Genomic DNA, 72,089 nt, shown 5'->3' with positions numbered 1-72,089 from the left:
ATGAAGAGAACAAAAATTTGCGTCCATAGTATTTACATGTGTCATTTTCAGACTATTGGATCACTTTTCACAAATCATTAATATAGTTCTCCATTACACTCTTCAAAACCCTAATTTAAATAATCCTATTTCTATCTGGGAGACACTGAATCATGAATATGGAATGACTTCACCTGACTTCACTTGAAATGCACTTAATTTTCAACTCGGTTAGCCGTGAGGTGAGCAGAAAATAATTTAGTTCAAAATGGTAGTGCAAGGTACGCTCTGTCCGATGAAGAGAAAGTCTGCATTACATGTCCCAAATACAGTGGGGATTGATTCCGTAGTTTTATGTATCAGTGATCACAGCCACATCATCCATATTTTTTCTCTTTGTACCTGTGTGTGTGTCATTGCTTATTAATGCCATGATTATTCATGACATCTAATTGGCCAAATTCCTATGCTTTGACTTAAATGAGGTAAAGTTTGAGACAGTATTCTCTCTCTTCTTGTTCCCCTTCTCTCTCCCTTATTTTTCCCTTTCTGTATCTCTTTTAAATCAAAACAGCATGCATAAAAATGCCTGTTCACTCAATAGTTTCTCTGGTGTAGGCTACCCTGGCAATAAGTACAGAATTCTGCTTATTAAGGAATGTATTTTCACTACCCATCAAAACACCTGTTAAGAGGTGGGTGCTTATGAAATACTGTTTTAATAAATGAATAAAAATAAGAAAAGAAGGCATTATAAACATTATTTTTGTCTTTCCCGGAATGGATCTAAAAGTTATATAGAATATGCTCTATGGTAAAGATATTACCATAAGGGATTTACTGTATTTAGCTAAAATATTTAGCAAAATGTAATGCAGCAAAAGTTATTCAAAAGAATTATCAAATAGTCAATTCCACCCCATTTTAATTATACACATGGTAAAATGAAATTTCACTCATTAACACTTCTCTCATTGTGTTGGGAGGTCAGATTTACCCTTCCTTGCATCTTAAGTGCCCTGTGACTTTTTGACCAACAGCATCTCACAAAAGTGGCAAGATGCCCATTCCAGGCCAACCATCCCCCGAATCAGAGGGAGGATTTAAAGTAGTTGCCAAGTGATTCCTTCAATGTCAAAACTTGGAGGGCAACCCAAAGTTGACAAAAAGAAGGTATTTGCCAAGAGGAAAAGTTACATACATAATACCCTTAGATGGATTATCCTGTATAAGGGTTATAGATAGAAGATTAATTCAGGATCTATGGATTTATAAGGCACAGATCTCTTGAGAATGTCAAGCGAGATAAACAGCTCCTCTGGGTAAGAATTGGAGACGCTTCATTACTTAACTGCGCCTTCTGTTGTGTGTATTAATCTCCCACAATGACGCCTGTGGAAACCAAGTACATTATTCCAGCAAGAGCATGCATGTCCGATTTGGGAGTCTGGACTGGAAGACAGTTCTTGATGTGTGACCTCTCTGCTTTATATGAGTCTCTTCACTGCCTGAATTATTGGTAAAGACAATAATCGCAAGCTCCATTAACACTTAGATTTGTAAACTGATTTGACAGTCTGCTTCTTTGTGTTAGATCACTGATCCACAAAACTGAAGGATATTAAAAAAAAGGTATTGTGATTGATTTTATTTATTTATTTTTTTAAAAGATTTATTTATTCACACACTGGGTACAGTCAGAAGTGCGGGAGGGTGAGAGAATTCACCAGAGCCAGAGCGGGGAGCAGAGCAGGCAGATTGATGAAGTACACTGCTGAGGGGTACAGCGGGCGGCAGGAGAGGTCTGTGCACCATGTGGCACCCTCCTCCGGTGGCCGGGGAGCAGCCGGGGATCGAACCGGTGCCACAGAGGCTGCGGGCAGCTTCGCAACCCAGTGCTCCACCGCTGCGCCACCGGGGAGGCCCTGTGATTGATTTTAAGTAACTAAGCTTTGGGTATTTTGTCATGCAGTAATTGATAAGCAGTAAAATGAAGAAAATAGTTTTTACCTCACCTGAAAAATACATAAAAAAATGCAACTATTGTTGTAATTTGGTATGAAAACATGATCTGTGTAAATAACAAAATTCCCTTAACAGGTGAAAATAATTTAATAATATAACTGCAGGTGATTGAGTAATATTTCAAAAAACTGAAAACTCAAGCATTTGTTCTACAAAGTATATTTTCAGCTAGGGCTTCCCTGTTGGCCTTGGGCCTAAGTCTTAGTGCTATCAAGGCCATGGTCTGAATTCCATCCCAGGGCAAGAAGCTGACTCACATTCTGCGCAGCAGACCTCTCCTGTCTCGCCTACTGCTCCCCTCAGCAGTGTATTTCAGTAGATCTGCCTGTTCTGCTCCCCACTCTGTCTCTGGTGAATCCTCTTACTCCCCACCCCACCTCTGGCCTACACCCCAGTTCTTTTTTTTTAAGATAAATTTATGCATCCAAGAACTGGGGTGTAAGCCAGAGGTGGGGGTGTTGAGAGGATTCACCAGAGAAAGTGGGGAGCAGAACAGACAGATCTACTGAAATACACTGCTGAGAGGAGCAGAGAGGAAGTGACAGGAGAGGTCTGCTGCGCCATGTGGGTTGCTCTCTGGCCTGCCGGGGATTGAATTCGTGCTGCAGTGACTGATGATATCTTGACAGCACTGTGTCTTTAACCCCGTGCCACCAGGGAGGTCCTACACCCCAGTTCTTCTATGCAAAAAAAAAAAAGGTATATTCCCAGATATAATGAAGTCCGCATTTATTAAGTTATATACAGTGTATTGATGACAGCACTGAAAACAGGGCAAACAAAGGCACGTAGTAGGTTTTGAATAACTAAGAGTTTTCAAAATAGAGAAATACAAGATAAAACAGATTTTTACCAGCTGTGCTTAGAGTATCAGTGCACTGCAATAATCACATTCTATAATAGCTCATACTCTAAGGAGCTTATCTCCTGCTGGGAGTGTGCTGAATTTGTGTACATGCTTGAGGTCCCACAGAAGTGGCAATACCTAATCACAAAGAACAGCAGATAATAGATGCCCTGTAATTGTCTATCCAAATAAACATTTACCTAGGAAAGCCCATATCCAAAAATCTAATTTTGGTAACAAATTCTTAATCTCTGCCACACTCTAATTCCTCCTGAACAGCACTTATGTGTCCTGAGACGTTCTCCTACCTGAATAAAGCTCGGTCGTGTCAGCAGTAGGTCCAGGTCGCCATCAAGATCCTCCCAGGACTGAGCCCTGAGTGACTCAGAAACTAGAAATGCTGATTGCTGCCAGCTCACAGCTGAGCCCCTTCTCAGGCGTAGTCTTTAACTGAGGGAGGTGCAGTGAAGAAAAACATGTGCATCCCCTGAGGGGAGTCTTTTCTCAGTGACTGGTCAAGTGTGGGACAAAAGCCCCAGTTCCCTTGAGCTCCAATGAAGGCTCTGGGAGTGATCGTTTCTGGTTCAGATCTTTGTGGGGTGAACTGATGTCCCTCAGGCTACTTTGTTGTGTTTTTTCTTCTCATTTCACACAAGCCTACTTCACTGAAAAAAAAAAAAAAAAAAACCCAAAAACAGCAACAGTAACAACAAAAAACACAAACTCATGCTATTTGGGGCAACATAGATGGAGCTGGAAGGGATTTTCTCAGGGAAGTAAGTCTGACGAAAAAAAAAAAAAACATATCGAATGGTATCGCTTATAAGCGGAATATTGAGAAACTGAACCAAACAAAGGTCAGGAACAAGAGAAACTTTGCAAGCTGAGCATAGCTCGGGGCAGAGCCGGGAAGAGGGAGGATGTAGGGTTGTAGGGTAAGGTAAAAGGTATCAGGCTTTTCTGCCCTTCCGCCATCAGGATAGATGAGGGAGCCCTGTGATCCTGGGTGCATGCCTGATGGCGGGCACCTGAAGTGGGTACACCTGCGCTAAAAGACTGATAATATAAGGGTGGTGCAGCAGAGTGCGGTGTGGTGGTAGTGCGGTGTTAAGGGTGGAGGAGTGGAGTGTACGGAGGAGTGTTGGAGCGACTACAAACCACGGCGAAGAGCATGTGGCTGCTAGAACCGTTCATAAACCTGCTCAGAATGGGTTGGTTGCTTTACAACTGGCGTAGACGGCAGGACGGTTCGAGGCAGGACCGCTCTACGCAGACGAAACCCTTTGAAATCTGGAGAGGGATCCCTGGATGGCCGGCCACGAGCAGATGGTACCCGGTGGCCGACCTCCTCACCCAGTGGGCACCTCCCCAGCAATGGCCAGAGGTAGATGGATCCCCGGGGCAGTTGGAACAGGCCCTGTATGAAATAGAAGAAACCCTGAGTGGATGCAGTGCCCGCGAGGCGGCAGGAGCCGTGGGATGGGTGTTTCTCACGGCTCTGCGAGAGTCCAGGCGGAAAGAGCAATCTAGGATCCAGCAAGTACTGGATGAGATGCGAGAAGAGATACGAGAAGAGATGCGGATACAGCAACAACATTTGAGGATTCTGGAGGAAGAAGTTCGGAGAAACCGACCCACCCCTCCGGAGATGCCAGACTCCGTCTCAGGAAGGAAGGAGAGGGAGGCTGGCCCTTTGCGCGAATCACAGCCGGTGGTGGCAAACCAGCCTGCGACTCCAGAGATGCCAGACCCCTGCTCAGGACAGGAGGAGAGGGAGGCTGAACCTTTGCCTGAGTCCCAACCGGCAGTGGTAAACCAACCCGCCACCCCGGAGATGCCGGACTCCTCTGGAGAGGAGGAGGAGGCTGGGCCCATGCTCCGGGCCCGCCCGGTGGTGACTCAGAAAATGAAGCGGCAGCGACCCATGGCCCCAGGGGGTCTGGCTGCGGGACCACCACAGATGACGGAATTTACTACCTACCGACCTTACACCCAGGCGGAACTGGTGGACTTGGGCAAACAGTTCCGCCAGAAACCAGGGGAACCCTTGGCAGCCTGGCTGCTACGTTTATGGGACCTGGGGGTGGATGGGATTATTTGCACGGCTCAAGAGATGGAGAGACTGGCCTCCGTGACTTCACACCCATCCTTGCGACAGAGGCTGCAGAACAGCCGGCGGTATGGCCAGGGCGACCACACCCTGCTGGAGTGGATAATGGCTGCCATACGGACAGTACGGGCTGATGCGGGAGACGTGCCGGAGACAGTAAGCGGATGGCAGACGTACGCCGAGCTGGTGCAGGTACTTCGGGAATTGGGGATGCGGCAGGCCATGTTTAATGTGACTACGCATGGTCCTGACGATGAGCGTTTCACAGCAGGAATGAGAGACTTGGTATTAAAGGATGCCCCCTCATCTACCTTTGGATCCCTCATGGCAGTACTAGCACCCTATGTGGGACGTCAGATACATGACGTCACCACAATGATAGCCAGCTTGGGAGAAGTTGAGAGCCGGCGCTCTCAGAAAGGAATACGGGTAGTTTCAGAAAGGTCAAAAGGAATGCCAAGGAGGGCAAGGAGGCCTCTTGGCATCACAGAACCTATAAAAGTCACCCGTAAACAAATGTGGATGGATTTAATAAGAGCAGGCGTAGATAGCACTAAAATAGACGCACAGCCCAATGCATATTTGTTGGAATTATGGCAGCAGCTGCGAGAAGACCAGAGGTTCACACCCATGAGAAGAACTGCTGCTCAAGGGGAGCCTGGAAGCCCCAGGCCTCAGGCGCGCGCCCTGCGGCTGGAAGACCACTTGCTGCCAGCCCCGTCCTCGGGTGATGGCCTGATATCCTTTGAATAGGGTGAGGGCCAAGGAACCCGTCCACAGGGGACGGGCGGGGACCGGAGGCCACATGTGGAACTTGCCATCCACTGGTCCCCGACTAACGTACAAAGGGTTTTAGCGCTAGTAGACACAGGAGCAGAATGTACTCTGCTCTATGGAAATCCGGAAAGATTTCATGGGTCTACTTGTTATATTGATGGCTATGGAGGCCAGAGTGTCAAGGTGACAGCAGTAAAACTATCTCTGGGGATTGGGTGATTACCCCCTAAAGAGTATAAAGTGTATGTATCGCCCATCCCGGAGTACATCCTGGGGGTGGATGTACTACGTGGCTTATGGCTAGAAACCACAGTCGGAGAGTTTCGCTTAGAGTGCGAGTGGTAAAGGCAGTGGTGAGAGGACATGCTAAGCATCCGCCCCTACAACTGCCAGTCCCTAGGCGAGTGACTAATACCAAGCAATATCGGTTGCCCGGAGGCTACAAAGAAATTACAGGCACAATATCAGAGCTGGAGAAAGTGGGCATTGTGCGTACTGCCCACAGCCCCTACAATTCGCCAGTGTGGCCGGTGAAGAAGCCCGATGGCTCTTGGCGCATGACAGTAGATTATCGTGAATTGAATAAGGTAGTTCCCCCCTTGCATGCTGCAGTGCCTTCAGTGGCAGATTTGATGGATCGTCTGAGCCACGAGCTGGGAATGTACCATTTTGTAGCCGATCTGGCAAATGCTTTTTTTTTCCATAGATATAGCCCCAGGAAGTCAAGACCAATTCGCCTTCACCTGGGAAGGCCGGCAGTGGACATTCACTGTGCTGCCACAGGGATACCTGCACAGCCTGACTCTGTGTCACGGGCTGGTGGCAGCAGATTTGGCCCGGTGGGAAAGGCCATCTTCAGTGCGTTTATACCATTATATTGATGATATTTTATTGACAAGTGACTCTCTTACAGATCTGGAAAAGGCAGTACCTCTCTTATTAACACACCTGAAAACATGCGGCTGGGCAATCAACGAAAGCAAACTGCAGGGGCCTGGACTGTCAGTTAAGTTCCTGGGAGTTGTTTGGTCGGGTAAGACAAAGGTTATCCCTGAAGCTGTGATAGATAAAGTTCAAGCTTACCCCACTCCAACCACAGTGAAGCAGCTGCAAGCCTTTCTGGGTCTGCTGGGTTACTGGAGGGCATTTATACCTCACATGGCCCAGCTCTTACGACCCTTGTATATGTTAATACGTAAGGGAGCCAGGTGGGATTGGTCAGCTGAGGCAGACACAGCATTTGCCACGGCCAAACGAACTATAAAGACTGCTCAGGCCTTGCAGGTTTTTGACCCAGCCCGACCCTGTGAGCTCGATGTACATGTTACTCAGGAAGGGTTCGGGTGGGGACTCTGGCAGAAATCAGAGAGGCTACGACAGCCTATTGGGTTCTGGTCCCAACTCTGGAAGGGGGCTGAGGTTAGGTATTCTTTAATTGAGAAACAGTTAGCGGCGGTATATGCAGCCTTACTAGCCACAGAAAGTATAACTGCCACAGCCCCTGTCTCAGTGAGAACCACTTACCCAATAGCTGGATGGGTACGGGACTGGACAACAAAGCCCCATAGTGGCACTGCTCAAACGCCCACTTTGGCGAAGTGGGGGGCATACTTAGAACAGCGCTGCACCCTGTCAACTAGCCCCTTAAGGGTGGAGTTGCAGGAGGTTCTTGGTCCTGTGACATATACTAGTATGGAACCAAATTCAGAAGCCTGTATAGAAGCCGAACCTGAAGCTAGTCCCTACAAGGAGGGTCGAGCACCGATTCCAGCAGAGGCCTGGTATACAGATGGCTCCAGCCGGGGCCAGCCAGCCTCTTGGACAGCGGTGGCTGTACACCCAGAAACAGACACTATCTGGTTCGAAACCGGGACGGGACAGAGCAGCCAATGGGCTGAACTGCGAGCAGTATGGATGGTGGTGGCCCATGAGCCTTCCCCTCTAGTAATCTGTACTGACAGTTGGGCTGTGTACAGGGGTCTGACACTGTGGATTTCCACATGGAATTTAAATGACTGGACAGTTATGCATCGGCCATTGTGGGACCAGGCCCTATGGAAAGATCTATGGGATCTGGGGCATCAGAAGCAGGTGACTGTTTATCATGTCACAGGACATGCCCCATTAGCCTCACCAGGCAACGATGAGGCAGATACCCTAGCCCGGGTTCGATGGCTTGAAACTGCTCCAGGGCGGGATGTTGCACAGTGGCTACACAGACGCTTGCTCCACGCAGGGCAGAAGACAATGTGGGCCACTGTACGTGCCTGGGGTCTACCTGTAACTTTAAAAGAAATCCAGACTGCATGTGAAACATGTGTGGTATGTTCTAGGACTTACCCCCAGAGACCTTTTGCATCTACAGGCCAGGTGTTGCGGGGGCAGGTACCCCTGACACGCTGGCAGATTGACATCATTGGACCACTACCTCGCTCCGATGGACAACAATATGCTGTCACCTGTGTGGACACTGCTACCGGGTTATTGGCAGCTTACCCTGCTCCACATGCAGACCAAAAGGCAGTTTTGGCAGCACTGGCACGCCTATGTGCTGCATATGGACGTCCGCTGGTAGTGGAGAGCGATCAAGGGACTCATTTTACAGGAGCCCGGGTGCAGCAGTGGGCCAAGAACATGGGTGTTGAATGGAAGTTTCACACTCCCTATAATCCCAAAGCTGCAGGGATTATAGAGAGGTATAATGGCCTACTGAAGCAAGGACTAAGAGCCACTGCCCCCACTCAGACGCTGGCCGGGTGGAGCCGACGTCTCTGGGAGGTGTTGCAGACATTGAATGAGAGGAGCAGGAGAGGCGGCCTGGCTCCAGTGGAGGCATTGCTACATCGTGCCGCTGCTCCCATTCAATTACAAATAAAGACGTCAGACATCTTATTAAAACCGGGACTTGGACAGCAGGGCAACATCCTATTGCCAGCCCCAACTGGAGTAGACCCAGGGCAGACTGTGGACTGGGAATGGCCCTGGACAGTGAAGGCTCCCCACATGCGGTGGGTGGCTCTGATAGCCCCTTGGGGTCGTGGCCTGGAGGCCAATTTACAGATAAAACCATGGGTGAGTGCGCAGTGGCCGCCACGGGTGCGTGTTACCCACCCTGGAGTGACAGATCAGCGGGCAATCCTCAAGGGGACATTTGTAATAACTCTGTGGCCCATTATGAGCTCTCCACTCCTGCTGCATGTAGAACCCACTGATGCCTCTTCACTGGCAAAGCGAGTGTGGTATTCACGCCCTGGAAGGCCACTGATGCCAGCAACAATATTGTCTTCGGATGCCAAATTGGCATGTATATTGCCCGATGGGAGGGATCTCCCATTGCTGGTACCGGTAACTTCTCTGTCCTTCCGCCCCTAGGAAAATTAAGTTTAATCATTTTGTGATGTATTTGCTTTTGTGGTCCAGAGCTGCACTGTTTATGTTTGCTTAAAAAAAAATTGTACATACGTAGACTATATGGCAGAAAAGCCTGAGGGGGTGGACTGTAGGGTAAGGTAAAAGGTATCAGGCTTTTCTGCCCTTCCGCCATCAGGATAGATGAGAGAGCCCTGTGATCCTGGGTGCATGCCTGATGGCGGGCACCTGAAGTGGGTACACCTGCGCTAAAAGACTGATAATATAAGGGTGGTGCAGCAGAGTGCGGTGTGGTGGTAGTGCGGTGTTAAGGGTGGAGGAGTGGAGTGTACGGAGGAGTGTTGGAGCGACTACAAACCACGGTGAAGAGCATGTGGCTGCTAGAACCGTTCATAAACCTGCTCAGAATGGGTTGGTTGCTTTACAAGGGTAAATGAAGGTGATGGGGTTTTTACCTTTGGCCTCTGCTGCCATCACCTGCAGCGTTGATCTTATTCACGTAGGAGGCGCCTGGGTGTGGGGCACGCGCGTCTGATAATGGACACCTGAGCATGGGTGTGTGCGCATGCGCAAGGTGCACACCTGCGCCTAGGTGTCACCTGGGGAGCAGGTCTCCCTGTCTCCCTGCTGGCTTGTTTCCACCACTTACCATTAAAATTTGGGGAGATGATGCCGAGGGCTCCAAAATTCTCTTTCCAATCTCTAGAACTAATGATGGTGCCCCTACCCGGCCTGGGGTGGTTGCAAACAGAGGGAGAGTGGTCAAAGCAGGGGAAGTAAGAGCACAGGGACTGTGGTGAAAGATCACAGGTGTTATGGTGGGGGCAGAACTACAGGAACCACACCTGAGGGGAGAAATTAAATACTGTCTGCACATTAACAGCGCTGTAGGAAAATAATAATAATAAAAAAAAGAGCTGAGTACTATCTTGCCTCGTTGTTCAACTCCTCAAAAAATCTAAACTACAGCAGGCAACATGCTTTAATTCAAAGGCAAAAACATGCATAGGTCACACATTTGTTATCTAAAAGATAGCAATTAACTATCTACTATTAACTATTCTAGATAATTACTATCTAGTCATATATGATTCTTAGTGTTTTGAACAGAGAGGTCTGATTTGTAAGTACATAGATGGGATCTTTCTCTCAGAAGCAGGTAAAGTTGAATAGTTTTCTTGAGTTGCCTTTCTTAGCAGAAAGTTTGATTGTTCATTTGCCTGAATCATGTAACCATGGCAGGTGCTTGATTCAGAAAGCAACTAAATGATCTTGAAAGAGATTTAAAATGCAAGAAGGTATAAAAATTAATCTTCCAAATAAAATATGTATGAATGTGTAATTTTGGTAAGAAAAAATGAAAATAGAAATAATACCAACAAATATTAATTAATATATATGCTTGTTATGGATGCAGCTGTATTAAGTTAACTATTCTCAGTGAATGAGAAATAGTAAATAGTAGTAAATAGTAAATAGTAGAAATAGTAAATAGTAAATACTATTTACGTATGTGTTATTTGTAATAATATATATGTAATAATGTTCTCTTCTTTGAAAATTAATCAAAATAGGAGAAAAAATAGTTTATAATACCTCAAAAGAGTGTACTTAGGGTTAAATGAAGAAATATGACAGGCACATAGAAGGCACCAAAAATATTGCCTCTGGTGCTACTGCTGTTGTTACAGGCATCATTGTTATAGATAAGTTGATTATTGTACAAAAATAATTTCAAGAGTATATTTTAGAGAAACACTATATATGTGTGGATAAAAAGTCAGATAAAAAGTAAGTAATAGACTATATATGCACAAAAATAAATTTCTCTTTAGAAAAGTTTTTTTTTAATTTTTATTGAGGTAAGATTAGGTTATTAACATATAACTTTCAGGGGTACAGACTTACAAATCAAATCTGTGTATATTATATTATATCCACCACCAGATTCTAGTTTCCATCAATCACTATACACAGTTTTTCCCTCTTTCCTGATTAACCTTTCTGATGAACACAATTTTATTATATATATAGTCTAGTCTAAATCTTTGTTTTTGTTTTCTGTTTATTTGTTCACTTGTTCATTTGTTTCGTTTCTTTTTCTACCACATATGAGCAAAAGTGTTTATCTTTCTCAATTGCTTTATTTCACTAAGCATAACTTCCTCTTCTATCAATGTTGTTGCAAATGTTGGGATTTCATCTTTTTATAGCTGAGAAAATTATTTTTAAAAATCTCTAACTCTCAAACTGGTTCACCTTTGCTCAGAACATTTTCCTAATGTAGCTCTGTATTATTTTTATCTCTAACTTTTTTGTACAATCACCCTACAAATCTAGTGATGAACTCCTATATCTTTCAAGTAATGATGAAACTTACCTATGACTTTCATGTTATTCCCATGTTTTCTAATTAAGCAATGCACTAGGATCTTAAGTGCTTTCATTTGGGTTATATTCAAATTTTGCTGATTGGAAGTTGATTTGTTATTCTAACTTGATGGTGCTGGGTATCATCTATTCCTATATCCAGAAGCATTCTCCAAACATTTTCACCCTGTTCTCTCCCCGTGGCACTAATGTATATGGACGCTATGACCATTTTCTATGCTTTCTGGTTTCTTGTTGGCTTGGTTTGCTTAACACAGCGCTCATGTTTTGGGGTATGACAACAGCTCTTTCCTCTCCTTTTTGGTATCTATTTATGGTAATAGTTTCACATATTTTAAAAAGTTTCTTTATCTGAGGTTCTTTTACATAAACCAACATTTTTGAAAATAGGTCTTTAAAAAACAACTTCAAACAAGATTTTTAATGTAAGAAACCTAGCCATATCTTGCTCATACTGCTTAAAATAAAATTTGAAAAAAATTGGAAAGCAATTTGAGAGAAAAGATAGATTACAAATTGAGAAACATAGCTAATGACTGCAGAAGACATCAAAAAACTATTAAAGTGAAAAGATAATCAAGTGCCATCTTTAAAGTTCTGAAAGAATATAAAAAGTAATCCTAAAATTCTGTAGCCAATAAAAAAATATTTTTTGAGAAACTAAAAGCTAAGACTGTCTCACACAAACCAAAGTTGTACTAACATTGGGGGAAAAATATTTGCAAAGCATATGACAGGTAAAATATTTTGGATGTTTGTTTATTTAAGTAATGTTGCATTGTAATATTCTAATATTTAGAATTCAGCAAGGAGAAAATAAATGGCATGTGAATAATGTTCAAAACTTTTAACCAACACATCACAAAAGAAGAAATGCATTTAGAAAAAAATATATGCATGATGTTCAACATCAATGAGAAATGCAGATTAAAATTATAGCAAGATACTTCTTCCTATTACAACAGCAAAACATTATTACAACACATAAAATATAATATAGCAATTAACGATATCAAGTGTTGGGAAGAAGACAGAGCTACTCTTGTATCTCACTGATATACTCCTTTCAAAACCATTTCTCAAAGAGCTCCAGAAATACCATTTGATGATTCTGCAATTCCACTCCTACTTCTCCAGGAGAATAGAAAAATTATGCACACACACGCACACACACACAGGAAAAGTAAGTAAATCATTTTTACTTTTTTTATTCATAACTATCCAGATCTGGAAACAACAGCAATAAGACACATTATAAATTAGAAGCAGAATATATTCAATTTCCTTTAGACTTCCTTTGTGTTTTTTTCTGTGTGATCTAATATTGATTTGTAATTACTCTGATGTATTGTGTTCTCAGATGCATACTTTACTGCTTACATTCAAAGCTAATTCTTTTCTAACCCAAATTTCTGCCCACTGAATGTCAGTAATGCCATCAGCTTCCTCTCAAGGCTTTCATTAATTCTATTTTTGTTTTATTGCAGACTGTGAAGGGCATAAGGCTAGAGAGTAGAACACAATAGAAACCACATGTCCAGCCCATAGCATTTACAACCATCATCAGATGACTAGTCACTATTTGCTTGTACTCTACCCACTGTCCTTAAGGCTCATCGTGAAGCAAGTCTTAGACATCCCATTATATTGTCTGTAAATATTTCAGCTAGAGACAGAAGATAAAACCTTTTAAATAATCATAATCATGATACCATTATCACTCCTTATCCTTGAACAGTGTGTCCACATAAGGATCATCTAATATGAAATCAGTTTCATATTTTCTCAGTTGACTGCAACTTTATTCCTTCTGTATATCGTTTGAATTGGGATGCAAATAAGTTTTTACACTGTGACTGATTATTAATAATTTTACATGTCTCTGGATCATCCCTCCTTTTGTTTACCTCCTTGCAAACTACTTTAAGGATAGTGAATCATGTGTTCTGTAGAATCGTCTAGGACCCCACCAGCAAAGAACCCAAAATCATCCACTATAGTCTAATAAATCTCCTCCTCCTTTGCTATCCCTATTTATGACTTATGAATTGGTATTCAATAAATACTACTTTATTTTTAATACATTCTCTGTGATTTACATTGTATAATTAGTTTTGACAAAACTTATATTTATCATGATAGTAATTATTGGAAGACACATTTGGTAATTAAACATTATTAAATGAATGTATAGCCCTTACTCTGCAAAGAGTTTAAATCGAAGATATGCTGTCATTAGTTGACATTTGCCATGTTTTATTTGTTAAATCTAAAGAAACTTTAATAGACAAATCCTAGAATCATGTTGAAGAGGATTAAATATTGAATTTTCATTTTTCAAGTTAACTATGCTGATAGTTTTAGGGGTTTAAATAAGTATAAACATGAAATACTTTAAAGCAAGAATATCTAAGAGCAAAAATTGATCCTAGTATGTAGAATGCATTTAATTACAGTTTGCATAGTCTTCTAGATGCCTAGTTACAAAGTTAATTGGTAGTATTTTGTACAAAGTAACTCTTCTATTAAAGTTCCATGAGAACAGGTCAACTTCTGTCAAGGCACATACAGAGAAAATTTGATCACTTTCTTAAGTTAGAGATGAAAGAACCCAATTATGTTTGATGTCAGTCTTCAGTGGACTCTTAAGGCAACCAAAGAATCAGTTGTCTGAGACGCTACATCTGTAGCACATTCTGAGTCTTGCAAAAGGACAGGTTTCACATTGTTAAAAAATGAAGAATGATGTAAAAATATATATTTAATATATTTTTTAAAATGTATGAAGCAGGGCCTCCCTGGTGGTGCAAGGGGTTAAGACTCAACTTATGAAGTTGTCTGCAGCCATTGCAGCACGAGTTTGATCCCCAGCCAGGGAGCTACCCACATGGCGCAGCAGACCTCTCCTGTCTCCCCACTGTTCCCCTCAGCAGCATATTTCAGTCAATCCGCATATTCTATTCCCCACTCTGTCTCTGGTGAATCCTGTCAGCCCCCACATCTCTGGCCTGTACCCCAGCTCTTGTAAGCATAAATGCATAAATCTTTAAAAAAAAAAAGTATGAAGCAAAAAAAAAAAAAGGACAGATTTCAAAACCCACAACTATTTGAATAAATAGGTAACCTGGAAAGCCATTCTTCCAGGTTGGATGGCACTCCAGTATTTGAGCAACTCCATAAATTGTGTTTATGTTCTATGTTTCCCTTCCTCTCTTTTCATTTCCCTTCTTACTACTTTGCAATATGATATAAAAACCTAAATTTAAAATTATTATATAATGTAAACAATTTATGTTTGAATACTCTTGCATTTATTTTCAGTGTTAACAAAATGTATATGTACCTTGATTGCATTAACCTTTTGCCTGAGCTATTGTGTATTTGAAAAAAAAATGTGTGCAATATGATATAAATTCCTAAAAAAATTATTTTCACTATATATTAACATTAATTATTAAAAGTAATTTGGGAGGTAAAAGTAGGTTGTTCTTATGAGTACAAATGACAATTTAAATAATTATATGACTCAATATTTTCTTTTATCATTTGACTGTTCTACAAATGGATATGTGCCCTGTAATGGAAATTAGAAATTAATAACACCAATGAAATCACAGCAATGTATTACATTTTGAACATTAGTAGTTGAGTCATAGTAATATTTGTTTATAAGTTTTTATTTGCTATCTATCAATACTGAAGACTACTTGTGAGGGAAATATTAAACTTTGAATGTTTTCCATAAAACACAGCTGTGTTCCTCTTTGCGCCAAGGAAATCTTCATTAACACTTTTCACAACATTGCTTTTACCAATTTTTGCATTAAAAAAAGATGAAAATGCAGGGGAAATATAACGAAACCTAATAAAAGTAGGCATCATTAACTTTAATAAATTTACCAAAAGCTTGTAAATCCTCATAATATAAAGCATAGTTCTCTTTTTCTTCTTGGTTTTTCTAGGTTCTTCTGGATCCCATCACTTGTTCAAGAACTCCATTTCTTATTTTGCTTTTGCTCCTTTTATGTCTGGCTTAAGAAGGACTCTGCCTAGTTAAATTGAAGGTTTCAGCTGATCAAGATTCCTTCCATTTCCAAAGATCTAACTTCATGTTAGTGGAGTTCTGGTTAAGTGAAAATTATTTATTTATTTATTTTTAGTCTTGCCTTTGCAGTAGACTAAGTATTGTTCGATCTTTGATAATTAGTCTCCAAAATTTTTCTTTCAGGTAAGTGCAATGGACAATACTTAGTTATTCATCGAGAGATTCCTTCTTAGTCATCACTGCCTAAATCTTTCGTTGATTTTTAATTGCATAATTTTCAGGCCTACATTATGTCCCCAACACCTGATTCTTGTTCTATTCATTAGATACTGTTTGAGCTTCTTACGTGAAGCTTGGACTCCTTTTACACAGTGGTCAGATCAGGATTAAACCCCAGGAAATCTTAAATGGCTAAATGATGGGCAGTTTCACTTCCTTCTAAAGGGACAGTTTTAGATTTCATTAGTGGCTGGAAAGAGCAGTGAACACTCTAGTGAGGGCTCTTCATGTCTTTCCCAGACTTGGGATGAATGTTCACCACTATGACTGTTCTCCACCCACTTAAATAACTAAGAGTAAAGCTCTGCTCAATTTATCCAGATTTTCAGGTTTGCCTCCTTCCAGAAGAAAGATGTTTGTTCCTATCAAGTCTTTATTTTTAGAGTCAGCAGACTTCACACTTCAACATTATTGTCATTTTTAAACCTCTTGACTAGAGTTGAATTCTGCTTCAAGAGAGATAAACTTGGCATGTTCTCCATCTCTGAAATAGAAATGTGGGGCATAGTTTAATAGTCCTTAAGCTTATTTTTGTTTGTTCATTTATTGTCGTTATGTATTGTTATTTTATGTTATGTAATTATAATCACTGAATTATAATTTGGTCACATGAAATCTATTGGTTAAAATGGCCCCCAAAATGGTATACCAAATTAACAGGGTTTATTCTGATAAAGATACTTGACCTCTTTTGGAAGAGTTTTGACATGACATGATATTGAAATTTTTTTTTAACAAAAAGCAGATTTAGTACTTGCAGATGTAGGTAGATAGAAACAGGTTATGTATTTCTTCTTGAGAACATTTTAATAGTTTGTGACTTTTGTGTCATTCTAGATGTTTACCATTTAATCAACATTACTGAGTTTATTGCCAAAATGTTCATAAAATGTCCTTATTATCACTTCAATATAGGTAGAATTAGTGATAATATGACCTGTTTCATTACTGGTAAAGCCTAAAATGAATGTGATTTGGTTGTACAAATTTTTATACATTGTTCAATTAGATTTGCTTATGTTTTATTGAGAATTTTTACATCTAGTTGAATGATTGATATTGGTCTATAATTCTCCTTCCTTGCCATATCTTTATCTGTTTCTGATATTAGAGTAATGATCCTCTTCTTTTCTTTTGTCTATTAAAAATTTTGAGAATTGATATCCATTCTTTCTTCAGTGATTTGTAGAATTTACCTGTAAAACCATCCAGAATTGACTTTCTTTTGAAGAAATTTATTAATTATTAATTTTCTTCAGTAGTTGCGGAACTGTCCAGATCAGTGTTCTGCTTTTGTGATTTATGGCTCCTTGTGTTTTCCAGGAGATTACTCCATTTCTTCTCATCATTAAATTTCTGTGTATAAAGTCATCTGTATCTTTCTTTACTGTGCTTTAAATGTTCATGAGATTGATATTCATGCCGATGAGCATGTAAATGATGACCCCACTTTCATTGCTCATTTTGGATTTTGTCTTTTCTCTTAATTAATTTGGTTGGAGATTTATCAATTATACTCATCTCATTAAAAAACCATTGCTTTCATTGATTTTTCTCTATTGTTTTCTTAGTTTTAATTTCATTGATTCTACTGCTATTATTATTTGCCCATCTTTCTCTTATTTCCTGAGGTAGAAACTTAGGTTATTGATTTTAGATATCTCTTTTCTTCAAGGATATGTATTTCATAGTATATATTCCCCTGTAAGTACTGTTTTCATCTCATTTCATAAGTGAAACTAAGTTTCATTTTAAATTTTATTTAGCTTTAACTATTTTTTGACATTTCTTCAGATTTCTTCTTTGTCACTGACATATTGTGACACAGATGGCATTTGATTTTTTTCTAGCTTTATTTTCTAGCTATACTGGTATTTTCTAGTATTTTCTCTTATTGATTTCTCTAAATTCCATTACCATCTGAGAATATATTTTATAAGATTTGTATATTTTAAATTTGTTAGTTCAGGGGCCTCCCTGGTGGCACAGGGGTTAAAGACACAGTGCTATCAAGCTATTGCCAGCCACAGCAACACAAGTTCGATCCCTGAACAGGGAGCAACCCACATGGCACAGCAGACCTCTCCTGTCGCACCCGCTGCTCCCCTCAGCAGTATATTTCAGTCAGTCTGCCTGTTCTGTTCCCCACTCTGTCTCTGGTGAATCCTCTCACCCACCCCCAGCTCCTCTGGCTTGTACCCCAGTTCTTGTAAGCATAAATAAATAAATCATAAAAAAAATTTTAGTTGATTTTTCTTTGCCCAGAATACAGCTTATAATAAAAATGTGTCACATGGGTTTGAAAATATGTGTTTTTGTTGTTGTTGCATGGCTTTTTCCTTAAATGTCAATCAGGTCAATTTGATTCAGGTGCCTCCTAGGTCAACTATACCCTTAGTGATTTTCTGTCTGGTTGCTCTAGTATTTATGAAAAGAGAGGGGCTGAAGTATTCAACCTTAATGCTGGATTTGCTTCTTTGTTCTTGAAGTTCTATCACCTTTTACCTCACTTATTTTTGTTAGGTACATGCACATTATGAGTTATATTGACTTATTGGAAAGTTAACACCTTTATAATTATGCCAAGTCCATTTAATTATTTTGCATGTTTTAGAGTCAGCTAGGTCAACACAACAGAATGACCACAGCTTTTTAGTCATTAGTAACCCTGTGCCTCTGGGCTGTGACCTTCACTGGGGTTTATTAGCTCTTGTTTCCTGATCCATGGTTGAGATAGGAATGTAAGAAGAGGTTTGAGACAGAGAAATTCTCTTCCTCCAGGTGGGATAAGGCTGTCATAAAGTTATTTTGGATTTTATTTGGTAGTAGACCTTTACTTTGAAGTCTTTACTAGAAATAGTTAAGGTTTATTTTTCTGTCAGAGCCAATAGTGAACTTTTATGACACTTTATTTTCAGAAACTAGTGGGGTTTCTGGAGTTGAGACCCATGGAAATATGAGGATTTCCATAGGACTGTTGCTCTCAGCAGTTTCCTTCCACTGGTCTACACTTAGCCTCCAGCAGCTGGTCACATTTACAATTTCAGTGTTTCTCTTAGTTTCTGGCTGCAGATCTTTTGCTTTAGGTAAAACAATATTGGCTGGGATTTTCATTTATCTATTTCAAAATGTAAAGATGTCATTTGCCCTGTGACCCCAGTTCCTTTGTGAACCCTAGAAAAGTTGTTGGTTTTCAATTTGTTCATCTTTTTTTCTTCTCCTGTCACCTGGAGTCATAACTTCTAAGCTCTTACTCTATCACAGCTGGAAACCAGAAGTGCTTTGAAATTTCAAAATCCTGTTTATATTTATTTTCTTTTACATATTGTATAGGCAAATTTCTTTGGAACATAATTAATACTATTTTGGAATTCTCAATCTACTATCTGCATGAACTGATTTTTGTGATTTTATGCTTTATTTTAGATTAACTATTTTTAATCATCTCAATTTTCTCCTCCACTAATTTTGTACTTGTAACAATACTGTTTCTATACTTTTAGGGCATGCATCATTAAGTCATCAAATTGAAAATTAATTAGTACCTTTACTCTCCCTCTGCATTAAAACCAGTGTTTTGCAACTACATACCTCCATTTACAGGCAGCCCAACATAAATATATATATATATATATATATATATATATTCATAGATTTAAGTTCTAGCTTTTTAGACTCCAAAAATATTCTATTATTGTTTTATGCAATCGTTGTATTTTATTTTCTAAGTATGTAGTCCTTCCTATGCTTTCATTTTTTGTGTGTGAGAAAATCTTCATCCATACAATCTATTCTACTGTCTTAATACATCCTTTAAAATTCCCTTTCACACAATGCACTGTTTGATTACACTTGGAGAGTTTTTCTTTGATTGAGAAAAGGATCTTTTCTTAAGCTACCACAAATCATTTAGATACTGTGTTTTAATTTATGTCTCTTTCATTTCCCTGGATTCTTAAAATAAATTAAAAAATATCCCAAGTCGGTCTCTGTACTTAGGTGGTCTAGACATGTTACTTCATATTTAAATTTCACTTCTCTTGTGACCTGTCATTTACTCTTTCTCAGATACCACAGATTCCAAAACCATGTTTTTCGTGCATTTACAATATTAAGCAAGACAGTTGTCTGAATAATCAGACCTACCATAACTGGAAATAAGAACTAATATTTGTTATTGATAAATAAGAAATGAAACAATATATGTGTTTGTCTATGTGCAATGTGTATATAAGTAGACATGCATACAGATATGTCAGTGTATTTGTAGACTTATGGAATGTTGGACATGTCTCTTAGTTAAAATAAAAATCATTTTATATAAAATAAAGGCGAATAATGATATTAGCAGTAGTAGCATGAGCAGCAGCAGGAAAAAAATCAAAGCAGAATGATACTTTTTTCTATCTCACTAAGGACTCAGTAACTCAAAAGTCTTCAACACATATTATATCAAGAAAAAATGCATCACAGGGCCTCCCTGGTGGTGCAAGGGGTTAAGACCCAACCTATGAAGCTGTCCGCAGTCACTGCAGCATGAGTTCAATCCCCGGCCAGGGAGCTACCCACGTGGTGCAGCAGACCTCTCCTGTCTCACCCGCTGCTCCCCTCAGCAGTGTATTTCAGTCAGTCTGCCTGTTCTGTTCCCCACTCTGTCTCTGGTGAATCCTCCCACACCCCACACCTCTGGCCTGCACTCCAGTTCTTATATGCATAAATAAGTAAATCTTTAAAAAAAAAATGCATCACAACCCCAAGATGATAGAAACATAACATCAAGCATTTTTATATTTACACAAATACTTTATTAATGATAAACACCATTTTATATTCAGAATGATAGCATTGATGGAGGACAGAGGCACCCCAAGACCAGAAACCTGGCTCACTCAAGGAGGTGGGGGTAGAAGGGATTAGCATTGCCATTGACCCAACTATAGAAACCAAGATCCTGAGGTGCCAAAGCCTAGGTTACAAAGCATAACATCCAAGCAGGTATCAGACTGCTGTAGGGGAGTGTCTAGAGCACAGGCCCAAGGGTAAAGATATGGAGATTGAGCCCATTGTGCAGTCTCCAGTTCAGTCCCTTTCGGATTCTGCAGTTACCCCCAAATCAGCAGCTAACTGGAAGGCTCACAAGGAGTGAGCCCCTCCCAAACAGAAGAGGATGATATCAGTGCAGTCTCTGCCGGCCCTCCCACTGCCTACCTGTGACTGTGAAGGTGCTTCTTTTCACCAACTCTCTCCTCTGCAGGGCAGCAGCTTTCTGGCTGCCTGTGACCTGTACCATGCCAGGACTTCTCTCTACTGATCTCCCTCAGGGGAGGCAGATCTCCTCAAGGCTGCCCGACTGCAACGACGCAGGCCTTTCTTAGCAAACCTGTCCCTTTCCGGGCAGCTCTTCCTGCCGCTTGTGTCTGTGCAAGTGTCTTTACTCTTCTGTCCCTTTCCCTAATAAACCTGCCCTTTAAATATAACTAACATCTCTGTCTCGTGGAGAAACTCGCCTGGGAACTCGCTGAGTGCTGCTGAAAGGGAAGCTGTGGTGACACCTTTCCCAGAGTGAACCCCCCGAGGACCCCGCAGTCCAAACCCACAGACTCCAAAAAATGACAACAGGTATGAGGTATCAAAGTTATTTCTTTGTTTAATATATGGGAGAAATACATGTAAAACAAGGTAATTTGCTCAGTTTATACAGCTAATTAATGGAAGAGCTGCTTTAATGACCATTCTATTAGCCTTTGTAACTTGGAAAGACAAAGTAGACAATTTTAATGAGCCCATAAAACATTTAAAATGATTATATTGCAACACGATACTAACAAAATCTTTCAAATCAAAGCTGATTTTTTTCACAATATATATTCATATTATATTTTTTCATATTGTACATTTAAGTTCAAATAAAATTCAAGAGTCTTATATTCCAAAGAACAGCAAAATATGCTATGGGGAACACCATTAAATGAGTTGGGTTAAAAAGAATCAGAATAAAATATTGGGATGGGAAAAGTCTTTAGACCATGAAATGATTAGAACACCTATGGGAAAAAAAAATGTTCAAAACTAGCCATCATAGATTATTTATTAGCATTTATTAGCATAAATGCATTTATTTTTAAATCAAAATAGGAAAAAAAATCAGACGTTTCACTGGAGATAATGTTTTATATCCTGTAGCTATGGCAATTATCTAAAGAGATCCATTAGATCAATTTCAGCAAACATTTCACAAAAATGTTTCTTTTCTGGCTTCCAAAGCAAAATATAAGCAGAACTTAATTTTATTTTCTGAATTTTGAATAAAGTTTTCAGTGTAGAATTCAAATTTAAAACACATTGACTTATTTTTCAGGGTTCTTTCTGGTTCACCTTTCCTTGCGCCAGCATCCATCCAAGTTCACATTCAGTCACTGTCCCCCTCTCTCTGCTCTGCACAGGAGTATAAGTCTCAGAGCCAGCACATCTGCCATAAAATTTCACTCACCCCAGGATGATGCTAATATTGTTATTTGATAGGAAAGAGAAACAACTATATGTAGAGTAACACAAAGGAATAGATAGGATTAATACAGCTGTATAAGGGGCACAACATCGGAAATTAATAATTAAGAAAATCCAACTCAGATACTCATTTTTAAGTTTCCCATATCAAATCTATAGCGTAATCGGGGTGAATAATGCTAATGATTGAGGTGTTATCACTTCTATGTCACATCTCTGAAAGTATTTTGACCTTGATTTTCTCTGAATTGATGGACGGACTCTATCCTTGAGAATACTGAGTAAACTGACAAGCAGACATATGGAATCATATTTTAAAAACACAACAAAACTGTTTTACTGAATAATACTGAGTTGAAAAATTGAAACAACTATTGTGTCTGAAAGCGAAAGTTCAGATGATTTGCAGTATACCATAAAGGTACGACACTGTTGGTTTTATATATAAAATGTGCTATTTGACTCTTTCTTTATGTTATTTATATCTCCTTATGGCCACACTTTTATAAAGCAAATTTTATGGATGCTGTGAAAAGGTCTTTAACTTTTTTTTCAATCATAAACTTTTAAAAGGTGGCAACACACACAACATTGAGTGTTTTAAAAGAATGCACAAAGAATATTGTAACCTTCTCCTATTCAGTAGATTGTGAAATGCCAAGGAAAGATAGTTATGCATATTTTTAAAAAACTGGCACATTTTCACATGTAGTCATTTTTAATGTAACATAAGCATATTGATCTTAGAAATAATACCATGACCAAAATTATTTTCTGGAAAAAATCAATGCTATTTGATGTGAAACTTTCTCATTCCATTTATTTTTCTTGAGTTCTCTGACTTCAGACCTTAAAAAAGGAAATGATGGTCAAAGAAAAAAAATTTTATGATCAATGAAGTGCATTTTCCTCCTTTCTTGTTTATGCACAGGAAATTTCTTGCTTTCTTTCGACACAAAGGAGGGAAATCCTTCTTTCATCTCTTTTTACCAACATTTCTGTTATAATATAAAAAAATCAGAAATAGAAATGTCCTTTTTAACAAACCCGCCCCCCTTTGTAATATAACAACAAAAATAACAGACAAGTTTGGCTAAAATTGAGAATTTAAGTAGGTTTTTCTCATAAAGAACCTTTCATATAATGAATCTATTCTCCTATGAGAAAAAACAAAACTGACTGAAAAGAAAATTAATAACAAAGCCAAACAAAAACAATACAATCTGGGAATGTTGAAGTTTTCCTTCAAATCTTACCTTAGAGAGAGCTTGCATCACACTTCTTATGGGAAAAGGAGGTTCCAAACTATACTACACAATTTTCTGATTCTTCATGTCCAACAAGGAGGAATGGAGTTTTTTTCATCCTATAAACAAGTTAAACTGATATAAAGAAATGCAGGAATACACAAGACTTTTAAGTTTGAACAACAAAGGATTTAATTAAAGAGAAAAATATTTTGTCAGTTTCAATGTATCAGCACCATTTTTTTTCACTAAAAAAAGTATGTGAAGCTATATATAGCTATTGTCTTCAAGCTTGCTACAGTTAAGCATTTGTGTAAAGTTGTTTTAAGTTATGAAGAGAGAACAATTGGAATCTTTGGAGAATTTAGTGAAGAATATGGGAGGACACAGCTACCAAGAACTTTTCCTAAATTATAATTTCTTAATCAACTGTTATGAAGACCACCTCTTATTAATCTGAGAAGGTGTTTTCTTACTTTTGTTGTTTAAATAATGATGAAGTGTTTAAAGTCATTTGCTATTTCTGAAAAATGCTAGTACCTACCCCTTCTTCAATAAATAATTACATGACTGGCATCTCAGAGATCAGGAAAACAGACAAATTTTTTACCTTGAAAAAACAACAAAACCCCAAGGTCCACCTTTATGGTTCAACCTTATAACTGTTTGTGATGCATTTCCTTTATTGAGACTTAGTTTTCCACTACCTATTACAGAAGCCAGTTGTTTAAAAATTTGGGATTTGTATTTGGGATAAAGCTCTATGGTTCATGTTAAAAAGTATTTACAAGAGAACAAATACAGATATTTGTGATATTAAAAAAACAGTAAAACTATAATATCAGAGCATAGTACCATACCACCCAAATATTTTAAATATTTTCATTTTGATGTGAGTTAAGTTTATATCATTTGATATAATGTAATAAAGTATTTGGGAGAACTTGTGCAATTGGCTAGAGAAATTATGTCATGTATCATAATCATCTCAATAGAAAATAAAATTATTTATACATAAATTTTCAATTATGTCTTTCCTGGATGCAATGTGTTCCAGATTTAGTCATAGTTCACTGAGATTTTAGTGACTGCTGGTCTCATTTCAAACAAAATAAAACAAGCAACATCTTCGGATGACAAACAATTTCAAAGTTCTATTTCAAATATGTTGTCACAAAGAACTCTAGAGGCCAATTACAAGATGCCTTCTCCTTAAGGATGTCTACAAAAGAGAAACTTTGGATAATTACTGTTAGATTATAAATGAGGGAAAAAGTTTTCCTAAATTAATAAGACATATTGTTGACAATACCTGGTTTGTTGGTCAAGAGATGCCCCGAATCTTTTTCATTCATTATTTGTATCAGAAGGCTCCATGATCATTTTATCAGGAATACAAATTTCTTCATCAGTGGAGGTTGTTAACATTATGCAATATTGTGTGTCCCAGATGACAAGTTGGTACAATATTTCAGCACAATATTTGTTTGTTTACTTGTTTTAACACCAAAAACTGAGGTTTCACTGTATCTCATCTCTATGCATAGAGTACCTAGTCAGAAGGAGAAAGATATACAGTGTTTACTGAATGATTTCACTCATATGTGGTATAGAGAGAAAATAAACAGATGAACTAAGAACCTAACCTGATTAAAATTTACACACTGTGTGAACACAAACCTGTGCCCAAAGGTATGGTCAGTTTTGAAAATCTAGTTTGTAGCTACAAATACAAAAGCTCCAACAAATCCATTCAAATATTTGTGATAAACCACAGTAAGAATTTTTTTCTTTGTATACTTAATAAAGGATTGAACCTCTAGTTGTGTTGGTGTCAAATAATACAGTTTTATAATTATTTGGGTCTATGGTGTGTCATGTCCATATAAAAAATTTATTTTTATTTTTTTTTAAGATTTATTTATTTATGCAAGCACTGGGTATAGTCAGAAGCACGGGAGGGTGAGAGAATTCACCAGAGCCAGAGCTGGGAGCAGAGCAGGCAGAAGGACCGAAGGACACTGCTGAGGGGAGCAGCAGGTGGCAGGAGAGGTCTGCGCGCCATGTGGGACCCTTCTCCAGTGGCCGGGGAGCAGCCAGGGAGCAGCCAGGAATCGAACCAGCGCTGCAGAGGCTGCGGGCAGCTTTGCAACCCAGCACTCAACTGCTGTGCCACCAGGGAGGCCCCATATAAAAATTTTTAAAGTATAAGGAGTATGAGTCACAGTTTATATAGGTATAAATAAATGATTCTATATGTATAATTGTTAATCAAAATATTTATTGATATTTCATTTTAGATCTATGTGGTGGTTATCTAATCCAGAACTTCAGTATTCCCTCTGATTATATTTCTTTTTCTGGAATGGAACAGAAAATTGGGATAAGGGACAGTTCTATCTCCTCCAACCACTTGAAATTCTTACTCTGGATGCATCACTACATCAACAGTTAAATGTCCCTGAAACACAAGAACCTCTTCTCTACCATTTCCACCTGACCTATGATAGTGGTCCATAGCTCATAACTTAATGGCATTTTAAATGGGAAATTAAAATTGAGGCAATTGTTTTCAAAAATCTTCACACGAAAGAAAATTCCAGAAAAAAATTATTTAGTATGTGTTTTGATTTGACTTATAACTGAGGACAATAATATTTAAATCTTATTTGGATTAAAAGATATTCTAGGAAAACTTGATTGGCCAAACTATATAATTTTACCCACAGCATTTGACCTGAAGGCATAAGTGACTAGTATTTTATGGTAGTATGATTAGAATGAGAAGATTTGGAAATATTTGATTGAAAAATTATTATGTTAGTCTTACATACTGTAATTAATCTACAAATAAGTTTCTCTTCAGTTACACCCTTCAGCTGAGATTTCTTTTCTACATCAGTAAACTAACTGGAAGCTAAATACCATCATTTTACTTTGTCATGAATCTCAAATGATTGTCTTTATTTTGCTTCTTAATCAGCAATACTTGATAGTCAACAACCTCACACCACTAAAACTACCCTCATAAAGGCATTGGCAATCCCTCTTATGCAAGGTTCAAGGAAACATTTTGTATTTTTTTTTAATTTATGCATAGAAGAACTGTGGTGTAAATCATAGGTACGGTGGTGAGAGGATTGACCAGAGACAGAGTAAGGAGCAGAACAGGCAAATCCACTGAAATACACTGCTAAGGGGAGCAACAGGAGGGACAGGAGAGATCTGCTGTGCCATGTGGGGGTCACGTCCCTGGCCAGGGATCAAACTCATGCTGCAGTGGCTGATGATTGCTTGATAGCATTGAGATTTTAACCCCTGAACCAAGGGAAACCCCAAGGAAACATTTTAGATGCATACTAGCATTGGTTTTTAAAGCAACATTTGACATCACAGACTATATTATTCCACCTAAAGCATGTATTTTTACTTTTATTTCAATCTTACTTTGCTCTTTTTTTAAAATAAGTCATTTGCAAAATTCTCATACATTGGCAGCTCTCCTGCCCACCTCTGAGTATGCAGGTTCCTTTTTCTTTTTCCTTCCCCCAATAAACATATCATTTTAAGATGTAAAAAAAAAAATCATATATAGCTATATTTGAATATGTTACATAACAAAGACTTTAAAAATTATGCGTGTCAAAAATCTGTACCAAAACTTTATACTAAAGCTAATCATTATTCAAACAGTGAAAACATTGCTAATAATATAAAAAATATCTTGATATCCATCTGAAAAATATTTTCATTCATAAAAAGCATATATATGCTACATTTAAAAAAGAGTATTTTAAACAAAATTATAATTTTCCCTCTAGTAAATGAAAAAGGAAAAGACTAGGAAATCAAGAATTATTATCATGCCAAATAGAAAAAGAAAGATCAAGTTTTGCCTAGGGGTTTAGTGAACCTATAATGACTTGAAAATAAGTTATTGGAGTTAAAATATATATTAGTCAAATGTGAATATGATTTAATAGAAATAAACTATTTAATTTTCAGCTATTCCACGCTGCACTAGATTTGGAAATACTGAAAAACAACAAAAGAGCAAAGCAATGTGAAACATACTAAAAATCACTGGTAGTAGTTTTCAAAAAAGGAAAGTTTTCTTGATATATCCAGACATCACCTTTTCACATTTTTACAGACCAAAAATTATTTGTAAGCCTTTAAAAATACTATATTTTGAAATATACAGTATGTTTTTAAACTAGTTTTAATACTTTTAAATGAAAAAGTTTCCTTATAATGTCTATATTTATATCCATAATGTTGCTTCCATCTAGAAATATTTGACAATGATGACCAAGATTTTTCTACATAATGATCTTCTTTATCACAGAAAATAGTTTATCATTTATTTTATTGTTATTCTTTTGGAAATTGTTAATTAAAACTCATCTTCTATAGATTTTATGATATATTTTATAAGAACATCCATTAAAATTTAGGCTATAAAACAGAATTATTATAATAGTTCAATCTTCACAGACTATTACAGGGAAAGAATCCTGATTCTCCTTACCATTAAATTCTGACTGTCTTGGGATAGAACGGAGGACACAAAATAAAGAACAGAGCTACTGAGCTAACACAGACATGAAGAACTATTACCTTTTGTAATGTTTTCTTTCCTGCTGACTCCTGGGTTTATGAAACAAACCATATCATCTCTACAATTTGTTTTTTCCTTTCAACTCTCCCCCAAGATGTAGACTTATGTCTGAAAAGAAAACCCAATATCCCTCCGGGTATAAGTGATACTATGCTATCAAGCTTACTAATTTACCAGGAATAATGCAAATCATGTTCCTTGCTCTTCATTTAGCCTCTTGTGTCAAATTCTAAATTTGGAAGGGTAGATTTGCAATAGAAATGATCACTTTTTAAAAAAAATTTATTTATGCATACAAGAGCTGGGGTACAGGCCAGAGATGCAGGGGTGAGAGGATTCACCAGAGACAGCGGGGAACAGAACAGGCAGATTGAAGTACACTGCTGAGGGGAGCAGCGGGCGAGCCAGGAGAGGTTGGCAGTCACAGAGAGAGAAAGAGAGAGAAAGAGAGAGCAGACACAAGGTATGTCAGTTCCTCTTATTCCCATCTATATGACTCAGACTATATCAGTTACAAGAAATGCGAGAGAAACTACATGTAAGAGAATAAATAAATGAATAAATTAAATGAAAGGAGAAGTATAGTATAAGGTAATCTTGATTCCAGTAGGAATTTTAATTCAAAATGATCAAATGTCTTAGTTTGCATTTATCTCAGAAGAAATAAATCCAGATTAGGCAAAATGCAGTTTAGTGACTGTAGGAATATTTTCTTAAATGTAATTCAAGGCAATGTGACCAAAAAAAAAAAAAAATTCATTTTGTTAGATTTACTCCTAACATGGAACTCATGGGAATATTTAAATATAAGACACTTCTGCCTCTTAAAAGATTGTCACCACATATATTTTCTAGAGTAATGGGTCCAGAGTATCCTTGAGCTGCATTCGGGGTTACCCCCCCTTTAAGAGTTGCCAGGCCTAAAATGTCATTTCAGTCTGTGAACTTGTGGACAAAAAACATGAGTTCATTTTAACACAGTCCTTTTCTACTTTTTCTTGAGCTGAACATGAACATGCATTTAATTTGGAATGCCATTGACCATGTGAGGGTGAAGTCAGGAAAGGGGCACCAACATTGTGTGTGCAATGCTCACCTTTAATCACTAGAGGAAAGAAGTTAAAATGGTCACAGAGTAACACACAGGATGGATGGATTTCTGAAGCTATTTTCTGAAAACTCTATTTCTCATAAAGAACTATTATGGGAAGGTGAAGGAGGAGATTTTCTTCACTTAGAGGAAAAGCTGACACTTGCCCCAGTAATTCATTGCTGTGTCAATTTTCCTAGGATGGTACGATTGTATCCTGAATCTTTTCTGCCTTAGGTCTGTGGAGCTTAGAGGAAACATGAAGAAAGGGAATTTTTTTGTTGTTATTGACTTTAGTTTGCCTGATTTGTTTTGATTTTAGGAATTGATTAATTTGACTTCAGGCATTTTACCATATGAAGGAAAGAAAACAAATTACATTTTCCTAAATATTTTGACAAATGTAGACATGACTCAATTTTTCTTTAATAATTTCAGATATGTATCAGTATCCTCTCTCCAGTCAACTTGTTAGTAATGGCATAAATCATGCATGATCACTAGTCATTTCAAATAAATTATAATGAAAAAAACAACAGAATAAATTAAAGCTTATTTCTCAATTTATTCATATATATATTTATTACATCATCCATTGTTTCTCAATTTCTTAATTCATCCTAGTTGTATTATATTTTTCTGTCTAGCATTAATTCAACATTTAACATCTAGTCTTTTTTTAATATTTATTTATTTATGCATACAAGAACTGGGGTACAGGCCGGAGATGTGGAGGGTGAGAGGATTCGCCAGAGACAGAGTGGGGAACGGAACAGGCAGATCCACTGAAGTACACTGCTGAGTGGAGCAGCGGGTGAGTCAGGAGAGGTCTGCTGCACCATGTGGGTTGCACCCTGGCCAGGGATCGAACTCGTGCTGCAATGGCTGTGGAAAGCTTCATAGGTTGCATCTTATTTTTTTTTAAAGATTTATTTATTTATCTACACATACAAGCACTGGGTACAGTCAGAAGCGCAGGAGGGTGAGAGAATTCACCAGAGCCAGAGCGGGGAGCAGAGCAGGCAGAAGGACCGAAGTACACTGCTGAGGGGAGCAGCAGGCGGCAGGAGGGGTCTGCGGGCCATGTGGGACCCTCCTCTGGTGGCCGGGGAGCAGCCGGGGATCGAACCGGCGCTGCAGAGGCTGCGGGCAGCTTCGCAACCCAGCGCTCAACCACTGCGCCACTAGGGAGGCCCCATAGGTTACATCTTAACCCCTTGCACCACCAGGGAAGCCCCATCTAGTCTTTTAGAAAAAAAAGTACATGCTATATTGTTGACTATGATCCCTATGCTCTGCATTTGATCTCTTGAATTTATTATTCTAGAATTTATCTCCAGAATTTATCTCTAGAATCTTCTTATAAGTTGGTACCTTTTAAAATCTCCCCAATCCCTACAACTGTAAGATCCTGTTAACCATAATTTTATCCTGCTTCTTTCTTCCTTTGAAGTTCCCACTCTCTTCTACACAAACAGAATGGGGCTCAGTTCTTTTCACTATTGTCAGTAGTTATTTGAATAAATATCTGCTTTTACCTCTTTAACATCCACCTGTAATTGATGGTAATTATCCAGAACCCTTCACTATACACACAAAATAAAAGAACTAACGGTGTCTCCAATAGCCACCGCAAAGGGTCAGATGTTCAGCTTCTTCCCAGCTCTGATGTTATTAATCATGAAGCATTAACATCACCATCCGGATGGTGTAGCTTATAGATTACATGGCAAGTGCTTTTTTTGTTAAGATGTTGTAATACTTGAATTAATACAGCATTTTAACACTGGCTTATATTTTTTTTTAGTGTTGAATTAAGTGATCAGATTTTATAACTCACTTTTTATCTGTGGATTAAGCCACTTAGGTTAGATTGTATTCACTTTTGTCTTGGGGGAAGAAGGATGCTTCCCCACTCCAGTGGTCACAGAATTGTCATGTAGATTACTTGAGCCAATTAAATATGGACAAAAATGTGAGATGTCTCAGCAGAAGCTTTAAGAACAAGGGCAGCTGTTGGCAAGGGTGTGAAGAAAAAGGAACTCTCCTGCAATGCTGGTGGGAGTGCAAACTGGTCCCACCACGATGGAGAGCTGTGTGGAGATTTCTGGACCTACTAAACATAGAGCTTCCATACGATCCAGCAATTCCACTCCTAGGTATTTACCCAAAGGAAACAGAAACATCAATTCCAAAGGGCACGTGCACCCCTATGTTTATAGCAGAGCTGTTTACAATAGCTAAGCTTTGGAAACAACCCAAATGCCCAAAAATAGATGACTGGATCAAGAAGATGTGGTACATATACACCATGGAATATTACTCAGCATTCAAAAAAGATAAACACATGCAATTTGCAGCAACATGGATGGCGCTGGAAGGGATCATGCTCAGCGAAATAAGCCAGAAAGAAAAAGAAAAATACCAGATGGTCTCACTCATAGCAGGAATCTAGAAAACTTAAATAAGGGACCAGGAAAATGAATAAATATAAGAAAGTGAAAATCAAAATCAACAAAAAAACTATGAACCAGAGACACTCTGTGGGGGGTGGGGGGCAGGGAGGGGAAGGATTGGGGTCAAAATAAGGGGGTTGCAATTGTATGGGGAATGTAAACTTAAAATTTAAAAAAAAAAGAAAAGAAGGAGGGCGCAGTTTTCAATGAACTTATTTTCTGTCTGTCTGGACATTCCATCAAGGTTCTTAAGTGAACACAAGATGCAATTAAAAAGTCAAAAGGCTGTGAGAGTTTTTGTTTTTTGTTTTTGTTTTTGTTTTTTTGCTTTTTTTTTTTTTTTTTTTTTTTTGCTTTGCAGGTATAATCTACCATATCCAACTAATTAATGGGTTAGGGAAACATATTTAAATTTACCTGGGCTTAGGCAATACCACAAGGAGATTATGAATCTTTTTTTTTTTTTTGTTCTTTTTTTTTTTTTTATAGAGGCATGCTTTATTTATTTGTTTGCTGGTTTGTTTGTTTGTTTTGTTTATACATGCACTGGGTACAGTCAGAAGCGCGGGAGGGTGAGAGAATTCACCAGAGCCAGAGTGGGGAGCAGAGCAGGCAGAAGGACCGAAGCACACTGCTCAGGGGAGCAGCGGGCGGCAGGAGAGGTCTGCGCGCCATGTGGGACCCTCCTCTGGTGGCCGGGGAGCAGCCGGGGATCGAACCGGCACTGCAGAGGCCGCGGGCAGCTTCGCAACCCAGCGCTCAACCGCTGCGCCACCAGGGAGGCCCCACAAGGAGATTATGAATACACATATTATAGATGCACTCTGAGCTACCCATAAGAAAGTATTATTGGGCCTCCCGGGTGGTACAGGGATTAAGTCTCAGCGCTATCAAGCTATCACTAGTCACTGTGACATGAGTTCGATCCCTGCCAGGGAACTAAACCATAAGGTGCAGCAGACCTCTCCTGTCTTGCCCACTGTTCCCCTCAGCAGTTTATTTCTGCTCCCCACTCTGTCTCAGGTAAATCCCCTCACCCCCCTGTACCTCTGGCCTACACCCCAGTTCTTGTATGTATAAATAAATAAAATAAATCTTAAAAAAAAAGAAGAAAATATTGTTACTGGATGCTTTACAGTTAAATCAATAATACAAAAAATAAATAAATATGTCACCCAACTTCTTAATTTAATTCATCCTAACTGTTTTATATATTTCTCTTTATCATTAATTCAATGTGTTTAAATGCCTTCTATGTAGTCCTGTTTAAACAGATTCAGCTGCAGTTCATTCATCTCTCCAGGCAAGTCCATATGCATTTACAAACATATGTACTCATGACAAGATATTTTTGCTATGTGAAATTTTAAAAACAAGTTGCTGATTTTATGAAACTTTCTATATTAGTACATATATATCTACTGCATTCATTTAACTACTGTAGTATGCTCCATAGTAGGAATATTTGAGTTTATCTTACTGTTCATATATTGATAAACATCTATTTGTTTCTAAAAATCATTCACTATTATAATCTAAATTACATTAAATATCCTTGTACTTTCTCAATATGACCTATGTATGCATATATGACATAAACAACTTATGGAGTTACCTGTTAATAGAATTGTGTCAATAATACAGTCTTCTATTATTTTCCTCTAATTTAATATAGTAATTTATACTTCTACAAGCAGAGAACATTTATGTCCTAGATGTCTTCTTAAAAAGGATTTCTTGGGCCTCCCCTGGTGGCGGAGCAGTTGAGCGCTGCGCTGCGAAGCTGCCCACAGCCTCTGCAGCGCCATTTGATCCCTGGCCGCCAGGCAAGGGTCCCACATGGTGCACAGACCTCTCCTGCCGCCCGCTGCTCCCCTCAGCAGTGTACTTCGTCAGTCTGCCTGTTCTGTTCCCCGCTCTGGCTCTGGTGAATTCTCTCACCCTCCTGTCCTTCTGACTGTACCCAGTGCTTGTATAAATAAATAAATCAATCTTTAAAAACAAACAAACAAAAAAAGACTTCTTTCAAACCTTTGTTAAAAAAAAAAAATAGAATTAATCTTATTGTTTTTATTTGCATTGCTCCAATGAAAATGATTTTAGGAATTTATTACTATATTCTTCACATTGTGTTTACTTCTGTGATGTTCCTGTGTATATTAATTTTATATTTTTCCATGGTCTATTCATCATTTTCTTTTGTTATTGTTTATGATTGATTTATGGGAGATCTCTAGTGAAGAGTATTGACTGTTCTTTTAATTTGTGACATAGCATTGTCGAAGATCATTGCAAAATTCCATTTTTGTTTACTTGTTCCCATAGGTCTTCACTGTATTATGCTTGAGACATCTGGGTATACATGTGCTCTCATAAAAAAGAAAAACTCTGTTTTGAGTATTTATTCATTCTAATCAATAAAAAATATGATGGCTATGTAGCTTCTGTGTCTTTCATATATCAAAGAGAACAATATTTTTTAACATGAGTATGTGGTACTGGATGTATTTCTCATTTATTATTTCTGGCGTGTAATTCTAGCAAGTACATCTAGCATATTTTGTTTCTATAAACCTGTTTCTTCCACCATCTGATACATGACACATGGCTCAGAGTGTAAATTTCCTTAGAACAAATGCCCAACAATGTGATTTCTGGGTGGTAAGGTAAACACAGGCTTGATTTCATCAACCGCCATCATTCTGCTCTCCAGAAAGTTGGTGGCCATTTTTGCTTCTTCTTGTTGATTCAATTGTCTGACATTCTCAAGGACAATTTGTATTATTTTTCTGTCTTTTGCCAAAATTCTGTGATATGATAGCATTACTCCATGATGTTACATTATTAGCTTACACTATACTAATGTCTATTTACATGGCAATTCCTTTACTCTATATTTCTCCTATTTATAATTTCTCTGAATAAGAAATTTCTTCCCCAGATGCTTTTCTGGCCTCCATCTATTTTTTAATTTTTTTTAAAAAAGTTTATTTATTTATACATACAAGAGCTGGGGTGCAGGCCAGAGGTGCAAGATTCACCAGAGACAGAGTAGGGAAACAAACAGGTAGATCTACTGAAATCCACCGCTGAGGGGAGCAGCGGATGAGACAGGAAAGGTCTGCTGCGCCATGTGTGTCAGCTCCCTGGCTGGGGATCGAACTTGTGCTGCCGTGGCTGCCGACAGCTTCATAGTGCTGCGACTTAACCCCTTGCGCCACCAGGGAGGCCCTTCCATCTATCACTTACGTCTGAGAAAGTAGAGTAATTTTATTAAAGTTGCAGATAATAGGGACTAAATTCTGTTCCTTCAAGAGCTCTGAGTCCATCAGGCCTGAACAGAAAAAAAAAAAAAAAAGAAAGAAAGAAAGAAAGGTTTGAAATCCTGCCCTAAGTCTGCACAGAGCTTTCAACTCTCAAGTTATGTTTACTCTCAGCACTACTCCACTGCTTTCTATTACAGATTGGGTAGGGAAGATAGGTGTTAATTTCTAAAAGTCCTTAGCATCTTCTACAACAGGCTAGGAATAACTGGAAATGGAATCAAAAATAGTGGGATTCAGGAGGGCACAATATTTATACACAGAGAATTTGGTAGAAAATGGAATTTGGTACTAGGACTGCTAGAACTTTATTTTTGTGACAGATACATATTTTTTCTTGGGTGTTTTGTGAAGTTTGTTTTCGACTAAGGAGCTCTTATGTTTGTGATTCTTTTTTTTTCAATACCAGGGTGAGGGGCTTTCACTTCTGGATATTTTGATTCTTGACTCCAGGAAGTTTTGTCTGCAAATGATTCTTTATAGAGAGACAGAAACCTCATTGAAGCACTGGGCCAGAGGGAGTTTAACCAGAGGAGGGTCCCCAAGGACAGAAAGGATCTCAGGGTGTAGACTGCCAATGCATATTGCTCAGGCACAGCTGTTTCTAAATATCTTGGCTGAGAAAAGCTTTCTTGTATGCAAAAGAAGAGTCCTTATGTGTCCTTTAAGCATGGGTGGGCAGAATGATAGCTGATGCTTTTAAATTGCCAAATAGCAGAATTTCTTAGGGTTTTTTTTTTCCCCAGAGCAAAAGCGCATCCCTAACTTTTAAAGTATATGTTCCCAAAAAGTGTCCTGCCAAACTGGCATTAAAGACAGCATTCAAGGAAGGACAGATGATTCCACTAGTACATGAAAACCACACTTAAAGGCTGGTAACAGCTATACCACATGGTTATAGAAAATCTATACCAGTTTAAGATGAAGGTTGGTATAAAAGAATTAAATGATTGTTTTGCAAGCATTCCAGGCCACGTAAGTTCACAGTCGGTTCACCCAGCTTGAAAGAGAATTTTGGAGCCCTTGGCATCTTCCCCACAGGTTTTCTAACAGTACACAGGGGAGACAACCCATCAGGGAGATTGCAACTTGGGCCCCCTTCAATCTCTATATGTTCTTTCCTCTGGCAGCCATTGCTCCTCCTCTCATAGCTTTCCTCCACCCCCATCCTCTGTGTGGCAATGCACTCATAAGCTCAGCCTCTGGGCTCCGGTGTGCCCACTTACACAGGCCCACTCCATACTCCAGGTATCCACAATCAGGCATGTGTGTCCCAAGCCGAGATTCCCAAGCACCTCCTGTATTCAAGGCCACAGATGATAGTCACAGAGGCCAGAGGCATAAAATCCTGAGCAATTCGGGGTTTTAATGGTGATGGAGTTACTGCAATGGTAGATACTGATCTGTTACTGGGTATTTCTGGGGCAATGAAAGATGGAGAAATTCATAGATTTTGGCTTCTTAAAAAAGCACAAATAGATGAAAGATACTTAAGGAAATGCAGGCAAGATAAATATATAGTAATTATATGCCTGGATGGACCAATGGAAAAAATATTTTGGTGGAATTATTAACTGAGAGAGAAAATGGTAGACAAGATTTGTTTGAATAACGACTACTTCTGAGAGAAGTGTATTTTCTTATTTCTAAAATTAGAGGCACTGAAATATCAACTGTGTAAGATGATGCTAAAAAAAAAAAATTCATCAGAGAGAAAAGAAAAGGTAAAGAATCGAAGTCTGTCAATTCCAGCTACCAATGGGACTCCTGATACTTAAGCTTCAGAAATCTCTCTCACACTGTCATCTCTGGAGAATGTTAGGAAAATTCTATAATAGAAATAAATGTGAGGACAAGAAGAACTCCTCCTTGGTTTTATACACATAGAAATTCTATAGCAAAAGTCAAAGGAAATATCACTGGGAGCAGAAATCAAATGTGTTATCACAAGACATGGTAGAGAGAACACCACTGAGTGAAGCTAGAAGGGACCAACTTTGAGTCCCAGAAAACTAGGACATCACAGTAAATAGAAATGAGGATATTCTGGTCTTGAAAAATAGGAAATTTCTCTCCAAAAGGAACTAGTAACAATGCTAATTTAAAAAATATAGAGAGTGATCATTTTCCCTATTATTATTTATAAAATTCCCAGACATGGTCAATGCATATTGCCAATATTAATTTCTTGTCTAAGACATTTTCACTTTGAGCTCAGATTTATAGGACATGAGCTATGGGACACTGAAGTAAGAAGAAGCTTCTTCACTTTAACCCCACTATGATTTTTTTAAAGATTTATTTATTTATGCATACAAGAGCTGGGGTACAGGCCAGAGATGCGGGGGGTGGGTGGGTGAGAGGATTCACCAGAGACAGAGCTGGGAACAGAACAGGCAGACTGACTGAAATACACTGCTGAGGGGAGCAGCGGGCGAGTCAGGAGAGGTCTGCTGCGCCTTGTGGGTCAGCTCCCTGGCCAGCTGGGATCAGAAATAGCATTATAGGAAGAGTTTGCATTGAGGCACTTCTATATAGAATGGAAAATAAAATAGGAAGGGAACTTTCAGTCTGCTATTCAAAGTGGTTTTAGAGCGGATTTCATTAATGGGCTGTCTATTTCAGAAAACTGTCTGCCAAACAGAAATTGTCCACCATTGTCAATGGAGTGTTCTGAAAGATCTGGTATTTGGGAACAGCCTTGTGAAGTGGAGTCCAGCACAGTTTTCAATATCCTTTCCTGTGGGAAATAGCCCTTTCTTGTTAAATTCAATGGTTAAAAACAAGAGTTAAGGAAATAAGACTAGAATAATTATCTTTTCCGTATTACTACTTTAAATTCAAATGAGGTTCTCCAAGTACTGTCCTAATTAATCCCCTCATGACTTTATTTACTTTGAACTTGGGAGGGTGCAATTTTACCAGATTGGAAAATTTAGAAAGAATAACAGGACATCCTCACCTCAGCATCTATTACTTCTTGAGGAAGTACTGGTCTAGGCATGGACAGATTCTGTCATGCCTTTTAGACTCTTCACTTTGGGGAGCATAAGTGTCACCCATAACGATCTAGTCAATAGGCCACCTTCATACGGTACTAACAACTGAGTCTATCAAATACAGATCCAAAGACTTCCATTTTTCTATCAGCTGAAAAAGCAGTGATTTGCTTCTGTGTTCTATTTTTATTTAAAAAAATAATGTTTTTAATTGTACAATTATTTATTGAGGTACCACCGGTTTACAACACTGGATATGATTTAGGGATTTAGGGTTGCGCCTCTTTAGATCTATGTTACCACATCCATATTCTATCACAATTGTCCATTGGGGCTGGAGTGTTCTAAGCCCTTGTCATTGGACATTATCTACCTTCCAAATTTGTTTCCATGATGGTGAACACTAGCTAATATTCTGCTCATGTGTTTCCATCTTCACTGCCATTACTTTGTACTTAGAGCCATAAATCTTCCCCTTGAGTCTGAATTTCTCCCCGATTACTATCAAATGTATACCACACCTTGTGGTTATTGCAACAGGATGAAAAAGTCTGCATAGATTTTATCCAGCAATGTTTCTTAATTTTGAGGGTCAAAATCTCTCCTGTTTCTACCTATTTTTATACTACTCTGCTGCCTTTAATTTGTACTTTTGTAATGTTTTCTTCAGCATATATATATAATTTTGTGGAGTAAGCCCACCATATGCAACTCTACCATTGCCAGAATCAAAATTCATTGCATGTAACAGTTGATATTATCAAGAATCTGACCTAGATGGAGACAGGAATGTCACATTTTTCAGGTTTCAGTAAATTCAAATTCCATTTCTGGGGCAGATATATCTCATTGGCAGAAAATAGCAGCAAGATCCCTGGAAAATTGGAAGGCAGAATTTTAAGATTTAAGAGGTAGGATTAGGATTTTTTTTCACTATAAGTTTACAAGTGATTTTCTTTCCATTTTTTCCAAAATGCTCAGAATATATTTAGATATATTCCAATTAGATATTTTGAAAGAAACAAAACCAAAACATTATATAAAATTCTAATTACTTAATCAGATATTAAATTTAATGAATTCAAACTTTCCACTTATTTTCATCTGTTACATCCCAGATTCTCCATCTGAAAAATGGTTCTTTAGTCATAAAATGACTTTAGCCATTGCTTTGAAATATATATCTAGGGAATTTACCTTTTATCCTTTTTTGTAAGCTGTTCAACACTACTGGATAAATGTCCTTACCCATGGTTTTTAAATATTTGATGTCACTTACAATATTCTGTGAGTGGTCACTCAATCTCTTAAATTGTTGCTTTCATTGTACACATTTTTCCAGGGGATCACAGATTACAATTTAATTATTTTTTCTACAGCAAAGATGGGTGAGAACCACCCAATAAACCTAGTAGAATTTAAAATGCCTTCAGCTTTAACATGACCAGACAATCAATAATGGACTGTTTCCATTTTCCTGAATGACGGTCTACAACCCCTTCTATTGACAATTTCCAAAACAGTTGGTGTTGGCTTGAAAGGAACAGAAAAGAACTGAGTGGTTGAAGCACAGAGACTGTTAGTGAGCACACAGAAATCCATGGGATGGTCGATCTGGGGGACAGAGGCTACACAGGCACTGAAAATGCAGTCAAAGCCACTCTCAGACCCTGCCTCCAGTAAGAAGTTTCAAGACAACTTTCACTGCTATTGCCACTGCCAGTTTCAAACAGTAGGTATATCTCTTCTGAAAAACGTAGATGCCTATTTCAGCTGCCACAGCCAACTGAGTGCATACTCCATTTATTCTGCTTCTTTGTCGCTAGTGCCTTGTTCCTGGAAGCTTTCTGATGGGTTGAGGTTAAGTGACGTGTCTGTCCACATGTGGTAGGTGAATCACTAAGTGCATTGGACATTTTCCTTCAGATTATGTTACAACAATTTCAACATCTTAATTTGAATAACATAATATCTATCATTCTTAGCAGTTTTTTTGTTAACTGAGGTCCTACTCCTTTGTGTGCTTATTTTTTTTTTGAAAAGTTTTTTTTTAAGTTATTTATTTATACAAGAGCTGGGGTACAGGCCAGAGGTGCAGGAGGGTGAGAGGATTCACCAGAGACAGAATGGGGAGCAGAACAGGCAGACATACTGAAAGCACTGCTGAGGGTAGCAGTGGGCAAGACAGGAGGGGTCTGCCTCGCCATGTAGGAATCTCCCTGGCTGGCCGGGAATTGAACCGGCACTGCAGAGGCTGCGGACAGCTTCACAATGGGGCACTCAACCTGCTGCCCCACTGGGGTAGTCCCTTTGAGTGCTTATTTCAGGACTTGGGGTGAAAGAGCAGAATGATGTGATGAATATGAAAACCTACGCTCTGATATTGCATACAATCACTTCTGTTCACATTTCACTGATGAAAGCAAGTTACACGGCCAAGTGTGATGTTAATGGGGCAGGAAATTAAACTCCTCCCATAAAGAGGCACTTGAAATAACTTGGCAAAGGCAGAGATATAAAATCCTTTTGCAGTGAAGGCAGTGGGTAATTGGGGACATTAATAAAGCCTACTAAATCATTGTATTTTCCTTATATATATAGTATGAGATGAATTGTATCAATCCTTTTTTGTAAGAAAGTCCGCAAACATGAGAAAAGTTTTCAATGTTTGGCAGGTACATGGTGGTAAGAGATCACAGTAATTTTTGTGGCACATTCCTTGAAAGATGTTTAGTATTTTAACTTGCTTTATCATGGATATCTGTAAGATTATTCGTCACTAAAGCATCACCTCCCATGGTTGGAAGACCTCCCATTTCTAATTGTTCCACAATACATTAATATGCATAATGAATGTTGTAAAGGTCCCACCCTATTCACCTTAGAAGTATTTCACTTATAGAATTTTTCTGGACATGCCCTCCCCACACCACCCAAGGATTTGGCATAGATTTCTATAATACTGTGAGGGGTGTGTACTTTGAGATACATCAGTTATGATATGATTAAGATATATGTTCTAAATATGGTCCATCTGTTATAGGGCAACCCCAATGTGAAATGGGTTGGCCTGACTGTGGACTGTGGGTCCTCACCCACGTGCTTAAGAGACTTATAATGAGACTCAACAGCAGGCACACACAAAAAAATTAAAAAAGGGTTTATGTACAAAAAAGAGAAAATGAACAAATGTCTCGGAGAAAGAGAGAGATAAATTGGTAAATGCATTCCACCAGTTCCACTGATCTGGAACCTCAATAGCTCTCTGAAAGCTAGTGGAAAACCAAGGACCCCCAAGGCCCACATGTGAGGTTATATACCAAACCTGGCTGCTTAACTCCACCCTCAGCTTCCAGCATCCTCCCTCAAGTGGGGATGGCATCACGGGATTTGCAGTTCTTGTTGTCTTGGAGCTCATTGGTCTGGGGTAGGAGTGGGATCCATAAAACCTATTCATGGAGTTTGTTCAGGACAACCCTTCCCTCCAACACATCCTTGTGGATGAAATTAAGAGAAATTAATTTCTTAGACCATCAAAATTGCTATTACTGTTAATTGTTTTGCGTATAACATGTGTACGTGTATATATACTATTGGAATATATTTCATACATATACATCTATGCATACAAGCCTTATATATGCATGTATTATTGAAATATAGTAGTACACTTCAAGAGGAAATGCCCAAGAAATTAAATTAGCGCCCCTCAGAGGAAACTTAGTAAAATTCCAACAAACTTGGTTCAGAGAAGAGGTCGTCTTATTTCTGTGAAGACAATACAGAAATATTTTCACATTTCCCCAATTTATATAATTAAAGAAAGAGACAATAAGAATGTCCAGAGAAGTTAGAAATCAGGATACCTCTTCTCTAAACAGGAAACTGGGCAATGAGTAAAAAGGGCAATTGTGTGTGTTTGGGAGGGCTCACTGGTGGCACAGAGATTAAAGTCTCAGTGCTATCAAGCCATTGCTACCCACTGCAGCATGAGTTCGATCCCTGGCGAGGGAGGTGACCCACATGGCACAGCAGACCTCTCCTGTCTCACCTGCTGCTGCCCTCAGCAGTGAATTTCAGTAGATCTGCCTGTTCTGCTCCCTTCTCTGTCTCTGGCCTACACCCCAGCTGCATATGCATAAATAAATAAAGTAAATGTGAAAAAAAAAGCATTTTTTTCAGAGTAAAATTAAGATATAAAAAAAATGTTGGTGAAGGTCTAAAGATATGTTTTCACTGTCTTTCCTGATTTTCCTTACATTTCAATAACAAAAACATAAAACACATATTTTGGGAAAAAAACCCATAGATTAAGAAGTGTGTTCAAAAGAAAAGTCAAGAAAAAGAAATGAGAAATATCAAAAAGTGATAAAATAGTTAAATAAATTCCCTGAAAAATCTCCATGTCAATATTTTTTTCAGAGGATTACAGGATCGTACAAGTTAATCTGCTTCATATTCATTAACATACAAAATAAAGAGAAGATTATTTAAGCAGTATTGAAATGTTTCACTATAAGGCAATTTAGCAGACCAAAACACCAAGTCTTGAGATATTTAAATGAAAACAAATGTGACCTTTCAAATTAATGGGAAAATATGTCTCCTTTCACTAAAAGATGTTGGTAAATTTGTTCACTACTTAGAGAAAATCTCAAAAAAAAAAAAAAAAAAACCAGGGGAAACTATGTAGAAAGTCACCGGGGGGGGGGGGGGGGGAGTAACAAAACACATGAGCTAAATTTATCAGCAAAGGATGCTGTCAGAACACAGGAATCACACCAGTAAAGGGTGCAGGAAATATTTGTTTTCAATAAAATTTACATAAAAGAGGAATACGTAAGTTGGAATTTCACAGCATAACTAATATTTCTAAGGCTGAGAGCATCATCAAATAGAAAGGATACATTTACAACAGGGCACTGACTCCACACTGATCTGTAGACCTCTGAGAAGAGTGGCGGCCCAAAAACATAGGCAACGTCATAAGAAAACTTTCTGGAGGCTGCAGACCACTGCTCCAGACTGGTGGGGTGAACTGTAAGCTCAAACCACAGCTCTTTCAAGAGCTGCCACCATTGGCTGATGGAGAACCAGGTCAGGGAGTATCCCCACTATTGAGCTTTCACAGCCACTGCAGAGAAAGCTACCAGTGAAATCCTGCCCCCACCCCACCCCACCCCATCCCACCCCACCCCATCTCCACCCACCCCATCTCCACCCACCCCATCCCCCCAGAGTTTGCCTACTGCTTAGACAAACAGCCCATTTCAAGAAGGAAAGAAGAAAGAAGTGCTTCCTTTTCTGGAGTCTTGCAGTGGCCTTCCAGCACCCTCTATTGGCAAAGCAAAGCATCAAGCCAGCTAAGAAAAAATGTCAAGAGTCCAACATTCGTGTTTCTGTGTTTTTCTGATCAGTTTGCTTAAATTTGAAAGTGTTTCAAAAGTAAAACTTTGAATTATTTTTCATAGGTTTGTTCATGACTAAATAAAGGGATGTTCAATTACTTTAATAATCAGAAAAATGAAATGTGGGATATTATGTATGATTATCATTTTAAAAATCTAATATAGAGTTAGAGTGAGCATAGGAAACAATGAGCTTGAGCACAGAATTTAAATGGGACAGAAATTTGAGGAAAAAAATAATGTGACTATTATTTCATTCAGTGATTCTACTTGGCAGAATGTTTCAGTGAAATAATTATATATTTGGTATAGGATATAGGCACGAAAATTCCCTAGTCATGCTTTGTAAAATCTAGATATGAAAGGCAACCTAACATGTGTTGAGCAGGGATAGTTGCATACAATGTGACATATGCATGCTCCAGGATACTATGGATATAATTGCTAATGCCAATGTATAATAAGAAAAATGAAAAAGATAATGAAAATTACCAGCTGAATAGAAAGAGAAAACACTTTGTTGCAAAAAAAAGCATGTATACCGATGTTTGTCAAGTAAGGTTTGGAAGAGTCCATAATAACCTATTAAAATGGTTAAGTGACAGAAATTATGGTAACCATGACATTTTGCTTTATAAATGGTTATCTCATATCTTATTATAAAATTTATTATACTCTAAATATTACAAAACAAAACCAAATGCAAAAACACACACATGTGTATATATGTATGGATGTATGCATATATATATATATATGCCACCAAGCAGAGTTACTATTATGAAACTGTAAAGTTTAAATATCCATTCATGTCACATTAAATATGTAAATATTGTTAATATTTTGATAAACATGCATTTGAGTATTTTTTGTCCATTTAAAACTTTTAATATGGCTAATCCATACATTCCACGATAAATACGATCTTATTAAATTTGGAATTGTTTTCAGAGTCACATAAAAGAAGATTCTCTGACCTTACTAATCCATGATATTTGGGCATTTGTTCATTTATCTAAGACACAGTATAATAAATAAAATAATAAGGGCAAAAGCATATAGAGATCTTGGTATCAGTTTACCCACTCAAAAACAGTATGTTGTGTCTTACATTGTTAGTGAATTATATATTTAATTTGATAATTTAAATGGTTAGAAATTGTATACATTTTAGTTATTTGAATATCAGTGGAATGTGTTTCCATGTATTTTGAACATTTGCATATCCAATTTTGCTTCTTTTTCTATATTAAGTAGCTCCCCGCAAAGCATGTTGCTGGGAAATAACTACTTTAACCAAAACATGATAAACATGCACAATCATTAAAATTCTTGTTTTGGAAAAGAGAGGAAAGAATTCACCTAGGCGACTGAGTAAGGCAGAAATCTTCACTAATAATTAGACTCCTGTAGTTGGCGTGGCGTTTTTCTTCTACCTATGTGAATTAGAAGGAAATAATCTTTTATCCAAGAATCACTTCCCTGATACAGTGTTCATCTTTTCATTACCTCCTGGACATTCACAATGAAAGTTACAAAATTAAAAAAAAGAGAAAAATGGAAAGACTGTTCTATTGATCACTGCCAGCTAGAAACACTTCTGGAAGAAGTCACTTATTGACTTCCACCGTGACACTTAGCTGACAACAGGTTTGATTAGAAACAGAGAGACTACAAAACAGAGACAACTTGTTTTGGCAATCAAACTTTCATTGTGCCCTGGGGCAGCCAGAGGGCAGGAAAATGCAAAGATTTTTTAAACATGCATTTATTCACTACTTGGCTTTTGTATATTGACAGAGATATTTCTACTGTAATGTTCACAGACAAAGGAATATTTTAAATGACTGTAAATGCATTTAAATAGAGGATAATTTATTAACATTAATAAATAAAATAACCTGAACTCTTTATAAATTCTTCATTTTTCCCTCTTGTTCTCAATAGTATTGTATAGAGCAATTTATACATCACAAATGATTTCATACATACAATCTATATTAATATATCTTCAGTACCATGAGCATGGTATAATTGCTTTCTTTTATTGAGATAGCTTTGGTTTATGATTCAGATTTATAAGATCACATCTCTTGTATCACAACACACACACTACCAAACACCCCAAATCTTCCACCATAGTCCCCTGGGAGCCCTTTCCAATCATTCTTCGCCTCTCCGCTCCACCCCTCTAATCTTCATTTTTTTTTATTTAATATATTTTATCTTATATAATTCTTACATCATTTTTTCATTTTTGCACAATGTATGTATTTTCATTTTGGTTATATTCCCCACACAATTCCACCCCCCCCCTTATTTTGACCCTAATCGCTCCTCTCCCCCCCCACCATAGTGTGTCTCTACTTGCTAAAGATTGAGCTCCCATATGATCCAGCAATTCCACTCCTAGGTATTTACCCAAAGGACACAGAAACATCAATTCAAAAGGGCACCTGCACCCCTGTGTTTATAGCAGCACTGTTTACAACAGCTAAGCTTTGGAAACAACCTAAGCTTCAATTTTTTATTCTTAAATTAAATAAAAACTTGAACTATGCAACATGGTCACAGAATTAGTAAATGGCAGGACACTATTTAAAAAAAATTTCCTCTGCTACAAAATATCATATCATGTGCTTGCCACTTGGCATAGAAGGACACATTGACAGATAGGAGCCACCCAGAAGAGTGCCTAGACATAGTGACATCTCCAACTGACCCATAGTGTGTTCTCCAAGTGTGTCTTTCTACAAGGTGTTGACTTTTTGGTTTCTCTCTTCTCTTCTTCCATTTCTTCTCTCATTGTCTTAATTCAGGACACCACAAAGTCACATATTATTTTTAGTGTGGTTGAATAATGTCTTCCCAGTTTTACACCTAAGGTCTTACTCCTTGATCACTTATAACCAATATATACATAGTCACTATAATTGCCTCTTTAGAACAAAATTCAGACCATTCCCTTCACTTCTTATGAAACTTCTGAGTCTATGCCTTGCTATTATGTCCACAATGCTTGCTTTTCTCAAAAAGTATTTATTTGACACAGAATTCCATGAAGACATTGTAAGAAGACACATATAACTGAGTTGAAACTCAGAATTTGCTATGATACAAACTTGTTTTCAAGTGGATTGCTAAATCCTACTATGAGAACACCACTTAAGGACCTTTAATTTCTTTATAATTCTAGAATATAATCTGTCTACAGTGTTGGTCACTGCAATGGTTAAATGAGAAAATGCATATATCTAACATACTACTTGGAACAAATATCATTTTATAGATAATGGCCAACAGCAACATTAATCTCTTTTATATAGTTTCATAAATGGCTAGAGTGTATAAGTTGAGCTTTTTTATAATGTTTTGTGTATCTTTGCTACTCAACACATATTAATAATAAACAAAAATCTTTTAAAAGCACAATTGACCCTGAAAGGTAAATTGACTTATAATTTCTAAATGGAAATTAGAGCAAGTATGAAATTTCAGCTGACACTTGACATTGCCAGATCAATTGTACCTCTAAAGTTACTTTTATATTGATTATAAGCATTTAAATAAGTGCTTCTTTGCAAATCAAATATTTATTTGATTTATCATTGAACTTTAGATTTAATGGAACAATGGCAGAAAGTGCTACTAAAAGCAAATCTAGAAATCCCTCCTTAATAAAGGGGGCCATAAGGGAAGTGGGGTTAATAGATTTTGGAAATCAGTGGGAAAAATACACTGTAAGTATGATTAAGTAAAATAAATTTCTTTTTAGTTGCAACATATCAATAGTCCATAAACAGTAATATGTCAGTGTGTAGAGCAAGGTGGAACCAAGTATTTTATGTGACCATCATCTACAGTCAATGATAGGTAAGTATAATCAGATCAACACTTACTCATGAGGATGCATTGATATTCTTAGTGCAAATATATATATATATATATATATATATATATATATATATATAAAGTGACAAGAAACATAGTACAATAAATAAAAGGATCCCTGGATTTGTCGACGGTACTTAAATTCTGAAACTTGGAGGATAAGTGTGGTCACTTCAATCTCATATAGATAGGAGTTCACCAGACAATATTGGAATTTATGAGTGATGAGGCCATCATCTTGACTTTCCAGAAGATATTTTTATCATCTTGTATTCGTACACGTTATATGAGTAATGCAGTGTCAGGCCTCTAAGAGTAATTTTGACCGTTAAAGCACAATTGTTGACATTTATTCTAAATGAAATCTTATTAAATATATTTAGGAAAGCAAAGAATAAATACTGTCCCTAAATATTATACTCACCAGTTTTACTGTTGCTTTTGTGGAGGGAAGATGTTATGACCATGTTATATAAAATATGAAAGGTTTTGGAGATTATCTGAGTTTCTGGAATGGAGAAATTTCATGAGTATTTGAAAATACACACTTTCCAAAGTCTCATGTTTGTTTCCCAAAAGAATTTGGGAAAAAATACATACATCTTCTCTAGACTCAGCAGAGTACCTTATAACCAGCAAAAAGGATTTTTTTTTCCTTATACCTTTAAAAATCTAAAGTATGATCATCTCTCATACGTCCATTCCTTGAACTTTTAAAATAGTAACAGTCTAACAAAAATTGTAAACTTCTGCATGTAAATACTGGCATATGAATAATTGTTTTGCCCAGAATAAGCACAAAAAGTAGAAGCCACAAAAAACCTTATCAGCTTTTGCTAAGGTACATGCAAGTCTACACTAGACTCAACATGTTAGTAGTTTGAAAAGAGTGAGTTTTATTTTGCTCATGCTATGTGCTGTCTTTGGGTTGGCTGTGGCTTCATTTATCACAGTTTTGTTTTGTTTTTTATTCTAGGAGCTAAGCTTTAGGGTTGAGCTTCTAAGATATACCCTCCTTGTATAAGAATGTGCTAGGTGAAGGCAACACTTCCTATTATTTCTTTCTGCTTCTGCTAGGCGTGGTGCATGCCATTCTATCCCCATTTCATTGACCAAAGGCAATTCACATGATTGATCTTGATGTCAATGGTGTACTGGCATCTATTCCTTTCTTCCAGAGGAGCACTGTAAGCCTTCAGGCATCAGGAGGTTGGTATTAGCCTCTTGTGAAAATTATTTGAAACAATAACAAAACTGACCACAGGCACTTTTTCTATTTTACTGAAAAGAGGATAAATAACTTGATCAATGTCACATAGCTACTCAGGTGCATAGGTGGCGTTCACCTGAAGTAACATGGTACTAAAGTCTACTTTACTATGTCCTACACTGTTTCGTGCCATACTTCTTAATTCAACCACACATAATCTTACATCCCAGAGACAAGACCCTAATTACTCTTTGCATTTGCATTTATCTAATGAGCAAGCAGAAAGAAGCTTGCTTTCTGCTGGTCCAGATTTCCTAAGTGATTCATACTGAATGCTCAATTATGATAAGCGAGAGTGTGGTCAGGCAAGTCTGTGAGTGAGCAAGTCTCTGCATTTTAAAATGCAAGGATTTTATACTTCTGGAAGCACCATTCCAAAAAATCAAATTGCAACAGCTTCACTCCCCAGGAGCAAGTGATGGAGACTGATTTGGTCCTTTGAAGAAGCTTGTAGTGTAATGAGCTGAAATACAAGGGACTGGCAATTCCTACAGCACAGTACATCTATAATTGCTACATTTTTGCATTAGCCTATTGCTTCAAATCAGCAGGTTGTCTTGCATAACCTGCAACCTAACAGAGAATATTAAATATATGCATTAATGTTCTAACTGTGACTTTTGCCAGAAGGCAAGGAAGTGTCATGTATTTTAACATATAAATAGAATATTCTTCCATTTTATAGCATAATAATCTAAGCCCTTAATGATAATCAAATGATAACTCATTTACTGAATGCCTGAAAATAGAATGTAAATAAGTCTAATAGTTAGACTGCTGAGAAAACACCATTATGCTAAGGAAAATTGACATGCTCTGAGCCAATAGGAAAATGAGAAAATAAAACAGTACATGTTAAAACATCCCTTGAATTATATTTAACTTGAGACTTCTGTTATCTTTTCTTACTTAAATGGTTAAGATTGTGTCTTAATAGGAAGGAGAAACTTCTGAAAACTGCAGTGTAAAAATAGCAAACCTGTCATGAAATTAAGGAAAATGAAACCATTCTTTGAAAAGTACTGTTATATAAACATGTGCTGTGGGATGAATAATGTCCCTAAAAGATGACAGTTCCTAATGATGGGAATCTATACACATTTAGTTATTTAGGAAAAAAGTATATATATGTTTGCACACCATAGTTAAAGATCTTAAGTGATGGGTCTTGAATGTAATCACATTGATCTTTATGAGAGGGAGGCCAAGAGAGATTGTTAAATACACACAAAGGATATACACAGAAATTAAAGCAATTTGAAGATAGAGGCACACTGGATTAATCTGGCATAAGTCAAGGACTGCTGGCTGTCTCTAGAAGTTGGATTATAAGCTACTAAAGTTTGCAATGATTTGTTACAGAAGTCACAGGAAACTAATGCAAATTTGAATGCAGAGTTTTGGGATGTTACTGCAATGAATGCCTGCAAATGTCAAAGGGGATTTGGAATTGGATAACAGGTAGAGATTGGAAAAATTCATTGGCACTTAGTAGAGCATACCTAGAATTGTATGACTGATAATAGAAATGTGGTTAAAGCCACCTCTAGTAAGGATTCAGAAGCAAATAAAGAACATGTTATTATAAAGTGGAGAAATGACAATCCTTGTAATGTGAGTGCAAGGAATTTTAGTTGAATTATGTCCTATAATTATTTTCACAAGCAGGATTTTTAAGCAAGGAGCTCCAATATTGACCTTAGAACATTTCCAAGAAAAGCAAGCTGTAGCCTACATAAAGCAAAATACAAGTGTACAAAAATAAATAAAGGAGGGCCTCCCTGATGGCTCAAGGGGTTAAGCACAACGCTATGAAGCTATCCGCAGCCACTGCAGCATAAGTTCAATCCCCGGCCAGCCAGGGAGCTACCCACATAGCACAGCAGACCTCTCCTGCCTTACCTTCTGCTCTCCTCAGCAGTGTATTTCAGTCAGTCTGTGCTGCACCTCCCCCTGCAGTGACCTTTAGGGCTAATGGCTTTCGCCACGGTCCCTAGGTCCGGCTGGGCAAGGAACCAGCGCGCAGGGGGAGAACAGCAAACCCCCCTGAAGATATAGATAAGACGGAAGCCTTTTGAAAGGTAACGACCCCCAGGAGCCACTACAGGAATGCTGACCACACGGAACCTTATCTCGCCTTCTCAAGGCCCACAAACTTTATTCTAATACAACTGTCTCTCTAAAATCTTTTCTCTTTCTAAAATCTTTTCTCTTTCTCTGTCTAAAAGGTCATTGGTTTGCTGATTAAAAAAGAACATACGAAATCTAATAACTAGGCTAATTCAAATGAAACGTTACTAAACTCTGTGTATTAATAGAACTGTTAGCTTAATAATTTCTCTGTTGTATATTTAGCCTTGTTAGTATTAATCTTAATGATAAAAATATTACATTGTGAAAAGTAAAACTCACCCATGTTAATTTATAGTAATTTAGTGGTAATAGTAGTTAAAACAAAAAAGTAATCACATAAAACAAAAAGAAAAATTAATAACCTAACTACTTAGGAATGTGCCTGGGTCCAGATGTAAATCACTGCCCTGTCAATGATAAGCTAAATCTATAAGCAAGCTGATTTCTTCACTGATGTTCGCCATTCCTATGCTTTTAGAAAACATATATACTGGTCACCAACTCAAAGAAATTTACACTCAGATTTTCACTCTCTTGAAGTGTGTCTGTTTGTCATTTCTTTCGCCGAATCCCTGACCACCCTGCGCAGTCTCTCAACCCTGAGACGGCCTCATCGTTCACTGTTGTGCTGGTCCACGGCAAGTCGGCCTTTTCTCTTCCCCACTCTGTCTCTGGTGAATCCTCTCACCCTCCATACCTCTGGCCTGTACCCAAGCTCTTGTATGCATAAATAAATAAATCTTTAAATAAATAAATAAATAAATAAATAAATAAATAAATAAATAAATAAAGGGAAAAAATCAGCTAAGTAAAAATGAATCAGCTCTTGGTGATTTCAGAAACTTAGATGGCAAAATATGATAAAATTAGTGGAGTAACTATTAGGAACTCTTTGAAGAGAAGGCCAGTGATATAACCAAGAAACATTTTCTAGTGCTGAAGATATTGCTGCATACATGACTTACAGACTCACTCAAACATCTTATCAGATTCCTGGAACACAGACTCACTCAACCATCTTATCAGAAGCCTGGAACACAGGTGGAATTATGCAGAAAAGATCTGGAGGACCCTCTGCGTAAAGATTTTAATCCCTGTAACATACATGGGCAATCAAAGAGTTTTGAGAATATTATACCACAAAAACACTACCAGCTTTGAATTACAAAAACTCAACAGTCAGGGAACAGGATAATAAACCTACTGAGTTGCACACATAAGTTACACCTCTAGTAATGGAAAGATGATTCTGATAGCAAAGACTTGGATCCACAGATTGAGGCAACAGGCTCAGAAGAAAAGGATAAGCCACAACTATAGCAGCAGATGGTAGAGCTTCAGTTACATTGCCAAAGGCGGAATCTTGAGCTAGAAAGGACTTTGCCCCCAACTTCATAGCCTCTGCCTGCTTGATCCCAATGGAACTCATGACTTCATTCTTTCTCCCATTTTCTTTTTTTGGAATAGGAAAATCTTCAATATCTAGCTCACTATTATATGTTGGTAGTCAATCACTTTCTAGTTTCACAAGTATATAAATGTTGAGAAAATTTTCTTCACAATGGGTCATACCCAGGGGCTCTTACTCACCTGATATAAATGATTTAGATAGTGAAATTTGGGATTTATAAACTACAAAAACCTTTAAAACTACATAAAACCTTTATAAAACTATATAAACCTTTAAAACATGCCATTGCTTTAGTATATTGAGACTAGAGAATGATGGAATGGATAAATATATTTTGTGTGTAGATTGCACATGAGGAGAACAGAGAAGAGAAAAGTTGTCTGAAAAATGTCCCCTAAAGAAATCACAGCCTAATATTTTGAGTTATATAAGTTACATTATTATTTTTTTAAGTTATGTAATGTCTTTGCAGAGCTTATTGAATTAAAGATGTCCAGATGGAGAGGTTATCCAGGATTACATGGATGGACCCTAAATGCACTTGCTTGCACCCAAGAGAAGGGAATAACACCCCTTGCTCCACCCTGCAGAAGAAGAAGGCAGAGATGGGAGGCATGGAGGCAGAGATGGAAGTGATACGGTGTAAGCCAAGGAGTGCTAGCAGCATCAGCACCTGGAAAAGCAAAGGTCAGATTCTCCTTGAGCCTTCAGAAGTGTTAAGACTCAGGCCAACACCTTGATTTAACCCAGTGATACCAAGTCATCCTTTTGATCTCTTAAATTATGGGAGAAAAAACTTTTTGTTGTTTAAGCTACCAAGGTTGTGGTAATTCATTACAGTTGTCATAGTAAACTCATTAAAATAAATGTGTGTGTGAGTGTGTGTGTATGCATGGTGTATTGTGTAATTTAGCTGGAATATGATGATTTGATACAAAGACTTTCAGAAATTTCATACCCATATGTTAGTTGTAAACTTACATCCACTCCATATTGAATATATTCAAGTTATCCATGAGGCTGGTTTAACTCGAATAATATATACATTTTTGTTTGTATAGTTCCACATTTATTTCTCAAAAGCTCAATCTATATGTCATGATTTCACTTACATTATAAATCAGATTTCCCATTTGAAATCCCCTTATCAAAATATCCAGATCTCCCAGTCCCACACTATCTTTCTAGCTTCATTTCCTACTCAAGTCACGTAGTCTCTTGTGCCATTTCCTGAATTAATAGGTCTTTTGTAACTTTATGCTTTAGAAGTTTCTCTCTATTCATGACATAAATTTATACACTTATCTTTGTATAAGCTTTCACATATTTCAAGATGAAAAATTAACATTCTGTATACAAGTCCTCATTCCACTAGGAAAATTTAGCTGCATTAGAAGCTCTTTGTCCACTGTACTTTAAATATCTTCAGCATAGGATTTACTTTATAATAGTGCCATGTATATCAGTGCCTGCTTCAGTCGACAAAATCTACTCCTGGAAAAGCACCTTTGAAAAAATCATTATGTTACTAAAACTTTATAATAAAACATTTTTGAAAATTCAAGTTATATAATTACATGTACATGTTTTAGGAAGATGATATAAAGTGTGAACGAAGGCATTTTGCAGAAAAAAAATCATTTTTAATCAAAATGACACATTGATCTTTAAAATTTTACACAAGATTATTTTTTCCTATAAAAATTTCAACATAAAATAATTCTACTTTTATCTGCAGAAGTAATTGTAACTTAACAAACAAGTAACATTTCCAAATTATACCTTGACACATTTTTTGCATAAAATTGTAGTATATTCTGCAGATAAGGCACCTTTTCATAAAATATTAGAAAACAATCAAATCCCTCATTTTTATAGAGAGGAAAGCTGAGACATAGCATAATTTTCAACAAACATGGGGCAGATCATTGTTGGTAAGATTATAAGGAGCACCTTCTATAATCTATACCTAGAATGCCTTACTAAGAGTAATTTTTGCTGCCATTCATCTTCTTCCTAAAAAGCTCAACATGTTTGCAAACATTTTCTTACTATTATTTGAGATATTTCTACCAATATTTGTCTCTGAAGTATTAGTGTAGAGTATTAGCATGGGCTACTCTTTTTTGTAACTTTCCTTTTTGACCTTGGTGTCCCTAAAGAACATACAATTGTGAAAAAGGACAATTTCAGGGTTAAATACCAATGCACATGTGAATTCAGTATTTGGGGTTATTTTAAGAAGCATAAAAGCCATCATGCACTTTTCCTTAAAAGGTGAGATCAAACATGATTTCTAATATGATTTTTTTTTTTTAAAAAAAAGGGCCTCCCTGGTGGCACAGCGGGTTGAGCACAGCGCTGTAAAGCTGTCTGCAGCCTCTGCAGTGCGGGTTCAATTCCAGGCCTACCAGGGAGATGCCCACATGGCACAGCAAACCTCTCCTGTTGTGCCCGCTCCTCTGCTCAGCAGTGCTTTCAGTCTGTCTGCCTGTTCTGCTCCCCACTCTGTGTCTAGTGAATCCTCTCACCCTCCTGTGCCTCTGGCCTGTACTTCAGCTCTTATATAAATAAAATCTTAAAAAAAAAAGTTTAAAAAAATTAAAAAATAACATACAATGGCAGAATATAAGAATTTTCTGAGATCAGTGAAAGGAAAATGACTGTTTACTTTGAGCAATACATAATATCCTGGAATGCTTGGAGACTTGCATGTTTCTTAAAAGGAAAGGAACTCTGGGACCAAAATTCTGGTTGAAGTTTCTTAGCCATGTTTCAAGTAGATATCAAAAATGTGACAACAGAAACACTTCTCAATATGCACATTTCAATACCTCTATTGATCAAGAAATTGGAGGAGATAAAGAGATAAAGATCTCAGAACATCTACAATATTCCTTGAAAAATCATCAGGGGCCTCCCTGGTGGCACAGGGGTTAAAATCAATGCTATCAAGCTATCGCCAGCCACTGCAGCGAGATTTCCATCCCTAGCCAGGGAGCTACCCACATGGCACAGCAGACCCCTCCTTTCTCACCTGCTGCTCCCCTCAGCAGTGTATTTCAGTAGACCTACCTGTTCTGTTCCCCACTCTGTTTCTGGTGAATCCTCTCACCCCCCCTCCACACACCTCTGGCCCATACCCCAGTTCTAATATGCATAATTATATAAATATTTAGAAAAAGAAAAATAATCAGGAAACTGAGGAGCTTCAATCTGTTAGAGTACTAAAATAGGGTGAGTTCACCCTACACCAACTCTCAACAAAGCACTGATTTATTTTTTAAATGACAGTAAATAGAAAGACTGCACATCTTATACAATTTCATACATGCCAAAAATGCATTACGAGAATTGATTATCCTTTACCCCCTAACTCATAATAAGAAATGCATTAAAGTCACAGAAGAAAGATGATAAACAGAAATGATGATAACATCCTGATTCTTTGCATGGTGACATGGATTATGTCTTAAGGCTATATATTTGACTTTTCGACTATAGAGAGATTAATTCTTACCTAGTTGAATTTTGTTCGTTTTAAACACTGACATATGGGCGTTGATTCTCGAGTCGAATATTACTCTAGAGGTATTTCTCTTGAGTCATACTTTAGTTCTAGGTGTGAATGTCTTCCATCTTAAGCTTAAATTTTAACTCTACAACACCCAGCAAAATTGTATGTATAGGCCTATTTTGGTCTGATTCTAAATTTTATTTAATTTTTAGCTTATTTAGTAGTTACTTTTATTTAATCGCCATAACATTAATTTTACTTACAATGTCCTTATACTAAGTCATCAATGAGGAGCATGTTATGAAGATAGCTCTCAATGAAATACTAAAGCAAGAGGAGTTGTAATTCATTTATGTCTGTAACTTGTCCAAACTGGTTCTATAGGAAGTCTTCCCTGCTTTGTGAGGATACTAATGTCTCTGATGTATCTTTTATCTATTTATTATTATTAGTAGTGATAAATTATTATTTCTTCCTAAGCTTTGTCCCTGTATCTGTTTAGGTTAGCGGTCCACCAGTGATTGTGTATAGGTTTTGTTGTGAGGACTGCCAATATGTAAGTCTTCTACCACTGCCAATGGATGCGATTGTGGGTTGTGTAGAACATCCAGTTTCCAGGAGGATTTAAAGTGAGCTTCAAATTGAGACTTCCTCTGCTCAGTCTTATTTCTCCCCTGTGCATGCCTATAATTTCCCAGTCAGTCAGAGATAAAACTTTCAAATCACTTTTTATTTATAGGAATTCTCCATTATATTTCTGCCTGGTTTGCTGCTTCTCCAACCAGGCATCTGAACTCAGACTTTTTGAGTTTTATTCCCTTTCCACCTTAAATTCCACCTGATTGATGTCAATGAGCATAAGTGAGCTTTGCCCTTTGTTCTTGAAGAAGTTTCCCCTCTATGGAAGCAGAGCTGCTGCATTTCACTGCCATCCCTGGCCTGGCAAGTCAGCTACCAGTGAACCAAAGAGAAATTAGGAGGCATTTTATAAAATGTGACATATACTCTAATTAAACCACATCATATGAAAATTATATGATGCAGCTGAAGTTGTGCTAAAAGAGAAGTATTTCCCTAAGTGCTTGTATTTGAAAAGGAAATTCTTTTTTTTTTTTTTTTAAGGTTGGGTTTTTCTTCTTTTTTTCCTTTTTTTAAAGATTTATTTATTTATGCAGACAAGAGCTGGGGTACAGGCCAGAGATGTGGGAGTTGAGGGGATTCACAAAAGACAGAGTGGGGAACAGAACAGGCAGACGGACCAAAGTACGCTGCTAAGGAGAGCAGCGGGCGAGTCAGGAGAGATCTGCTGCACCATGTGGGTTGCTCCCTGACTGGCCAGGGATCGAACTTGTGCTGCAGAGGCTGCGGACTACTTCATAGCATGGTGCTTAACCCTTTGTGCCACTAGGGAGGCCCCTGAAAGGGGAAACAATTGTAATTTATATTTCTATTTTAGAAAGCTAGAAATAAGTGAACAAATAAAAACAAGAACAAAGAAGGAAATAAATATGTTCCCAAAACAAAAACACTGAATGAGATACCAGATGAAAAAGTTTTCACAGGCAATGTCAGTTTATTTATTTTTTAAAGATTTATTTATTTATGCATACAAGACCTAGGGTATAGGCCAGAGGTGTGAGGGGTGAGAGGATTCACCTGAGACAGAGTGGGGAGCAGAACAGCAGATCTACTGAAATACATTGCTGAGGGGAGCAGAGGGTGAGACAGGAGAGGTCTGCTGTGCCATGTAGTTTGGCTCCCTGACCAGGGATCAAACTCATGGTGCAGTGGCTGCTAAAAGCTTCATAATGCTGAGATTTAACCCCTTGCACCCCCAAGGAGGCCCCAACAACATTTGAGTATATTAAAAAAGTAGATATCACTCTAGAATGACTAGTGATTTCCTAATATTAAGTCATGTGAAAATTAAAACAAGGCAATACTTAGCTAACTTTGGGTTTACTCAAGTTTAATTATTTATTGGAAGTTGAGGATTAAACAAAAAGCTGAAGCTAAATATCTAGAAAAATCTATATACTTTTCTAGCATATTGGAAAAATAACCAGTGCAATGAAAATGTAGATAATAGATTTTAGAATGACCACTTGATTAGTGTTCATAAAGTGGTTTCAATACAAATGGCTCATGTTATTTGCTATGAATTTTCTGGTGAGTTTAACTCATTAGACTCAAAAAAAGAAGAAAGCCAAAAAATGAATGAAAGCTAACAAGTTTAGCATAAGGGGAAATAATTGGAATTCAATGAAGCCAAATATCCCTGCATATAAAGTTATGCCTTACACGTAAATTAAACTAATTAGCTAGAAAGAGTTAATGCAGCTTCCAAAGGCACTGTTCTTAGTAGCAAAGAGCAGTTTATGGACTGGATCAATTTGCTTCATAAAGTCCAAGAGCTTTAATGTAGTCCAAGCCACACTTTTTTTTTTTTTTAATAGCTTAGAATCTAGAGGCAAGGAAAAATTTAAATTTAGAAAGTTCCCATCAGTTATAAGAATAGCTCACCCAATTCAATGTCTATCCTACTATAGCATACTTTAAAACTAGTTTGATAACATTTTTTTTAAGATTTATTTATTTATTTATACAAGCACTGGGTACATTCAGAAGCACGGGAGGACGAGAGAATTCACCAGAGCCAGAGCAGGGAACAGAGCAGGCAGACTGACGAAATACACTGCTGAGGGGAGCAGCAGGTGGCAGGAGAGGTCTGCACGCCATATGGGACCCTTGCCAGCTTGGCTGGGTATTGAACCGGCGTTGCAGAGGCTGCGGGCAGCTCTGCAACTCAGTGTTCAACTGCAACGCCACGGGGGATTAATAACATTTTAATTTATATCAAATGTAAACAACTATAATATATATTATATAGTGTAATTTTCCAATGTTTAAAAATGATTGGATTTTTATATTGTATTTTTTAACTTGTATCCCTTTATTCCTACCATTGCTTTCTTGTGTTTTATATCTAAGAGAAAATACAGTTTTATATGGCAGCTTGTAACACTTACCTTTACATGAAGAAATAAAATTAGAATGGAAATCTAATTTTTTCCTAAACCATAATAATTTATAAAAAATAGTTAATAACATATCCTTTCTAACAATGTATATAATTCATTGATTGTTTTAAAACAGACACTCAAAAATGCTAGTAGGATAGAAATAAATATTTATTCCCCATGCTAGGAATATAAATAGATCTAAAACTTTGAGTCTAAACATGATGACCATCATAATACAGTGTCTGCATTTATAGTCACCATGTGTTACCAGAATCTTTTCTAAATTTAAATCTCCATAAACAAAACTATGATTTTATAAAACATGCTTCTTTCCTTACTTTTAGCCTTCTTTTAAGGCCTAAATTAAGGCCATTCTTTGCTTATAGACTCACTGTTATTTTGTTAATTTCACAAGATTTTTTTTTATATGCGTGTTTTCCATGTTAGTCCTCTAGATATACTCAAGACAGGAATTTTGCATGCTTGTGGAAATTATTTTATTTTTGAAGTTCCTCTATAAATTCCATATATTTGATATATGTCACTTGATTTACCCTATTGCATTTGCCACACATCTACCAAAACACTCAGTGGTGTGATGACATTGCTACATTCTTATCATAAGCAAGAACCTAGTACATTACTCTGAATAATATGTTTAATGGTAATAATTTAAGTCTACATTTGCATAAGATCTTTGTTCTTCATGTTAAAAGATTGTTTCAGTTTGGCAAGATTGTTTTAAAATTATGAAAAAGCATAAATCACATAGCTATTTAAACTTTGAAATGGCGTATATAGACTTTGAATAAATGCATGCATTCTCTACATTTTGAAGGGTTTGTAGTATGCCATGATTCACATAAAATAAAAAATTAATCCAATTTAGTTAATTATTATAATGTATTCAAAAGTATCTTTTTCCTTTTAATGGATGTCCTATTTGCCAGGAGGGAATACTTAAGTCAACCAAAACAATGATAATAAATTATCAAGGATTATATTTTAATCCTTTTAATATATATTTTAATCCTTTTAAATATTGGAAAATTTGTTATGATTTCCCTATTTTGATGGTTATAAATGTCAACCTTCTGGAAATATATCTAAGAGCACTAATTTTCTTAAAGAAAGTAGGAATGCATGTTTCTAATAAAAGCAATTAGCTGCAAATACATATTTTTTCTCTGCCTTAGATTGAATTTTTGGAAACAGGCTGAAATATCCTAAGATATGTTGACTTCCATGTGATATGTTATTAGAATTTAATAATTTAGGGGAACAATCATAATGCATTCACTGGGGATTTTTTTTAATAAAAGCTTAGAACATTTTTTTCAAAAGAATATTATACTTCATATGCAATTGAAGTTACTTATGAGTACTTTAAGTTTACAGAAATAATTGCTCAACTGAATAAAAAAGTGCATGAAATGAAAAAACTACTTATTGTTTTCAAACTTATAATTCTACCCTCACTGTCTATATTCAGTAGATAAATTTATCTCCTACTTCACAAAGAAAATGGAAGCTGTCAATCTACTAAAAACTCAGTTTCAAACACCAAAAACTCCATTGTGTGTGTGTATACAGACATACGTATTACATAGCAATTGCTAAAATGAACTTCTGCTTATATTATAATGTACTCGTGGAATAGAATATATTTTGAGCAAAATGGAAAAGTAATGACTTCATTTCTTTACACTAATAAAACCTCTATATCATGCACAAAATAATATTGTATTTGGTGCAATGTAGTCAAGATTTATGTTAATGACCTCAGTGAAAAAAAATATGTCATCACTACCTCATGTTTGACAGACAGAAAAGTCTCTCTTTCTCCTGGTTTCATGTTTTCTTGTAAAGGGGGATCTTCTAAGTAAATATAGGTGGGCCTTGTTCCTGAGTATAGTGACTGCTTTGATAGGTGAGTTTACCAGGATGAACTGAGAATGTTGGATTTCTTCTTGCTCTTTCACAAAGTCTACCTGAGTGCCCGAGAGGTCCACTTTCAAAAACCATTACAATCTCTGCCTCAACAAGCTTTGGGACATTTGGTGTAGTGTAGGTACATTCTGTGCAGTATTGTTAAATTCACGTCAGTTGTATCTGCATTACAGAATTCATTATGTGCAATTGAAAGTTTGTTTTCAATATTTAAACATTTTTCTCTGTAAATCAACATTCTGTTATATTAATAATCTGGTTCTCCTTTCTTACATTTGCATTTTTATGTCCTACATAGAGAATACCTGAAACTGGATTAATTTTTCTTTCTGCTGAATCACATCAAAAAGGACTTCTCAAAAATGTATATTTGGATTTATAGTTATTGTCTTTCCCAACTCTTTTTCTTGGATTGTTACTTTTGATATAGTAACAATCATATTCTATCTTGGAGAGAGTGTTCTTATTATATCATTGGGTATGTTTTTGTTTCTTTTCCGATTTTCTTATCTTATATCCCACTCATTAGGATCCATTATGTCTCTCCCATCAGAACTCCATTTTTCAGGAGAGTTACTAGTCTGTTTTCTGCTTTTCTGTTTTATGATGGCTTTAGGAAGTAGGACTCAGCTGGACTATTGGTAATAAAAACTGTTGGATTTGCTCTCCACAGTTTTTCAGTTATTGGATTGAGTACTGTGCAAGGATTTATTCTATTCTATAAAAGGGAACTGGATAATCCCTCAATTCAGGATGGACTCCTGAGCCTTTGCCAAAGCTGGAGGCAATTTGATATTTATATCCTCCTGATGCCAACATGGAACCATAAACTGCTCTTCTCTTTTCATTCACCAAAGCAGTGACAGAAAGATGAAAATACACCATTTTCAGTTACATTGACATTGGAAGACAATTTCATGGACACTTCTGAACATTTTTCTGTTAATGCCATGTTTGTATTAAGACTATTTTCTTTATGTTTCTGCGGTATTGTTTTCTTGATTATCAATGTTTTCTATCATTTTATCAAAGAAGATAAAGTCACAAAATAAAAATATGAAATAGTATAAAAAACAAACTTGCAAATATCACTGGATTAGCACAACCAAGTTTTAATCTCCTAAATCCGGGCCTCCCCTGGTGGCGCAGCGGTTGAGCGCTGGGCTGCGAAGCTGCCCGCAGCCTCTGCAGGCTGATTCCATCCCCGGCTGCTGGCAAGTGTCCCACATGCTGGGTAGACCTCTCCTGCCACCTGCTGCTCCCCTCAGCAGTGTACTTCGGTCCTTCTGCCTGTCTGTTCCCCGTTCAGACTCTGGTGAATTCTCTCACCCTCCTGCGCCTCTGGCTGTACCCAGTGCTTGTATAAATTAATTAATTAATTAATTAATTAATAGATAAATCTTTAAAAAAATAATCTCCTAAATCCACATCACTGTCTGGGGCAGGCAAACTTTCTTCCTTGGTGACTTGGAATCAGGCTATGTTTATGTATAGAAGTATAGATCTGGAAAATCCAGTCCCAAAAGTCCCTGCTGAAGGGTAAAACCAGGCAGGGAAGTGGTGCATAATGTGCCAGCACTTATGACCAAACCTGGAAGTTTTCAGTCTACATTTTTCTACCCATGATATTTCTCAACTGAGAATTTAGTCATGTGGCTCCCAACCTAACTCAAGAAATGTTGGGAAGGTCAGACTTCTGTGAGCTCCAAAAGATAATCAGGGTTTTGAATATCTTATTCTGACAGAATACTGGTTTACCAAATCACTTCATTCTACTTCACACATTGACGATTTTCACCACCCCTGAGAGAGGAAGTAGAGTCCCATCTGGTCCCTCATTATTGCTCAGAGTCCATGTCTCTAGGTGACATCAGACCAGATGTGACTTCCTTTATTTTGAGACCTACACATTTACAAGGCAAATAATCTTCCTGTCTCCAGGACAAACACCCGTTATTCAAGGATGGAGCCAGCACAGGATCCACACAATGATCGCTCCCATTTGGAACAGGAACAAGCAGTCAAAATCTACCGCACAGCAACAATTTAAATCCTGCTGGGAAGAAATGTTAATGAAGTTTCCAAGTACACACACTGGGTGTGAAGACATTACCTGGATTGGGCTTATGTTCTTCTCACTGGAAGGAGCCCTGTGTCCTTGGTGCTTGGTGAATCCCAGCTGTCACCTCTAAGAACTCCTCATTCATTGCTTTCCTTGGCGAAATCTTAACTGGGTGATGCAGATCATACACCCACTATAAGGAAAGTTTTCTCTCCTAAAAGAACATTAAGACCCAAGCTTTTAAAAATAATCATTAATTTTATATATATATATATATTTTACATCATTTTTCATTTTTGTACAATGTATGCATTTTCATCTTGGTTGTAGTCCCCATACAATTTCCACCTCCCCTTATTTTGATCCTACCCCCCCCCGCCCAGTGTATCTCTTTTCATTTGTCTATAATTTATGTTATTGGATAGAATTTTATTGATTTTTTTGTTGCTGAGATTGCAATGTTTCCCATTTTCATTCCAAAGTAAGACTAGTAAAGAATTCTGAAAAAGGTTTATATATTTATCACTTATCTACTCACCTTATTAAATTTTCTTCTAATGCAATCATAAAAAAATAAAAAAGAATCTTAAAGATTTAATTACTATTCTGGAAAAACTGATGGTTTTTTGGTAAGTCTAAAAAAACTTGTAGTAAACTTCTGACCCATTTGCTTCTGCTACCTGAAGTGTTTTCCTAATCAGAAATGTTAAGTATATGCTTTCTCCTTGATTTCCAGTCTCCATGATTCTCATTCCATTTTAGAAATAATCTCCTCCACCCTTAGAAAGATTTGAATTTCTAGTGTCTCTTATTCTTCTCACATTAAAAAAAATAAAATTGTCATGGGTTATAAAGATATAATCCTTTCTTCCCTAATTCACTGTTTCATGAACATGAAATCTGTCTCCAAATTCATACCATGTGTGCCTTTTCAATTTTAGTCTCTTACTCTTTGGTCTTGCTGCTCCGTGTTATCTTGCTCCCTGAACATGAGAAATAACTGTTTGAGATATATTTTAATTTTTTAATAGTTCAGTACTCTGTATTAATATCTGCAATAATCAGAATAGACTAGACATTCCTATCCAATTAATTTTCCAAGTGTCTTAAAATATTAAAGTTTTATCTGTTGATCATCTAATAGTTTCTGTAGCTTCTCTCTTTTAAATGACTCCTTTGTTAAAAAAAAAAAAAAGACTCCTTTGTAGCTGTGCTATCGAATCCTGTACTTTCACTGTGACTTGCAAGGAATTGTGGGAAAGCGAAGGGAAAGGAATTAGCACTTGCAATGTTTTTAAAGGTCTGCCTGGAAGAACTTTGATTCATGTCTTTATATTCCACTGCCTGCAACTTAGTTGCATGATCTCCAACATGATTTCAAAGGAAGCTTGGGAATGACCTTTCCTTGTGTCCAAAGAAGAGAAAACAGAGAGTCTTCCCTCTACCCACTGACAGGTGTAGGTGTGGTCAATTCACGTTGGATAATCATAACAAAATTTCCCCCATTTATGCTTTAACTGCCTCCCCCCACAAAAAAATGCATTTTTCATCTTTGTACGAGGAGGTGTGTTTCCTCTTATTGAAGTAAATTTCATATTTATCCCTGGACTAAATACCCATATCTCCTAAATCAGTATACCTTAAATACAGGTGAGTTTTCATCATTTCCTTGTTTCCTTCCTTGCTGTCATTGGGTTTCCCATTTATATCCTTGCTTCTCCCTCACACTGACTTTGGAAGAGTAGCAAGGATCAGTGCATAGATACCATGCTAAGTAAAATGCATAAAGCTACTACTTTGCAAGTGCTGAATAATCATTGAGCTATGTTCGGAAATACATGTGAAATATAGAGTAAAATATAAAATGAATATAAGAATGACATAACATATCACTAATCTTGTGCATTTTTTACCTTTTTGTGACAATTTCCAGGCATAACTGCATCACTCTGCTGTTCATCAATAATAAAACCCACAGTATTTATCCAATTCCACCTTTTTAAGATGCTTCTTTTACTTTCCTCAAAAACATTTTTATGGACAGTAGCAGTTCTTAATTCAATGCTGTCCTTCTTTAAAACTTGATTCAGCTTGTTGAAAATATGTTTTTTCTAACTAATTAAGCCTAGTCATTTCAGAAGCCTGGTCATTTTAATTATTATGTGGGATAATGATCTCTTCTCATTTCTTCTAAGATATTCCACTACTTACATGACTTGTTAGCTAATTCTAAAAATCTATCTGCAAGACCTGTCACTTTGCTTCCTGTCTGAGATTCTCTGTGAAGATACCCACACAATAGAGAACACAAGGTAAGAGTCTTTGAAGGTCAATTCACATTTTTCCTAAAACTTTATTCTACCAAAAAAAATAAAAAACCTTATCACTAATCTAATAACCTTTATCACATAAAGTAACACATTAAACTTTAAAACAAGATTGATTTTTGAGCTGGACAAAATCTTTATGCAGACTTTGTCTAATGAAACTCAAGGTGAGAGGGGAAGACAATTTTTCTCTGCGAATCTAGAATTTGTCTCTTATTCAGGGATTTTTTTCTGCCTTCAGTTAATGAGGCAATTTATATTTTACTCTATATCTTTGGGGTGAAAATATAAAAACAATATGAAGACACCACTTTTCCTTACCCTGGCAATAGGAACTTGGGTACTTCTTTATTTTGCAGTTCTAGTTAAATAAATAAATAAAACAAAAATAAATTAAAAATCAAGCTTGAGAAATAAAACAAATCTAATGGCTTCACGAATAACTCTTTTATTATGTAGTTTTTACTTTAAATAAGTAGTGTAGATGGCCACGCCAATCATCTCCTCCCACATACTCAGCCTGCAGAAATGGATTCTGTCTCTGAATTTAAATTCAATTCCCTATGCCTTTTCCCACATTATGAGATTTAATATTGATTCAAAGTCTCAGCAACTCTTTGAATTTCAGAAGGATTTGTGGAGAAGAAATGGTTCTGTGAGAACCTAGGGGTCTGTGACATTATTTCCCCCCTCAGACAACCTCCTTCTGGATTAATATCTAGTCATTCGCCCTTACAGGGAGTTGCTGGTTTCCTCACTTTCTTTACACGGTGCCCTCTGCACCCGAGCACTGCTACCCGAGGTGCACTAAAAATATTCTGAGACACATTCCCATTGGGACTACTGGGCAATCTGTGATCACATCAGGGATGTCTGGCCAGGCACACCATGCAGACATTTCCTCTACCATGCTGTGGAAGGAATAAGAACATTACCCAAATGTACTCAAAGATTTAGGGAACACTCTATAAGTTATCTGGGTTCTGTGTCAGGCCACTAACTCGGGGATCCTCCAATGCTGAAAACTCTAGGTTCGACCACAGCCTATTCTCTACTTTTCTAATACATGGGCAGGAAAAAAAAAAAAAAAAAAAAAAACTTATATAACTGTGGCACTTTCTCAGTTTTTGCCACAACTCAAAACTTAGAATTAGAAAAGTCAGAACCCCAGAATTGACTCTATCTGTGGACTTTCTTATGTTGTCCCTCATTAACTCTTTTCCTAAGGCCACAAATATATGACAGTGAGTATTTTTTGCATCAGAGAGAAAAGAATACATAAACTACACAGTATAGTTTAATGGTGGGAGAAAACAGTTGCTACTTAAAAATATTTGGATATACAGTAATTGCTTTGGGGCATAACTGAAATCAATGAAATGGAAAAGGAAAACATACTTTTGTTTTCATTTTTAAAAGCAATCATAAGGAAGTGAGAGACATTCAGTCAGTAAAAATGAGGAAATCTTTTCTTTGTATCAAGAAAAGTAATTTATGAATGTTCATCCAGAGACATTTATTATTTCAGTAAATTCAAAATGTAAATATGGTTTGGTTCATAATGTGAGGCATATATTGAGGAACATATAGGGCTCTTAATAAAGGCATTTTTAGGCACAGATTTCATTCACTGAACTTTAAATATTTTTTTAAAAAATACATTACAGAATTGTGTAGCAAAGTGCAGCATTTCCTATACAATATTATAACATTATTCTTATTAGTAGTGTACATACCATATACACCTTGAAGTAGAAATGAAAGTCCATAGGATTTTAGCCTGAAAAGATGTTTAGAACAGGTGCTCAGCCACCCCTACATGTAGATGACCACATGCTAATGAAGTCAAATTTTAAAAAGACACATTGATTTCCTCTGATGTGTATAGAACTCATGTAATGCTCAACACTTACTGGGATATGGATGTATTTCCTAAAGGTAGAATAGCATGAAGAGGAGTCTGATTCCTCAAGGATACCATTGGACAGCTCTCAACCACCTTCAAGACACTTTGATCCATGAATTAATGTTTCATGACACAACGAATCTGAGAATAAATAATAGATATGCATACATTAGTGTCATTGGCAACCATAATAATTTTGTAATACATAATAAGTATGTATTAACATTTCTTTTTATTAAGATTTATTTATTTATGCATACAAGAGCTGGAGCACAGGCCAGAGGCATGGGGGTTCGGGGGTGAGAGGATTCACCAGAGACAGGGTGGGGAATAGAACAGGCAGATTGACTGAAGTACACTGCTGAGGGGAGCAGCAGGCGAGTCAGGAGAGGTCTACTGCACCATGTGGGTTGCTCCCTGGCTGGCCGGGAATTGAACTCGTGCTGCAGTGGCTGTGGATAGCTTCATAGGTTGTGTCTTAACCCTTGCGCCATCAGGGAGGCCCCCTATATTAGCTTTTCAATGATCTAACTTTTAGCTCATTACAATATACATTTATCTCATTTTGATTATTGCTGTAATCTTCTAGATATATGTTCATATTACACATCTAGTAAATGATTGAGTGTGCAATTTGGTTTATGGTTCCTCCATTTGGCAACCCACTTAGTATAATATAAGACAACTTTAAGCCATTTTATTTATTTTTTTTATTTTATAAGCATCCTCTTACATTTTTCACAATATAGTATTTCTCCCCTCAGGTGAAGTCACCATGCTTTTCCCATCACCAAGTGCCCACAGTCCTCCACCCGCCTCCACCATACTCACCTGTGCTCTACTCTCCCTCTTTAAGCCATTTAAGCACAGAAATTTCTTTATCCCTCCCATCTATGTTCCAAATACAGCATCTTATAGAGACTAGTGAGTTCATTCACAAGATTTAAGTAGCAAAGTATTCAACACTACAAACAGTAGACCAATTTATGCAACATTTCATGCAAGCATAAATACTGCACTGAAAGTTATAAAATTAACTGCCAGTCCATGCAACCAAATATACTGTATTTTTGTCTAAAATATTTAGATTCTCTGTACCACAAGTTATCTTTGCCAGACACAGAAGGAAAAACACTTTGCCAAGTGTATCCTGGTGACCCTTTTTGCAATGAATCTTTCATTTGTATGCAGTCAGTCAAGTTCAATCAATTTAGTTTACCTGGTTGAACATAAATGTAACTTTACAAATGAGCCAAATAAAGAGTTCATGCATTTTGTTTTTACCTTCTGCTTTCAAATATCGATACACCATTAACTCAGATAAAATTAAAACACTAAGAAATTTCATTTACACGCACCTTAAAATTTTATCCCATTGTTTTTATACAATACAGGAAGCATTTCTTATTACTTAGGATAAGAACTTCTTTTGCAGTGAGGGGCAATCGTATGACATGATTCTGTCCAGTGGGATGCAAATGTCATTCTTCAGTGTTTCTCTTCATTCCTGAATAAAGAAAAACCCAGAGAAAGGGAGACATGCCACCCCCCAACTGTTGCCACCCCCCAACATGGATGTATCTCCTAAAGGTAGAACAGCATGCAGAGGAGTCCAATTCCTCAAGAATACCATTGGACAGCTCTCAACCACCTTATTCAAAACACTTTGCTCTATGAATTAGTGTTTCATGACACAATGAATCTGAGAATGAATTCTAGGTAAATACTACATTCAAACACATGTTTTGTTGTTACAAATGTATTTCAGTAGTATTTGCAATTACATCACTGTTTATTTGAAAATTATCTCCAAATAGGATGGGAAGAATATGTGAAAATAATACAATTTCTATTGACACATGGTTATCTAAATATTATAAATTCCCATTTTCACACAGATTTGGTATGTCTTTATTATAAGTTAAATTCTAGATTTATTGGAATGTATCATTTGATATGTTATTCATTCAAGTACATTTCAAAGTCACTAATTGTTTTTTTCTAAATACACTGAATAATCCTGTAAGTTCTCATTTCCAATACTAAATTCTCATAATCGATTGACAATATTTCTTACTGTATTTCAAAGTATGTTTCTTAAATAATTCATTTATCTACAGAAATTATGTTATAATATCGGTAGGAAAGTATACTAATTTTATGTTAACATAGGAACTGATATTTTAACATTAGTAATTTTTTCTAACCAAACATTCTGTATTTTTCAGTGAGTTCAAATCTGCTTGTGCTGTTTTGTTCAAGGCTTTCTCCGTCTTTTCCTCATAAATAATTTTAATTTTCTTATTATCTTTCCTAGTTGTATTTATTTTGTTCTTAGTTAACATAAGTGGGGAAATGTTTCCTTCAGGTTAGGTCTAAGATACTTCAGTATAGTTTATAAGGCCAACTGAATTTTATTTTCTTTGTTGTATTGAGGCAACATTGGTTTATAACAATGTATATAATTCAGTGGCATAAGATGACATCTTTTCTGATAAATGTCACCACGTCATACCCATGAACTTTAAATATTAATTCTATAATCCCCCCCAATTCTCTTGCTCTCTTTAGAGAATTTTTATTGATTAGTTTATTAAACACATAACCACTCTGTAGATATAGTTACATCTCTATTAAATATTTTATAGTAATTGCTAATTGATAAAGCTTAGGTTAGGTAATAATCCTACCCAAAGATTCTAAGATAGTTAAGATACTGTAGATACTTGTCATATTCTTGAATCCTCATTAAGTAAAGTGCTGCTTGTGAAGTACACACCCACACTCACAAACACACAGCATTCGTGTATATATAGGAAATATCTAGCAATTCATTTCAGTGGAATTTTTTAAAATGTATGAAGCACATTAAATTTACTCAAGGGCTTTCTTTGCTGCAATTAAGTTAATCATATCACTTCTATTTAATATTGCCTCTACCAATATCATTAAGGGTTTAAATAGATTCCTATAAGTTGCACACACATTTCTAGCCTCACATATATTTGGAAATATTATTTATAAATAAAATAGTTCAGCAATATTTTGTCTTTTGTGACAATCTTATTTGGGTTTGTGGAATAAATATTTAATGGCTTTCATAATAAGATTTTGCAAGTTTCCATTTTCTCCCCATGCTCTGAAATACTTTAAGATGTACAGGGAACATCGTGTCTTCAAAAGTGGCACAACAAGTTGAGCGCAGTGCTGTGAAGTTGTCCACAGCCTCTACAGTGCGGGTTCTATTCCTGCAGGCGAGTGACATACCCACATGGTACAGCAGACCTCTCCTGTCTAGCCTGCTGCTCCCCTCAGCAGTGTATTTCATCAGTCTGCCTGTTCTGTTCCCCACTGTGTCTCTGGTGAATCCTCTCACCCTCCCACACCTCTGGCCTGTACCCCAGCTCTAGTATAAATAAATCTTTAAAAAAAAAAAGTTTAATATGACTGCTACATGAAACAATCTGGAAGAAAGTATTATTTTGGAGAAGTCTTTGATTATTTCATCCAGTCAATGAACTGCAAGTAATTTATTTAGAGTCTTTGTCTACTGAAGCCATTTAATAAGTTGCATTTGGTAAATTGTCCCCCCAAAATTTAAATCCAATTAGTTGAGCATTACAAATTTATTTGAAAAAAAAGGTTTGTAGACTTTTTTTAAAGTTTGGCACAATTGTGTCTCCTTTTGTTCAAAATTAGAGTATATAGTAATTGAAAAGTTTCTTTTTTCAAATGATTAGCATTTTAAATATATTTATTCATATGCTTTACTTCCTAAGTTTATTAATTTTTGCATGTGCCTTCTTGTGCTCTTTCTGTTGACATTTGTTTTTCTCATATATATTGATATTCTAATCTATATTTCAGCATTTTTATTTTTGTTTATTTAATGATATATAATTTTCATTTTGACTGCTTTTAGGGCTCCATTATACATTATACAAAGAGGTTTCTGAAGGTTTTCTCCATTGATCCAAAATTTACCTAAAAGTGTTAAAATTATTATTATATAACATGCAAGTTTAACTTTTTAATTTTGGAACATTTTTACATTGCAATAATTCAGTATTTTTTGGGAACAATAAAATTTACATTTTAGAGCCCAGTGGTGATTTTGCATTTAAACAACCTCTTCCTTTTCTTTCAGTCATACTTCTTGCTTCAGTGTATAATTATACGTATTTTGGAATATATCATTTTACTGGAAGAGGAATGTTTTCATTGTTTAAAAATCATTAATCATATAAAATGGAAAATGAAAATCCTGGTCCCTTATAAATGGCCATATTAGACATCACCTTAGTATGAGTGAGCACTAAATCACATAAAGCATTGATTTTGTAATTATACATGTTCTAACTGTGGAAGAACTGGGCTCACATATTAAAATCTTTACCGATAAGTTCATAATATCACAATATACCATATGTTGACAAGGTTATGAAGCAGCAGAAATTCTCCTGATTTGTCTGATTATTCACTAAGATATTGAAAGTTAAAACCACATAAGATGGAGTTCCAATAAGTCTCCTAGAGAAAATAGAAAATTGTGTTCAACTTTTTTTTATACAACTGGGTGATTATTTTTGTGTGAGGATTTGTTATTACTATTTTGTATCTATTTTTCTGGTTCTATTTAGTTTCTTTTTTTGAGGGGGGATAAAGTTTTCTATCTCCGATTTAGGTGTAAGAGCACCTTTTACTCTTTCTCTTTTTTTGAATATTTATTTATGTATTCAAGAACTAGGGTACAGTCCAGAGGTGCGGGGGTGAGAGGATTCACCAGACACAGAGGGGGGAGCAGAACAGGCGGATCTACTGAAAGACACTGTTGAGGGGAGCAGCGGGCGAGAGAGAGAGAGAGATCTGCTGCACTATGTGAGTAACTCCCTGGCTGGGAATCACACTTGAGCTGCAGTGGCTGCTGGTAGCTTCATAGTGCTGAGACTTAACCCCTTGTGCCACCAGGGAGACCCTGAATGGATATTAAAATAATTTTGCTTAGAAAAAGAAGTCAAAAGTGTAAAATAATTTGTACCAGAAAAAGATTGTAACATAAGTGGAAAATATTCTATGACAATATCTGGTTATTTTGGCAAGAATTTGAGGACCAAAGAGACGGACTT

This window comes from Talpa europaea, assembly GCF_964194135.1.
Source record: "Talpa europaea genome assembly, chromosome: 5".
Lineage (NCBI taxonomy): Eukaryota > Metazoa > Chordata > Mammalia > Eulipotyphla > Talpidae > Talpa > Talpa europaea.
The sequence above is the reverse complement of the archived record's forward strand: the minus strand, read 5'-3'. Positions refer to the sequence as shown.